The following is a 72,089-nucleotide window of genomic DNA, read 5'->3' on the forward strand; positions in this document are numbered from 1 at the left end:
AAAATTCAAAAGACTAAATATGCCGAAGCATTTGTATCTATTAAATTCGGACTTGTTTTGCCCATTTGGTGCACAATTAATTTGAAATCGGTTAAAATTTATATGGGAACTATATCCAAATCTGAACCGATCTCGATAAAATTTGGCAAAGATATTTCTGAGCTGTATTTGATATATTTCCCTGAATATCGTTGTTACGGGGTGCATATTACGGCAGTGGGTAACAAATACAATAAATCGGATGAACAATATATATGGGAGCTATAACTATATCTAAACCGATCTTCACCAAATTCGGCATACTACCTTCTAGACTAAATTCGGTCGTATGTTCCAAATTCCATCCCATTTGGACAAATATTAGACGTTTGGAGCACAATAAATGGTAAATCGGACGAAGTTATATATGGGAGCTATATCCAAATCTGAACCGATCTCGATAAAATTTAGCAAAGGTATTTCTGAGCTGTAATTGATATAATTTCCCAAATATTGTTATAGAGTGCATATTACGGCTACGGAGGACAAAAATAACAAATCGGATGAACAATATATATGGGAGCTATAGCTATATCTGAACCGATTTCGATAAAATCAGGCCTAATTTGGTTGTATGTGAAAAATTCCATACTATTTGGGCTGATATTACACGTTTGGTGCACAATAAAAGGCAAATCGGACGAAGATATATATGGGAGCTATATCTAAATTTTTACCGATTATCTCCAATTTCAATAGGGTTTTGTTCTTGGGCCAAACAAATGTTGTTTGCAAAATTTCATCTCAATCGGATAATAAATGCGACCTGCATTTTGTTCACAAGAATACATGGACAGACGGACGGACAGAAGGACGGACATGCATAAATCAGCTCAGAAAGTGATTCTATGCAGATCATCAAAAGGAACTATGGGTCTATCTCGTTTCCTTTTGCCTGTTACAAACAAATGCACAAAGACATAATACCCTGACCACCTTGTGGTGTAGGGTATAACTAGCTGTCCCGGTCTGCGTTGCAGGCTCATCGCTTTAGTTTTCAAAAGGATTATTTTTGAATTTAAGTTTGGTTTTTAAGTATGATATGTTTAAAATTATGGATTTCAATTGAAGTCAATCTAACAATTGTAAACTTTTCCATACATTTGTCTCAAAGGCACGGCATTTAAAAATAATTAATAAGTAGACAGACGTTGTCCTGCCGTTATAAAATATATGTTTGTATTGGTAAAAGCTGTTGCAAATGTTTATAAATCGATAAAAAATCGTTTTTTTATGTGCTTATTTATGTTTGTATAAAAAATTTTAATCATATAGATTTGGGGAAAGTTTGACCTGCATTATATTTCAACACCTAACTAAATAAAATATAAATATTGCGACGTGCAAGTTTTGGATTATATTTGTTACTTCCTTCACTTTATATGAGATATGTGATAATTTTTAGAAAATTCCATCTTCACACCAGACCTTGGATTAATAAAAACATTGTGATGTGCGTAATTTGGAGACAATCTGACTCTTACATCACTTTTATTATTATTAAAAAGTTAACCCTTTGTGGGGGGTACTTGATTGAGTGGACCGTTATTATCTATTTTCGCACCTGACCTAGCACTGATGCAAATATTAGGATTTGCTAAATTGGAGCAATATCTGATTATCTTTTTCTTTGTGTGCAGTAAATTATTTTTTTTTTTTGAAAATATTGATATTTTCTGGGGAGGTACCAGAAGGAGTGGACCGATATCATATATATGATTATCTAGCTGTAAGCCGGGTAATTCCAGCGAGTTTAAAAACTCCGTTAGACATCATCTTGAAAATTCACTGATTCGACAACGATTTCCGATTGAATCGTAAAACATTAATGTCTTACGCAGTCAATATATTAGGCTCTCTAAACTAGTCATGATTTCTGTAATTTTCTGCAATATATACCGATTTTGTGTCTTATAGAATTCTTGTTGCCTTTTATAATATTATCAAATGTCGCACACCAACATCTCTATACAGTATTTTTGTGTTTTCTCATTCAACAAGAAATCCTCAAATAGTTATACCAAGGAATTATAGAGATGTTTGTGCGAGATCGTTCTTAGTTAGAATTGCACGGAATTGGAATCTATTACCCTATGAACTGAGGATATTTTCCCACTCTAATAATGTTTTTAGGAAGAAACTTTTTATTCATTTTGCTTCTTTTGAGCTGTAGTTTTCTTTTCTAAATAGCCACGCTTCTGATTTTCTGACTTTTGGTGAAATGATCTTCATAATGATTGCATTGTATTACAACTATTTGAGTTATTGTTTGCTTGGACGCTATATTTTTCTTGTCTTATTATATTATTATGGCTGGGGAGCCAATGAAGAGAAATTATTTTATAGTTTTAATTTTTTGTATTTAATTATAAGTATTAAATACTCTGGTTTTGCTAGCTATGTAATATGATTTTATGGTCTTACACAAATGAGTTTGAATAAAAAAAAAAACCTTTTGGATTAGTTCTGATTTTGATTCGGTGAATTGACAAAAAGTGACGGGAAATTGAATACCGTCCGAACCGAAATTTTGCCATTGCCAATATCTGAGTAGTCAATTTGAGTTTCTTCACGTATTTCCACAGGTCGAGACGACTTCAGGCATGCATTCATTTCATCGGTTTTCATCGTGTCGTGTCATCATCAAGCACATGTCCTCAATTAATATGAAAGACTCATTGTAAATTTCGTCGCTCACTTGCAAATTTAGATTCGATGTTGCAACACGCATCTGATGCAAAATATAATCGCACATGCCGACTATGTATTTGCTCTACAAATCAATTAATTTCGATGGGAGGCATGTTGAGATAATTATCGAAAACAGTGTTCGTATTTGATGAGGATTTGGCAATTGATTGTAGTGCATGGAGGGTATATTAAGTTTGTTATTCCGTTTGTAACACCTCGAAATATATATTTTAGACCCCACAAAGTATATATATTCTTGATCAGCGTAAAATTCTATGTCGATTGAAGCCGTCTATCGGACTCAAGTATTGAGTCCGTCTATCGGACTCAAGTAGATTGATGAAATTTTACTCAAATTTATATTATGTCTGCAGGACTTTTGGTATGAATAAAAATGGGCCATGTAGGGCCACGTTTTGGTGTAGCCCCCATATAACGGTACCCCTGATAATCGGTATTTTAATGATTTTAGCGATACTATTCACCGGAATTGTTTTAAATTTGGTTTCTGAAATTCGTAATGGATACTACAGCCTATGACAGAAAATTGTCTATGCAGGTTCACGTCTTCGTATAGCCCCATATAACTGTACCTCCCGATATTCGGTACTTTGTTGATTGCTTTTTAATTGTTATACTTCAAAGCCTTACAATGTGGATACATAACGCTCATTGAACCAATAGCAACTGATTGATCGGCACTGTAATTAATCGTTCTGTTGTAATGAAAAGCAGCACGATAAATTTTAACGCAGCATTAATTGTCTTCTTGCAGGGATATTTAAATTTATTACAACTCGGGCCAACAATAATTAACGATTGTATCTCATTCTATGGATATCTACTTCATTGGAAGTTCTCGTTGTTGTGGTGTACGTGTTGCACGTGTTTGTGATACTCGATTCCGTGCGATTACATTTCGCTCTTGGGCTTCTCCCGCGTTTATTTGATCAGAAATATGATTGACTTGAAGCGTTCTGCAACCAAAAATGCTCTTTCTTATTCGAGGCATTACGGCGGATTTTTAAAATCAACATATCGTGTGTAACAAGCTTTTTTCAATTAATATGGTATCTTAGTTAAAAAACTATTATTTTTTAGGTGTTTAGAAAAACTGTGAATTAATAACCATAATCCAAAAAATAGGCATGGCAAATTTATTTTTCCTCTAAGTCTGGGTATTACGAACATTTGTAAAAAAGATTATCCAAATCGGTTCAGCCATTTTCAACCGCCAAATAAATACTTAGGGTTAGATTGATATACCACAACATCTCGTGCAATAATTTTCAAACCGATATTTTCATTATTTTGACAAATATGAGGATTTTAGACGAATCGAAGTTGTGGACGTAAAAGTGCTCGTGATCAACATTTCTTTCTATAAAAACCAAACTCGGGGTATGATGAACGTTGTTAAAAAATTATGCAAATAGGTCAAGCCGTTCTCAGTTGATACAATTACCAAAGAACAATTGATTTTCATATATACATATAGATATAGGTAAAATACCAACTCCCATCGCATTACTATTCCTAATGCAAAATATTTAAAAAAATAATTTAGCTACAGAAATGATATTATGTTATTTCTATTTTGTCAGTTCTGCGATCTTTGCAACCTATCTCGTAATTTCTACTTCATCTATGAAAAAAGAATACCACAATAGGAACAAGTTCAATTGCATTCTTATAAATCTATATCGACTGAAAATATTCATATGGACTTATACACATATATCTTCTTTAATTCCTGTGACAAAAAAATGTGTATGTGAGTTTGCCACACACGAAGTTAGCCACAAAATTTATCTTGTCAGAAATTTTAGGAAATTCATTAAAAGTATTTCCGTCTGCATAATTTGAAGGAGAAGTGTCATCTTGTGTGCGTTTGTATTTGTGCTCAGCATACAACATAAACAAGAATATTACACTTTACTGCAGCAAGTGCTGGTAACATTTGCAGTATCAAATAAAGCCATACTTTTTGAGTAAAATTTATAGCATGAGCTCTTGAGATATGCGAAGCAACAATGTGTTTAGGTGATTGCATGTGCATTTGTATGGTCTGTGTGTTTTAAATAAATATGTTTTTTTTTTCATGCAATATTTTATAATATCGCAGAATTGTCCTGACTTGTAAATAGCGTGAAAAAAACCACTATTAATTCTGCAGACATTTAAAGTGGTTAACATTGCAAGAGGTCTGGAAGTAAAAAAGTGTATTTTGCAGCAACGAAACATGTGAAGAGCTACAGTACACAGAGAATGAAGAAACCCAATAAAAAAGTAGAGCGGTCCGACTATATGATAATTTATACCACTACACAGTCAGTCCAGTCTGAACCGATGTTTTAAGGCTGTACCAAATATCTTGTTGCGATATCAATCAATAAAATGCATAGTTCGGGTTTGAGCGGCTTAAAAGCAAAATTGGAAGAAACATACATATACAAGCTATAGCTATATCCGAAACGGATTTTTATATCTTCCACCATACTATGGAGGGTATCTTAACTTTGTCATTCCGTTTGTAACCCCTCGAAATACTCATGTCAGACCCAACAAGGTTTATATATTCTTGATGTCCGATGTCCGTTTGTCTTTCTGTCTGTCCGTCTGTCTGTTGTAATCACGCTTTCTTTCGAATTGGAATGAATTGAGATAGATGGCTAAAATTTTGCACACATGCTTATTTTTCCAGTAGGCATGTTAAGTTCGTAAATGGGTCATGTAGGTCCTTGTTTTCATATAACCCCCATATAACAGTACTTCAATATATTCGGTATTTTGATAATTTAAGCGACATTATTCACCGGAATTGTTTCAAATTTGGTATTTGAAGTTCCAAATGGATACTACACATTAAGATAGACAATTGTCTGTGCAAGTCTATGTCTTCGAATAGCCCCCATATAACGGTACCTCCCGATATTCGGTATTTTGATGATTTTAGCGACCTTTACCCGGAAGTAATTTAAAATTTGGTATTTGAAGTTTAAAATCGATACTACACCCTAAGACAGAAAATTGCCTGTGCAGGTCCACATTTTCGTATAGCCTCCATATAACGGTATCTCCCTATATTCGGTATTTTAATGATTTTAGCGACATTATTCACCGGAATTGTTTCAAAATTGGTATTTGAAGTTCTTTATTGGGACTACAGTAAGTGACAGAAAATTGTCTGTGCGGGTCTAGGTCTTCGTATAGGCCCCATATATCAATACCTCCTCTTATTCGGTAATTTGACGATTTTAGGTATAATACCCACCGAATTTGTTTGACATTTGGTATTTCAAGTTCGTAATGGATGCAACAGCCTGGGACAGAAAATTGTCTATGCTGGTCCTGGTCTTCGCACAGCTCCAATTTAACGGCTCCTACTTATATACGATATTTTGGTGATTTTAGCTACATTATTCACCGTTTATTTCAAGTTTCCAATTTGAATATGGTAATGTCGTATAGACCCCAATATAACGGCTATATTCGGTATTTTTAAGATTTTAACAGAATTTTTTAAATATTTTATTTTTTGAAAATTTCCAAATTCGTTGCAAATGGTGGAGGGTATTAAAAGTTCGGCCCAGCCGAACTTACTGCTTTTTAACTTGTTAAAAATGAATTCGGTCGCTTGTATCAAAATCAGCTTTATTGGTCTGCTAAACAAAACAAGTGAGATTCGGCTATGGTATATATGAGATCAAAATATCAAAGCTCTCGGCTAATCATTACTAAATTTAAGTCGTAGTATATTTTGAGACTTTCAAGGTTATATGTAGGGTGATATAAAAAACTGCAACAAAGTCAAACGCCATAATTTAATTTTTTTTTAATTTAATTAAATGAAACCAAAAAATGTCGGAAATTTTAGAATAAATTTAAATTTGTTCGAATTGGACACCTTTAGCAAGAATTATGGCCTTCAAACGGCCAATGAAACCGTCACGCGCTGACCGAATATTGCTCTGCGGTATTTTAGCTCATTCCCGGCGAAGCGCTTGCTTGAGGTGATTGAAACTTTGGTATTTTTTAGTGCCAACATTGCTTTTCAAAATATTCCAGACACAATAGTCCAACGGATTGGTATCCGGAGATTTTAGTGCGATGGAAATGAAGCGAAATTTTGTAACCATTCTTTGGTGGCGCGTGCTGAGTGCTAAGTCCTGATGGCACGGTCGATTGATACGAGCGGAGAGTGACCATCGTCTGTTATGGCGGCCAACACCATCACCATGGCTGATGCTTTACTTCTGGTGGCCAACTGAAGTTGCACATCTTCAGCTGACCAAGTAAACACGATAATTTTGTTTGTTTACAAGCTGCTGGACAACGGGTTTCGATCAAGTCGCTTCTTTACTTTTCGAACCATTTCTGCCGATGTTGCTGTTTTCTTCCGCACACTCCCTTGACGTCGGGCTACGCTACCAGTATCACGGTAAAGAGCGATGGTACGAGACACAAAATATTTATTCACATTTAAATGCTGGAGGGCTCTAACGATAGCCACTTGAGGTTTTCCAGCCAACCGCTTCAACTCCATCACGAATAACTTTTTTTCTGGAAAATTCTCACCAAAATGCTTTTGCACGCTTATAAACAATACAATGAGCTGTCACTGGAATAATTTTAACAGCTGTCGGACGAGTGGCATACAAATGACAGCAGTCGGAAATTAGTTGCAGTTTTTTCGTCTCATCCTGTATATTATTTTTTCCCTCATATGTCAACAATTATCACCAACATCCAAATCAAAAAAATAACAACCATTACTCCGTGTGGACATCAACCATTAATTTCAACAAATGACAGAGAACCTTATCAGGATGCACAAACAGCGATGAACATAACCAAAAACAAAGCCATTTTGCTTTGGCGCTTGCCAGCGACAGTGAAAATTTGGAAATTTTTAGCTTTTAACGGAAATTACATTTTGTGGTCAAAAGTCAGACACATTAATTATTCTCCATCACATTTGGTTTGTTACTGAAGCATTTTATGATATTTTCAATCGTTTATATTTTAAATTTGACGGAAAATTAAAGTTATGTATGAGTGAAAAGTGTGGTCAATACTGAAAGGTTGTACGTTTTTAGATATTGGTGTTTAATATTTGCCAATATTTGCAGTATTTTGTTTTACTAAGGTAGAAGTGATGCCAAAAAGCACTGTGGACTAGTAATGGCGTTTTCTATGAAATAGCTGGCAAAACAAACGCAAACCGTATTCTAAATTGAAGGTTAATTATAGTTAAAATTGTAATACAATTGACATTATATACATTTGGTACATGAAAAATATTGCAACTTCTATTTTAATTGATTTTACTGTCTTGTTTAGTTTCATAAAAAAAAATTTTTTCCTTTTACTTTTTGAAACCTTTTAAGTTCCTTAATCGTCGTCCATTAAATATACTAACAATTGATGTCTAGGTGCACCATCGAACATATACAATAAGCTACTAGTCATTCTTCGTTCTGCCTCAATTGAATTTCTGGTTTTTCTCTTCGTTAGAAAAATGTTCAATCCTGTCAAACGCATACATTCAAATAGGTATGTATGTTTGTGCATAAATATCGTTTAATTTTGTTAATTGATTTGAAATCCACCAAGCCATTGACTATGATAACAATGTCAATGCCAGAAATGCCAGGTGCACATACATACATACAAAAGTGTTGGGAATGGGAATAATAGTGATAGATTTGAGTGTCAAGGAATCCCAGTCCTTGATGTTGTATTTAAGTGATAAATATACCCTTTACCACAAGGTGGTCAGTGTATTATGTCTTTGTGCATTTGTTTGTAACAGGCAAATGGAAACGAGATAGACCCATAGTTCCTTTTGTTGATCTGCATAGAATCACTTTCTGAGTTGATTTATGCATGTCAGTCCGTCTGTCCGTCCGTCCGTCTGTCCATGTATTTTTGTAAACAAAGTACAGTTCGCATTTATTATCCGATTGAGATGAAAATTTCCAAACAACATTTGTTTGGCCCAAAGACAAACCCTATTGAAATTGGAGATAATCGGTAAAAAATTAGATATAGCTCCCATATATATCTTCGTCCGATTTGCCTTTTATTGTGCACCAAACGTGAAATATTAGCCCGAAAAGTATAGAATTTTGCACATACAACCAAATTAGGCCTGAAAATAAGTATGCCAAATTTGATCGAAATCGGTTCAGATATAGCTATAGCTCCCATATATATTGTTCATCCGATTTGTTATTTTTGTCCTCCGCAGCCGTAATATGCACTCCGTAACAACGATATTCAGGGAAATATATCAAATACAGCTCAGAAATATCTTTGCCAAATTTTATCGAGATCGGTTCCGATTTGGATATAGCTCCCATATATATTTTTATCCGATTACAAATTAATTGTGCACCAAATGGGCAATACAAGTCCGAATTTAAAAGATGCAAATGCTTCGGCATATTTAGTCCTTTGAACTTTATAATAATAATCATAGCGTGCATAATTGAATTCTCCCATAAAAACTTTTAATTATTATGTGGAGCTCTACTAAATAGGCAAAGTGGTGTAGGGTATCATAAAGTCGGGCCCGCCCGATTTTAGGACTTTCTTTACTGGTTTTATTATTGATTTTGGGTTTTTGGCGCATCTGGATGTAAAAGCAAAAATGCAAATAACAACATTAATTGAAATTGTATAAAATTTGCATTGAGCACTGAGGAAGAAAGTGAAAAGAAGATGAAGAAGAAACTAGAAGAAAATACAAATGAAGAGAGATAGATAGTGAATAGTAAAAAATTTAGTTAATTAGAATAAATGAATTCGTAGTTTATGGGAAGTATTGGAAAATCTTATTAACTTAAGTGTTGATATTATTTGATGTGCAACACCTGATAGCCAATAAAAGTCAATCACTAAATTATTATCTATAAAAAAAAAACAAATAATAGTATTTTACTTCATTGTTTTGTGGTTTTACATTGTGTGAAAGAAATTCAACATGAATTATCGAAAACTCTATGCATATTTGTACATTCTCATCACATCAGTGGCTTTGCCGCCATGAAAGCTTTTTGATGCCAAATGTTATGGAAAATTTTCTTGGGTCAATAAATTGTATTCGTCTTCTTTGTGTTTTATATAAGGGGTTTTCTTTCAGTTTGACTTAAATACGCAAAAATAACACCAAAGCTACATACTTACGCATTATAGTGAGAAAATAATACTTACACATTGCAATAATTTTTAAAATTGGTTTTTCTTGCGAAAACAATTTAATTGTTATTTCCGTAAAAATTCCTACATTTTTATACCCTCCACCACACATAGTATGGAGGTTATTTAAGTTCGTCAATCCGTTTGTAACTCATCGAAATAAAAATTTTAGATCCAACAACCTATATATATTCTCGATCAACGTAAAATTCTAAGACGATTTAGCCCTTTTCGTCTGTTGTAATCACGCTAGAGAAATAACGAATGAAGATGGGAAGCAAATTTTTTGCACCGATCTGTATTTTGTCTGCAGGCAGGTCAAGTTCGAAGATGGGCTATATCGGTCCTCGATATCGTATAGCCCCCATACAATGGCTCCCGCGATATTGGGTATTTTGATGATTTTAGCCAGATTTTTATACCCTCCACCATACTATGGAGGGTATATTAACTTTGTCATTCCGTTTGTAACTCCTCGAAATACTCATGTCAGACCCAACAAAGTATATATATTCTTGATCAGCGTAAAATTCTAAGTCGATTTAGCGATGTCCGTCTGTCTGTCTGTCAGTCTGTCTGTCTGTCCGCCTGTCTGTTGTAATCACGCTATCTTTCGAATGAATTGAGATAGATGGCTAAAATTTGGCACACATGTTTATTTTTCCAGTAGGCAGGTTAAGTTCGTAAATGGGCCATGTAGGTCCACATTTTCATATAGCCCCCATATAACGGTACCTCCCGATATTCGATATTTTGATGATTTTAACGACATTATTCACGGGAATTGTTTCAAATTTGGTATTTGAAGTTCGTTATAGGAACTACAGTCTGTGACAGAAAATTGTCTGTGCGGGTCCAGGTCTTCGTATAGGCCCCGTATATCAGTACCTCCCTATATTCGGTATTTTGATGATTTTAGCGACATTATTCACCGGAATTGTTTCAAAATTGGTATTTGAGGTTCGTAATGAATACAACAGTCTAAGATAGAAAATTGTCTGTGCAAGTCCATGTCTTCGTATAGCCCCAATATAACGGTGCCTCCCGATATTTTAATGATTTTAACGACATTATTCACGGGAATTGTTTCAAATTTGGTATTTGAAGTTCGTTATAGGAACTACAGTCTGTGGCAGAAAATTTTCTGTGCGGGTCCAGGTCTTCGTATAGGCCCCATATATCAGTACCTCCCTATATTCGGTATTTTCATGATTTTAGCGACATTATTCACCGGAATTGTTTGAAAATTGGTATTTGAAATTCGTAATGAATACTACAGTCTAAGACAGAAAATTGTCTGTGCAGGTCCACGTCTTCGTATAGCCCCCATATAACGGTACCTCCCTATATTCGGTATTTTGATGATTTTAGCGACATTATTCACCGGAATTGTTTGAAAATTGGTATTTGAAGTTCGTAATGAATACTCAAAGACTGAAAGAAAATTGTCTGTCCGGGTCCAGGTCTTCGTATAGGCCCCATATATCAGTACCTCCCCATATTCGGTATTTTGACGATTTTAGGTACAATACCCACCGAAATTGTTTGAAATGTGGTATTTGAAGTTCGCAATGGATGCTACAGCCTGTGACAGAAAACTGTCTATGCTGGTCCAGGTCTTTGCACAGCTCCAATTTAACGGCACCTCCTTATGCCTATGTATGTCCACGTCGTATAGACCCCAATATGACGGCTATATTCGGTATTTTTAAAATTTTAACAGAATTTTTTAAGGATTTTATTTTTTAAAAATTTCCAAATTCGTTGCAAATGGTGGAGGGTATTAAAAGTTCGGCCCGGCCGAACTTAGAGCTTTTTAACTTGTTTTCAATGGAATTGGCTTAAAATGTACACAAGGAGTTCTCTGTGAGTACTTTACCCCTGAAGGAGAATTGTCCATATAGGTCTACTATATCGTTTATCCCCCATATATCTGTTCCTCTAGACATTTGATATTTTTATGATTTTAGTCACATTTTTTAATGGCAAGGATGTGAATACTTTACCCACTGAAAGAGAATTTTCTCTTTGATATATGGTGTCCCGCGATATTCGGTATTTTGGTGATTTTAGTCACATTTTTTTTAACGGAATTGACCTAAAATGTATTCTAGTAGTGGCCTCTGAGTACTTTATCCCCTGAAAGAGAATTGTCTATATAGGTCCACGATATCGGGTATCCCCCATATAACCGTAAATCCCAATATTCGGCATTTTGATGAGTTTAGCCACATTATTTAATGGAATTGTCCGTAATTCTACACAAGTAGTTCCCTCGGAGTACTTAATCCCCTGGAAGAGTATTTACTATATAGGTCTACGTTGTAGTATCACCCATATTACGCTACCCCGAGATATTCGATATTTCAAGGATTTCGTGACTTTATTCACAGTTAATTGAATAAATTTCGTATTTCAAGTTCATACTGGATACTACAACCTATGACGGAAAATTGTCTATGCAGGTCTACGTTGGTATAGCCCCATACAAGCCCCCATGATATTAGCGATATTATTCACCGAAATTGCGTCAAATTTTGTATTTGAAGTTCGGAATCGTTACTTCATCTATCACAAAAAATACTTATCCAGCACTACGTCGTCGTCGTATAGCTCCGATATAAAGGTTTTCATTTGAGCGGTATTTTTGGACGGATTTTTTTTTAATTTTCAAATGGCGAGGCGGCCGAACTTAGCTGCTTCTTTTCTTGTTAAGATTAACATTAAGGTACAACACCAAAAATCTTACCATTCTTGCGCAATTTTTCTTTGAAATTGCCCAAATTGAAAGTAATCTTTCCCAACACCATAGAATAGAACACAACCTGTTTTTCCAGCAATCATAAATTGCCTCAACAACATGCACGTCATTTTCTTCACAGCTTTGTTCGTGTTTTACATCTTTCTAGGTTTTATATATCCAGTTTTTGTTTTGCAAAAATGAAAATAGTTGCATATATGATGCTTCCCTTTTGTTTCCTTGCCAATGTCGATGTTGGATTTATCGGAATTTTTTATTATTTTTTTTTTTTTTTTTTTTTGACAACCTTTTTGATTTGAACATGCATTTTTGTTTCTTCTGAAGAGAAATATTTATCAAAAATTGAAAGAAAAACAAATGCATTGAAAGTTAAAGTTAAGCTGTTAAGTTAGTAGAAAAGGGTGGAGGGTTTTAGTAAAAACAAGTAAAAAAGCTGTGAGTTCGACCGGGCCAAACTTTGAATACACTTCACCATTTAGAACAAATTTGACAATTTTCAAAAAAAAAAAAAAAAAATAAATAAATAAATAAATCAGTTAAAATCTTAAAAATACCGAATGTAGACAATATATTAGGCCTATACAACGACGTTGGCAGCTTTCGCCATAAGCCTTTACAATATAGAATTGCGTAACTTGAACTTCGAACTTCAAATACCAAATTTGAAACAATTCCGGTGAATAATGTCGATAAAATCATTAAAATACCGAATATCGGGGGTACCGTTATATGGGGAATTTACGAAGATGTGGACCTGCACAGACAATTTTCTGTCTTAGACTGTAATATCTTTAACAGACTTTAAATTTTAAACATTTCCGGTGAATAATGTCGCTTAAATCGCCAAAATACCGAATATAGGGAAGTACTATTATATTGGGACTATACCAAAACGTGGACCTACATGGTCCATTTTTAATACCAAAAGTCCTACCGACGTACTATACATTTGAGTAAAATTATATCAACCTACTTTGTTTCGTTCGGAACCTAGAGTGATTTCTACAGACGTATAGACGGACGGACATAGCTAAATCGACATAGATTTTTTGCTGATCAAGAATATATATACTTTGTGGTGTCTAAAATGTATATTTCGAAGTGTTATAAACAGAATGACAAACTTAATATACCCTCCATACTTTGGTGGAGGGTATAAAAACCATGGCTTTACCCCAATCTCATTTTCAATATTTGCCGAATGGAATATTGCGATATGTTCAGCTCACGAGCCATTTTCCGGCCACTGCGACGCGGGTTTCGATCAAGTCGCTTCTTTACTTTTAGAACCATTTCTGCTGATGTTGCTGTTTTCTTCCATCCACTTCCTTGACATTGGGCTACGCTACCAGTATCTCGGTAACGAGCGATGGTACGAGACACAAAAGATTTATTCACTTGTGCATTTACAGCCAACTATAAAGAATTCACACTCTTAAATTCCATCACGAATAACTTTTTTCTGGAAAATTTTGACCAAAATGCTTTTGTATGCTTGTAAACTACATAATGAGCTGTCATTGGAATAATTTTAACAGCTGTCGGACGAGTGGCTTAGTAATGACAGCAGTATGAAGTTGGTTGTAGTTTTTTCATCTCGCCCTGCATGTTGGAATAAATTAATTATCAACAGTTATTTCTTGGTATTTCTTGTCATTTCTGAGTATAATGAATAATGGTCAATGGTCTGTGGAATTGCTACTAAGCGCGAACATGAGCATTGTAATAAAGGAGATACTTACTGGCGTTGAGCAAATGAAACTGTTTACTCAATCATTCGCTATTAGTTGTTCATTGGAAGAGATTTGCAAGAACTCAGCGACCAAACTGTCCGAGTTCGGTCACACTTCGACCCGAACGTTGCAATGATCTCCATGGAAAATTCGAAAGGAAAATTAGAGTTTTCGGACCGAATTTGGAATTAATACCCTGCGAATTTTCACAATAATGTGATTACTATAGCAATTAACATCAACAGTAGACTATTCTTCAGTAATAACTATTGAATATGTGTAAATACACATAGTAAATTGTTCATTTAATACAAACATTTCGAGAAAATTGTATTATAAATTGGTATCAATAATACGCATTTTTCGCCGACGGACGGAAGAAGAGAGAAACTCATTTTGTTTTATTTTCTTTTTGTTTGCTTACAACAAATGTTACCTCACAAGCAGAAGAGAAAAAAATTCTACAACAGAATAAATTCCTACGACAAACTAACAGAATTCGGACATACGTCGGTCAGACATATCGGAAAAAACTACCGACTTTGAGTACACGGTTCAGACGTCCGACATTTGGATCTCTTTGAATACACTAGTGAGTTCATAAGTGATACTCACACTAGAGAACCAGTGAATGGTGTACCGATTACAATTGTTATACCCTCCACCAAAAAAAGTATGGAGTGTATATTAAGTTCGTCATTCCGTTTGTAACTCATCGAAATAATCATTTTAGACCCAACAAAGTATATATATTCTTGATCAGCGTAAAAATCTAAGACGATTTAGCCCTGTCCGTCCGTCTGTCCGTCTGTTGTAATCACGCTAAAGTCTAAACGAATTAAGATAGGAAGCTAAAATTTTGCACAGATCTCTCTTTTGTCTGCAGGCAGGTCAAGTTCGTAGATGGGGTATATCGGTCCACGATATCGTATAGTCCCCATATAACGGTACCCCCGATATTCGGTATTTTGCTGATGTTAGCCACCTTTTTCAATGGAATTTTCTGAAAATCCACATAAGTAATTCCTTGTGGGTACTTTATACCTCGGCAGAGAATTATCTATATAGGTCCACGATATCGTATATCCCCCATATAACGGTATCCCCCATATTCGGTATTTTGATGATTTTACCCACATTTTTCAAAGCAATTGTCTGAAAATCCACACAAGGACTTCCTTGTGGGTACTTTATACCTCGGCAGAGAATTATCTATATAGGTCCACGATATCGCATACCCCCGATATTTGGTATTTTGATGATTTTATCCACATTTTTCAATGGAATTGTCTGAAATTCCACAAAAGGAGTGCCTTGTGGGCATTTTACCCCCTCAAAAAGAATTGTCTATTTAGGTCCACAATATCGTATTCCCCCATATAACGGTACCTCCCGATATTTTGATGATTTTAACGACATTATTCACGGGAATTGTTTCAAATTTGGTATTTGAAGTTCGTTATAGGAACTACAGTCTGTGACAGAAAATTGTCTGTGCGGGTCCAGGTCTTCGTATAGGCCCCGTATATCAGTACCTCCCTATATTCGGTATTTTGATGATTTTAGCGACATTATTCACCGGAATTGTTTCAAAATTGGTATTTGAGGTTCGTAATGAATACAACAGTCTAAGATAGAAAATTGTCTGTGCAAGTCCATGTCTTCGTATAGCCCCCATATAACGGTACCTCCCGATATTTTGATGATTTTAACGACATTATTCACGGGAATTGTTTCAAATTTGGTATTTGAAGTTCGTTATAGGAACTACAGTCTGTGGCAGAAAATTTTCTGTGCGGGTCCAGGTCTTCGTATAGGCCCCATATATCAGTACCTCCCTATATTCGGTATTTTCATGATTTTAGCGACATTATTCACCGGAATTGTTTGAAAATTGGTATTTGAAATTCGTAATGAATACTACAGTCTAAGACAGAAAATTGTCTGTGCAGGTCCACGTCTTCGTATAGCCCCCATATAACGGTACCTCCCTATATTCGGTATTTTGATGATTTTAGCGACATTATTCACCGGAATTGTTTGAAAATTGGTATTTGAAGTTCGTAATGAATACTCAAAGACTGAAAGAAAATTGTCTGTCCGGGTCCAGGTCTTCGTATAGGCCCCATATATCAGTACCTCCCCATATTCGGTATTTTGACGATTTTAGGTACAATACCCACCGAAATTGTTTGAAATGTGGTATTTGAAGTTCGCAATGGATGCTACAGCCTGTGACAGAAACTGTCTATGCTGGTCCAGGTCTTTGCACAGCTCCAATTTAACGGCACCTCCTTATGCCTATGTATGTCCACGTCGTATAGACCCCAATATGACGGCTATATTCGGTATTTTTAAAATTTTAACAGAATTTTTTAAGGATTTTATTTTTTAAAAATTTCCAAATTCGTTGCAAATGGTGGAGGGTATTAAAAGTTCGGCCCGGCCGAACTTAGAGCTTTTTAACTTGTTTTCAATGGAATTGGCTTAAAATGTACACAAGGAGTTCTCTGTGAGTACTTTACCCCTGAAGGAGAATTGTCCATATAGGTCTACTATATCGTTTATCCCCCATATATCTGTTCCTCTAGACATTTGATATTTTTATGATTTTAGTCACATTTTTAATGGCAAGGATGTGAATACTTTACCCACTGAAAGAGAATTTTCTCTTTGATATATGGTGTCCCGCGATATTCGGTATTTTGGTGATTTTAGTCACATTTTTTTAACGGAATTGACCTAAAATGTATACTAGTAGTGGCCTCTGAGTACTTTATCCCCTGAAAGAGAATTGTCTATATAGGTCCACGATATCGGGTATCCCCCATATAACCGTAAATCCCAATATTCGGCATTTTGATGAGTTTAGCCACATTATTTAATGGAATTGTCCGTAATTCTACACAAGTAGTTCCCTCGGAGTACTTAATCCCGTGGAAGAGTATTTACTATATAGGTCTACGTTGTAGTATATCACCCATATTACGCTACCCCGAGATATTCGATATTTCAAGGATTTCGTGACTTTATTCACAGTTAATTGAATAAATTTCGTATTTCAAGTTCATACTGGATACTACAACCTATGACGGAAAATTGTCTATGCAGGTCTACGTTGGTATAGCCCCATACAAGCCCCCATGATATTAGCGATATTATTCACCGGAATTGCGTCAAATTTTGTATTTGAAGTTCGGAATCGTTACTTCATCTATCACAAAAAATACTTATCCAGCACTACGTCGTCGTCGTATAGCTCCGATATAAAGGTTTTCATTTGAGCGGTATTTTTGGACGGATTTTTTTTTAATTTTCAAATGGCGAGGCGGCCGAACTTAGCTGCTTCTTTTCTTGTTAAGATTAACATTAAGGTACAACACCAAAAATCTTACCATTCTTGCGCAATTTTTCTTTGAAATTGCCCAAATTGAAAGTAATCTTTCCCAACACCATAGAATAGAACACAACCTGTTTTTCCAGCAATCATAAATTGCCTCAACAACATGCACGTCATTTTCTTCACAGCTTTGTTCGTGTTTTACATCTTTCTAGGTTTTATATATCCAGTTTTTGTTTTGCAAAAATGAAAATAGTTGCATATATGATGCTTCCCTTTTGTTTCCTTGCCAATGTCGATGTTGGATTTATCGGAATTTTTTTATTATTTTTTTTTTTTTTTTTTTTGACAACCTTTTTGATTTGAACATGCATTTTTGTTTCTTCTGAAGAGAAATATTTATCAAAAATTGAAAGAAAAACAAATGCATTGAAAGTTAAAGTTAAGCTGTTAAGTTAGTAGAAAAGGGTGGAGGGTTTTAGTAAAAACAAGTAAAAAAGCTGTGAGTTCGACCGGGCCAAACTTTGAATACCCTTCACCATTTAGAACAAATTTGACAATTTTCAAAAAAAAAAAAAAAAATAAAATAAATAAATAAATCAGTTAAAATCTTAAAAATACCGAATGTAGACATTATATTAGGCCTATACAACGACGTTGGCAGCTTTCGCCATAAGCCTTTACAATATAGAATTGCGTAACTTGAACTTCGAACTTCAAATACCAAATTTGAAACAATTCCGGTGAATAATGTCGATAAAATCATTAAAATACCGAATATCGGGGGTACCGTTATATGGGGAATTTACGAAGATGTGGACCTGCACAGACAATTTTCTGTCTTAGACTGTAATATCTTTTACAGACTTTAAATTTTAAACATTTCCGGTGAATAATGTCGCTTAAATCGCCAAAATACCGAATATAGGGAAGTACTATTATATTGGGACTATACCAAAACGTGGACCTACATGGTCCATTTTTAATACCAAAAGTCCTACCGACGTACTATACATTTGAGTAAAATTATATCAACCTACTTCGTTTCGTTCGGAACCTAGAGTGATTTCTACAGTCGTATAGACGGACGGACATAGCTAAATCGACATAGATTTTTTTGCTGATCAAGAATATATATACTTTGTGGTGTCTAAAATGTATATTTCGAAGTGTTATAAACAGAATGACAAACTTAATATACCCTCCATACTTTGGTGGAGGGTATAAAAACCATGGCTTTACCCCAATCTCATTTTCAATATTTGCCGAATGGAATATTGCGATATGTTCAGCTCACGAGCCATTTTCCGGCCACTGCAACGCGGGTTTCGATCAAGTCGCTTCTTTACTTTTAGAACCATTTCTGCTGATGTTGCTGTTTTCTTCCATCCACTTCCTTGACATTGGGCTACGCTACCAGTATCTCGGTAACGAGCGATGGTACGAGACACAAAAGATTTATTCACTTGTGCATTTACAGCCAACTATAAAGAATTCACACTCTTAAATTCCATCACGAATAACTTTTTTCTGGAAAATTTTGACCAAAATGCTTTTGTATGCTTGTAAACTACATAATGAGCTGTCATTGGAATAATTTTAACAGCTGTCGGACGAGTGGCTTAGTAATGACAGCAGTATGAAGTTGGTTGCAGTTTTTTCATCTCGCCCTGCATGTTGGAATAAATTAATTATCAACAGTTATTTCTTGGTATTTCTTGTCATTTCTGAGTATAATGAATAATGGTCAATGGTCTGTGGAATTGCTACTAAGCGCGAACATGAGCATTGTAATAAAGGAGATACTTACTGGCGTTGAGCAAATGAAACTGTTTACTCAATCATTCGCTATTAGTTGTTCATTGGAAGAGATTTGCAAGAACTCAGCGACCAAACTGTCCGAGTTCGGTCACACTTCGACCCGAACGTTGCAATGATCTCCATGGAAAATTCGAAAGGAAAATTAGAGTTTTCGGACCGAATTTGGAATTAATACCCTGCGAATTTTCACAATAATGTGATTACTATAGCAATTAACATCAACAGTAGACTATTCTTCAGTAATAACTATTGAATATGTGTAAATACACATAGTAAATTGTTCATTTAATACAAACATTTCGAGAAAATTGTATTATAAATTGGTATCAATAATACGCATTTTTCGCCGACGGACGGAAGAAGAGAGAAACTCATTTTGTTTTATTTTCTTTTTGTTTGCTTACAACAAATGTTACCTCACAAGCAGAAGAGAAAAAAATTCTACAACAGAATAAATTCCTACGACAAACTAACAGAATTCGGACATACGTCGGTCAGACATATCGGAAAAAACTACCGACTTTGAGTACACGGTTCAGACGTCCGACATTTGGATCTCTTTGAATACACTAGTGAGTTCATAAGTGATACTCACACTAGAGAACCATTGAATGGTGTACCGATTACAATTGTTATACCCTCCACCAAAAAAAGTATGGAGTGTATATTAAGTTCGTCATTCCGTTTGTAACTCATCGAAATAATCATTTTAGACCCAACAAAGTATATATATTCTTGATCAGCGTAAAAATCTAAGACGATTTAGCCCTGTCCGTCCGTCTGTCCGTCTGTTGTAATCACGCTAAAGTCTAAACGAATTAAGATAGGAAGCTAAAATTTTGCACAGATCTCTCTTTTGTCTGCAGGCAGGTCAAGTTCGTAGATGGGGTATATCGGTCCACGATATCGTATAGTCCCCATATAACGGTACCCCCGATATTCGGTATTTTGCTGATGTTAGCCACCTTTTTCAATGGAATTTTCTGAAAATCCACATAAGTAATTCCTTGTGGGTACTTTATACCTCGGCAGAGAATTATCTATATAGGTCCACGATATCGTATATCCCCCATATAACGGTATCCCCCATATTCGGTATTTTGATGATTTTACCCACATTTTTCAAAGCAATTGTCTGAAAATCCACACAAGGACTTCCTTGTGGGTACTTTATACCTCGGCAGAGAATTATCTATATAGGTCCACGATATCGCATACCCCCGATATTTGGTATTTTGATGATTTTATCCACATTTTTCAATGGAATTGTCTGAAATTCCACAAAAGGAGTGCCTTGTGGGCATTTTACCCCCTCAAAAAGAATTGTCTATTTAGGTCCACAATATCGTATTCCCCCATTTAACGGTACTCCCCTATATTCGGCATTTTGATGATTTTACCCACATTTTCAACGGAATTGTCTGATAATCCACACAAGGAGTTCTTTGTGAGTACTTTACTCCCTGAAAGAGAGTTGTGTGTATAGGTCCACAATATCGTATATCCCCCATATAACGGTACTCCCCTATATTCGGTATTTTGATGATTTTACCCACATTTTTCAACGGAATTGTCTGAAAATCCACACAAGGATTTCTTTGTGAGCACTTTAACCCCTGAAAGGTATTTGTCTATATAGGTCCACAATATCGTATATCCCCCATATAACGGTACCCCCGATATTCGGGATTTTGATGATTTTAGCCACATTTCCCATTGGAATTATCTGAAAATCCACACAAGGAGTTCCTTGTGAGTACTTTACCCCCAGACATAGATTTGTCTATATAGGTCCACAATAGCATTTATCCCCTCATATATCGGCACCTTCCGATATTAGGTATTTTAAAGATTTTAACAGAATTTTCAATGGATTTTATTTTTTTCAATATTTTCTAATTCGATCCAAATGGTGGAGGGTATTCAAAGTTCGTCCCGGCCGAACTTACTGCTTTTTTACTTGTTTTTAATCACACAGTCTTTTGTATTACATTATCCATAAGAATACGGTTATCAGATATGAAATGTGTCGGATGGGGTCGACTTTGGGCATCGTTCTTCTACTGGTTGCAATTTTGCATGCAGCAAAGTGTGTATATGCGATATGTCCTGCGTTCGTTTGCTGATAGAGGGCAGTGCATTCGTGTATCTGTAACGTGCACAACTACAACAGATGCTGGATGTCAGTTTTGCAATAACTTTAACGACCAGAACAACCCTCATCGTCGAAGAAATTTAACAACCTTATGGCTAGTCGAAGATGTTGTCAGATTGTGAGAAAAATAACTACTAAGGATGTAGGATGTGTATACCCTTCATCATACAATGGGGTGGCGTACAAACCAAGGCCAGAATCTTTAGGAATATCTGTCCTTTTTTCACTAGAATCTTACCAGCACTACCCAATATATGGATTAGGTTCTCTCGTTAAAACTACCGAGCCAAACCCACGACTCCTGCTGGTATCTCCTCTTGAAGGGATATAATTTCAAATAATATTTCTCAAAAAAATGTAATTATTTCCCGATTTTCCACATTTCAAGATTTCTGCCACTATAAGATTAAGTTTGTGTATGTCAACTTTTTCTGAGACCTCAAATTCAAAATGTTCTAAATTTTAACTTCAAGATTTTAAATATTACTAGCTCTAAAAATATGGAATTGGTGATGTTGTCTGAACAATTTTGCACATCTCAATACATCGGCTCTTATTATATTCCGAGCTAAGTTTAAGTACTCTATCGACTAATCAAAATATAAAGTTCTTGCAATCTGGTAGCATTACCAGAAAAAAGGTGGAATTGACAATAAAATGGTATTCATTGCGGTAGAGCTATATCCGTAACAGTTAGGAGAAAACAGTTAACTTTTTTGCTTTGAAACAAACGTTAGTCCGCATACTTTACATGTCCTATACTCTATTTCATCTTCCTCGTTGCCTTCTTCATCGTCGTCTGAGCTTATGCAGAAACAGATGTACAACTGATAGCAAAATCTCAAAGTTGCCCCTCATACATAGGTATGAATGTTTAATTGTGATATCCCCTATACTTGTGTGTTCACAGCATTCTAACTATGGAGGTAGCAGGATTCGTTGTGCAAGCATATTCTTCGAATTCAATATGACAATACAAGACTTACTGAGAACAATAACAGCAATATTGCCATCAGCCTTTTTTGACCATACTGTGCGATGTCCTTCTTTTGAAAAATCCATATATATATGGGCATGCAAATAAACATGCGTAAATGAAAAAGTATGTGAACATTGTATGAGAATCGTTTAATTTAATTTTTAAAGTTATAAGTTTCTTTGCATTTAATGGAAACTACTTTTAAAATGAGAAGTATACATGTTTAAGGTTTAATTTCGAACAGAACTCGTTCGCCGCTTTAAGAATTCAAAACATAGGATATGATTTTTATACCCTACAACACTATCTGTTGGGGGTATTATAAGTTTGATTGGGCCAAAAATTATGTAACACCACGAAATATGGGTTTCCCACATAGGAAAGTATATATGGATCTTCTTAGCTCGCCGAGCTGAGTCAATCTAGCTACACGCAGAAAAATATATGTTAGAAATATATTTGGATCCAAACATATATTTGTTTGGGACTGGTTGCAAACAAATATACAGTATTTTTTGCTTACCTGCACAATCAAAAATTGCACGACATCTTGTGCAGCAATGCCCAAAATGCATGTAGCTTCACTGCACTTATCTGCACAATGAAGCAGGTATCTTTAATTGTACTCACGTATACAAAAAGTGCAGGTATCTTTAATTTTCTATTCGTATGTATTTGAGCATCAGTGGTGTTTTATCCAGCATAACCATCTTTTAGTGTGGGAGAGGAAGCGAGAATATGTTTTTAATGCATGCTCTTTTCTTGTGTTGTTATTGTTTTTGCGAATACAGAAACGAAGTGGTAGTTTTTAGTGTCTTTTTTGAGTTTGCAAAAAATTTTCTTGTGCAGATAAATACAACTTTTGTGACCAAATTAAAAAAAAATTACCAAATTTTCAAGGCAGTAATGTCCAATGTGCAGCTATCGATTGGGCACTTAAATACAATTCAAATAAAGGGATTCAGAAAAAAATGGCATAACAAAAGTTTTTTGGTCTGCAAAGGCCAATGCGCAGCTAATGTTGATGCAGGTAAATAGAAACCACTGTATTTTTGGATGCAAACATAATTTGTTTCGGTGCAAACAAATATTTGTTTGCAACATTTTGTAACATAACTCAATTTTATTTGTTGGGTACCAACATATTTTATATCTTAGAACATATTTTTTTATGGGTGCAGAGAGGATTTTTGTCAAAGAGCACACAACGCACATAGTGTCTCAACTTGAGACACGCGCCAATGTTACGCTCTTTTGCTCTCACCAAGCAAACACTGCCGATCGCTGCTGGAACTATTTGCGGTGTGTGGGCGGCAGGAGGGATGGAAACTGTTGCTGAAACTTTATTTCTTTTCTATTGTCCATGCACCCAAAAATGCCTACTTGACAAAGAAATCGTTACAACAACAACACACAAAGAGACTCTCAAGTTGTTTGGATGTTTTTTTTTTTGTTGCTGAGACGTTGCTTCTTACTACCCGCTAGCAATGTGGACTAGTTCGGCACCGTATACTCGTCGATTCTAAGGGTTACAGTAACTAGTTCCACTTAAGACCCCTCACAGTGCAAACAACTGTAAACTTTAACATGGGGATGTCATACGAGGTAACCAATTGACTCCTTTTGCATTACCTGTAGATGATACTGTACTAGTTCCAGGTTTACAGTCATATACCAGAGACAAAAGACTAACCCCTACCTAGTTCCAAGTATACAGCCATATACTAGTGTCAGCAGACTACCCCCTATCTAGTTCTATGTATACAATCATGTACTAGTGTCAATTGACTATCCCCTATCTAGTATAAGCAGACCGATTCTAAACTAGTTTCCAATGAACTAGTTCAGTACCAATTATTGTTACTGAAATGATAATTTTTAGTTTTAATACATTTTTTATTTGAAACATAAATGAATACAAATATACGTTACTCTATAAAAACACAAATAAATTAAATTCAATATATATACATATAAATACATATATATAAACTTAACACAAAAAACACATGTTGGCACATGTTTATCTGATTCTTAAAACCATATTTACATAGTTAATATAAAAACAAAACAAATGCAATATTTATAAAATAAAGTTAATGGTAATATTTTATTAACTATTCTGCTTTTCTCTCAGCACTCACTTGTTTAAAAAATCGTTTCTTTTGCACTTGTATTGCTTTTCGCAGTTGCGTTTCAGGGGTGTCTGAATTTTCTTGAACTGGTATTGAATCTGCAAAAAAATAATGTTTGATTTATACAATTATGTAGAATATAGTAATATTTTCTTATATACCTTACCTAAAATTACGTTATATATATTGCTTAGGGACTTCAAACTTTTTTTCCATGATTTCCGTCAATATTATATTCGTAAGTAATTTTTAAACCTATATTTTTTAATGATTTCAATATTCCCTCTCTTTTTATAATGGATGATATAATCTTAAACTGAAAATTAGCAAAATATTTGTATATAATCTGTCTTCACTAAGAAAAGAATTTAAAAATACTTACATATAGATCTTTATTCTCACTTGTGATGTCGTTATTAATTTCAATAAGGTCTTTCTCAGTGCTGATGGGTAACCTATTCGTTAAAGGTATCTCATCACTTTGAGATCGAAGTAATTTTTGCACCATCACCTTCAACTCAGCTAATGCCTCAGCTAAAACCTTGATCTGACCTATAGTGAAAACAAAGAAACAAATTAACAACAATGCAACAATTCTAAGAAAAATGACATAATTTTACCTTGAATTACTTTTTGAGTATTTTCCACATTTTCCATCTTTTTAACAAATGTTTCGCAATTGCACTTTTGATTGAGACCATCTGCAAAATAGAAAAATAATAATAGTGAATTAATTAGGAAATTATTTAAGATTATTAATTACTTACCATTGTTTATAATTGAACTGAAACATTTAATTTTTCTGGGTGTTTCTTCCATTTTAAAATAAAAACTAAAAAAACTAAAGAAAATGAATTTCATGTATATAATAACAAACAATTAATTTAACAATCCAATTAATAAAAAGAAAAGGAGTTGTATGAACTGACAATGAAATTTCAAAGGCAGGTGTGCAATAAAGGCAGTATAACTAGTTTGCTATTGTAGGGTAAAACTACTAGCTTACACTCTAAATCGGTTATGGGAAAGAGTTCTTCGCGGCACGATGGCTCTGAGTCCACTACGCTTATACCCAAGTCTAATGAATCACAGGGTTCGTTAAAAAAACTTTGTGGATTTGTGTACCTGCGACCCAATAAAAACCCCTCTTGGCAATCGCGGAACGTTACAATCTGTATAGGAATAGAAGATCTTATGTAGGCGGCATTGTTTGGAAAGCGTGTAGTTAGAGTACAATTTTTAAATATGTATTTATTATTTTCTACATTTAGAATTGGAGTACTATTTCCTGAATTTAGTTCAAATGTTTCTTCTACAGAATACCTATAAATTTGTTCTAAAATGTTCCTCGGACTTTTTATATATTTCTTTAATTTTTGAAGGTAGTTCTCGAAAGGATAAGATGATCCACTTGTAGGATCTCCAACTATATTAATAGATTTTTCCAAATGTAGCAAGGAATGTACATTATATGAAATACTATTTTCACCAAATACTGTAGCAAAGTTTTCAACAAATATATTAAGCATATTTTGAGCAGTTTCTAGATTTATCGGTCTTTGTTTTGGACAACAAATTATTATATACGAACAATGTAATAATAAAAAATATAATACACATCTTCGTGTACGACATTCTTTAAGACAATAATTCCGTTATATAAAATAAATTGCCGAAATTCAGTTGCCTTCCAATTCGTCCAATGATCTGGGTTTACGACAGAACTCTTTAATGCTATATTTTCGAATATTAGACAAGGACTCGGATATGTTCGAAATGGCTTAATAGCAAATTTTAATATTACTTTTATTATTTATAAGTCTTATAAGAAATTTTCTCACAACACCTAAATCTATTAGGTGCATAACATCTAATATAACTTGTGTAACCATTTTTACACCAATACTCTCAAGAGGGGAATTTCTTGAAAGGTATTTTGTTTGGTGAAAGTTTGTATATTTTCTAGAAGCGAAATCTTCATCACTGATTATAACATCGCATATTGAGCTGTATGTTAATGTCCCGTTTATTTTTTTTCCAACCTGTGTACATTTTGCACAACCGCATCGTGATGTATGAGACGGGACACCGGTTATAAAAGCTTTTGCAGGAGCATCACAAATTGTAGCACGAATATTTATAGTGTATGTGAGACCTCCAATTTCTAGACCATATTCTGTAGAATGTGCCATTTCTTCTTGAAATTGACGTAAATATGTGTCCAGGTCTTGTGGTTTAGTTTTGCCTAAAAAAAACTCCAACCGGTACAACATAACATTTAGGTGTATTTGTACTTTTAACTAAGATCGGCCAAATTTGAGTTTTTGAGCTTTTAAAAAGTGGAAGCCCGTCTATATTCACATCAATGGTTATATTTTGAGGCAAAGAAATACAATTAGAAAGTTTTAAAAGCTGTGATCTAACCCCGATATGAATATAAGTTCCACCTGCAATACTTTCTATTAAAGGCCTTGATGGACAATAAAAAGTAGGGTTGAAAGAGATACTAACACCTTCTTCTCTTAAAATTGAAACTAGATCTTGCACACAATTTCTAGACGGTCTGTGTTTTTTAAACCATTGCTCAAATTTTAAATTAAATTGCCCGGCATGGTTAAAGTCTTCTTCTTCCACTAAAATATGTGGAGATATTGGTCTGATATTTTCTGAAGGTTCCTCAATAGAATAATTATGTGGGGGTTACCTCTGAGACAACATTATCAATTTTTTTAATCAAAGATTCCTTTTCTTTCTTTACTCTACGTCTAAATTGTCTTTTGCTACTCATTCTTACCTTTTTAATTGTTATTTTAATCACTTTATGATTTAATTAACACAATTTTCACAATGCAACTTCACTTCACAACGATCAAAATAAGAATGATTTTTTCCAAACAAAACGCACGTGCATTCCTCAAGAATAACTGTTCATTGTTTTTTGTTGATCATCTAAACAAAAAACTATTCAAAGTGATTCTTGTTCGTAGAGATCTCATTCACATGTTCGTTTAACTTGTCTGTTGGTTGGTTTTTTGGTGGTGGTTTTTTATTTATGCACAACTGTCGCCTCTTCGTTTACTTGGGGACGAAAAGGTGTCAATTGGTTCCATCCGCATTACTTGGGGACACATTTGGTACTAGTACGGCTTATAACTAGTACAAGACTGGCGAAATTTAGTTAATTGGAATTTTCATTGCTAGCGGGTAATGTTCATGCATACATACATACATGCGTTTTTCGCATAAACACCGATTTGCTTGATGAGAGCAAAAGAGCGTAACATTTGCGCGTGTCCAGTGTTGCCGTTTTGGGCGTTTCCGTCCAAATTTGGGCGGAAAAAAGATAAATTTTGTGGTTTGGGCGGATTTTGGGCGGTTTTTTTCCATATTGGGTACAAATTTATTTTTCATTGTTTATTTTTACGTAATTTAATTTTTTTATTACTAACTGAATTTTATATTTTTTTATTGAGATGAATCGTTATTTATTTTATAGATTTTTGTTAAGTTTTTTAATAATATATATAATATATTAGGCTATAGTCGTGCGGGGCCGACCATGTGATACCCTACAACACTACAATATGTTAGAAGCCCCCTCATGTCCAAATCCATTTTGGAAGATTTCGCTTTTGAAATTATGTCACGGAGCACTGCCCAGATATTACCCTTAGCATTTTGACCAGGGACATTTTCCCAATATTTATGCACTCCGTCGTGCTGTTAGTTTTTTTGGGCCATTTTACGGCTATATTCCAATGGTCATCCAAAATGCCAGAATTCTTCCCTGTGCTTACTTATCTTCTCAGGCGTGTCGATTGGCTTCAATTGTGTGATCAGGAATTTTTTTTCTGTTTTTGGTTCAGTTAAACCCCTAAATATTTTGCGATCATCTCCAAAAGCAAGAGGCCTCTCTGTGTCTCCAAATTTAGACTCATCCATATGATTTGCTTGTCTACGATATTTGACTATATTCGTCAACGAAATCAGCATAAAAAAACCAGAAGTTCGCCTATTGTGTATCGCCTGTAAGTAATGTTGGTATTTTTTTTACACAACAGTAGTGGTGCATTCTACCCGCTGTCCTAAGCTCTAACTTCATGCGAGATTTTAGGTTTATATTTGGGACCTTTATAACGGCTGCAAAATCAGGAACATTTTGAGTTGCTGGTCCATTGCAACCCCTAAATATATTGCGGACATCTTTGAAAACAATAGGCCAAGCCCTTCTGAGCCTAACCCTACCTTTGTGAAAAATTTCGTGAGAATCGAACGATAATTGCAATCTGTATATAAATAATAACCCTAACCTGTGTTGTAAAGTGAAAAAATATTACAAAACAAATACTTCAATATTATGAGTCAATTTGAAAAAATCGCATGCGATAAAAAATATGAAAAAATAAAAAAATGTCACAAAATACTACAAAATCTATATGAACATCATTATCAAAATCGTTCCAGCCTTTCTGAAAATATAAGCATTCTAGCTGACATCCCCTTCCTTTGTATATATACATTGTATATATTTCTCTATATATATCCGATATTTTTACTATCGGCATCTACGTAACGGACAGAATTGACCTGTTCGTCTAGCCCCATGCTGAATAATAATAATGACTTTAATGTATTTAATACATTGAATTCTTGTATTATGTTACTTTTTCAATTATATATATAATATATATAAAAAAAAATTGAAGTAAAAAAACATAAAATTTTTATTTTCTCTATTGTATTTAATACATTGAATGCAATAAAACTTGAGTACCTTTTTTATGTATAGTGTAAAATTTTCAATAAAATTTACTTGAATACAAACTACATATAAATTATTCAACTTTTTACAGTTTGGGCGGATATGGTCGATTTTGGGCGGTTTTTAGAAAAAATTTGGGCTGAAATAAAAATTTCAAACGGCAACACTGCGCGTGTCTCAAGTTGGCATTCTGGTTGTGTTCTTTTTTTTATTCTTTTTAGTTGTTTTGTGCTTTCGCGTCGTGTCACAAGTGTTGTAATAAATGTTGATACCAACTGTTTTGGGGGAAGACAAATTATTTGTCGAAGCACCAGAGCCTTTAAATCTACAAAGCTTTATAAAAGCAGCCAAATTAGAATTAAAAATAACAGCCTTAGTGTTTGGTGCAACTATTAAAGAAGACCAGTTTGAACCAGTAAGGAAAGCTCAAAAGTCGGGCGGGGCCGACTATATGATACCCTACACCACTATGCATATTTAGTAGAGCTCTCGTAAAAAGGTTTATACAGGACATTTCAGAGCTCTATGAGATATTTGGTACAAAATCAAAATCTATCTAATTCTATCGTGCATTTTACGAACTATAGCTATCTCTGAACCGGGTTTCTCCAAATTTTACGTATTAGCTTCTAGACTGAATTCGGTCTTATGTACGAAAATTCAGGTGTTTTGGGCTGATATTGACCATTTAGTGCACATTTAACCCGAAATCGGATGAAGATATATATGGGAGCTATATCCAAATCTGAACCGATTTCGATAAAATTTAAAACAGCTATTCCTGTGCTCCATCTAATACCTGGTACCAAATATCACGGTTGTGGAATGAATATTACGAATGTATGGGACTAAAACACTAAATCGGATGAAACATATATATGGTTGCTATATCTATATCTGAACCGATTTTCACTAAATTTGATATACTTGCTTCTAGGCTGAATTTGGTCCGATGTACTAAAATTCAGTCCATTTGGACTTATATCGGCCATTTGGTGCACAATTAACCCGAAATCGGATGAAGATATATATGGGAGCTATATCCAAATCTGAACCGATTTCGATAAAATTACAAACAGCTATTTCTGGGCTGTATCTTTTATCTGGTACCAAATATCATTCTTGTGGAGTGCATATTACGAATGTGAGAGGCTTAAACACCAAAACGGATAAAACATATATGGGAGCTTTCTGAACCGATTTTCTCCAAATTTGTTGTATTTGCTTTAAGGCTAATCTCGGTCACATGTGCCAAAATTCGGGCCATTTGGGCTGATATTGGCCATTTGGTGGTCAATTAACCCGAAATCGGATGAAGATATATATGGGAGCTATATCCAAATCTGAACATGTGCGTGAAGATAAAAACGATTTTAACTAGCGAAGACAACACCCAGTCTGGGCGCACTTTCTGTTGTATAACAGTGTATAACAGATATGCGGAAAATAAAAACGATTTTGGTAGGGGTAAAATAAAAACGATTTTTGAAGATGCGAAACAAAAATGCAATTTTTTTTAAATTTGTATTTATTCTTGTTTGTACCTGATAATGAACATAATTATAAGTATAAACAAGTAAGCAAAGGCTACAGTCGAGCGGGGCCGACCGTTGAATACCCTACAACACTATAATAAACGATACAGTTTATATAGATATTGTGACAAATATTAAAAGAAAACCATCAAGTTTCGTTCTCTAATTTTCGAATAATGGCAACTTTAACTAATTTGCTCATTTCCAATTTATTGGAAGATGTTGCACGTAAATGGTCTTCCTAGATCTGGAACCAATATTTCCCAAAGACCTATAATCTCTCAGAAGTGGCAAAAGATTAACATTTATTATTGGTTTTTGACTGAAACGCATCTATATGAGATACAGACATTTGACTATATTCCTTAACGAAATCAGCATTAACGAAATAGTCAGAAGTGCGTCTTTCCTGTGTTTGTGAATTCTCCAAAAAGTCACAGGAATGGACATTTTCGTATTTGTCTACAAAAGTTGGCAAACTCCTTCACACATTGAAAATTTTTGGATGGCCATCCAAAACTGCTTGGCTTTTGCAATGTCCGGTAACCCCCATTCAAATGTGCGTGAGGATCGGGGGATAATTACGACCTCCTGACAATTTTGCAGTTTTTTGGTCAATTTCAACCCCTAAATATATGGCGATCATCTCCAAAAAGAGTAGGCTTCTATTCTGACCCTCATCTTATCCCCATGCAAAATTTCGTAAGGATCGGGCCATAAATGCGATCTGTATATGATATCCTGATATCCTAACTACTTAGTTTTGTTAGCTGTAGAAATATATCAAATGTTTAATTCAAAATGAAAATATGCCAAAAATATGACAAAATGGAAAAAATATGAGAAAATGTTACAAAATCAATATTTTCATGTTTAGAGAGATATTTTTATGCGATTTTTTAGACGTTTTTTCTTTCCTGCCAAGGGACCATTCTGAATTAATGAGAACTGTCGAAATCAGTTCAGCCGTTCTCGACATATAAGAGATCTTTAAAGCATATCTTCTTGGATAGACATATATATCGCACATATTTTGCTATATATCCGTTTTGTTGGATGTTAACATCAATGTAAAGATCACAAGTAACCTTGTCATGGCTTTGTGATTTCGCCGGGATTTAAAATATTCGCGGTTTAATGAAAAATTTTGAATTTTTTCAACAAAAAAGATATGGTCTATTTTACCCGCTAAATATTATCCGATGACCACCCAAATTGGTAGGCTTCTTCCCCGCCCTAAACTCTAGCTACATGCGAAATTCCGCGTTGATTGGTCTATAATTGCGACCTGTATAGCTACTGCAAAATCCGACATTTTTTCAGTATTTGGTCCATTTCGACCCCTAAACATTTGGCGATCATCTCCAAAAGAAATAGGGTTCTATTCTGACCCTAGCCCCACCCCCATTCTAAATTTCGTGAAGATCGGGCCATAATTGCGACCTGTAGAGTGATTACAAATTAACATGGACAGACGGACAGACGGACAGACGGACGGACGGACATACATAGGTAGATCGACTCAGCTCGGCGAGCTAGGAAGATCCATATATACTTTCCTATGTGGGAAATCAATATTTCGTGGTGTTACATAATTTTTTGCCCAATCAAACTTATAATACCCCCAACACATAGTGTTGTAGGGTATAAAAAATAAAATAACTAATTTAAAGGTGTTTCAATAAAAAACTTTCGTCATCATACCGATTATTTTTTAATGGAAGAAAGTTACATAGCCCACTGTGCAGCAATAAAAAATAGTGCACGCATATAAATGGTACTGCAGGAAAGGCCGTTCCAAGAGCTTTCTAAAACGCTATTACTTGGCCAAATCGATCGTGGAAAATTAGAGAAAAATTGATTTTTCTTATTTTTCAAAAGTTATCAACGAGTCCCACTGTGCGATAACTAAAAATAGTGCAAGCTCATGGAATAGCACATTGGAAAGCCCATGAGGTGTACTTTCGAGATATAAACACTCCTGAAAGATTAATCGGGCAGATTTTTTTTAAAAAATAGTTTTCCTAAAGTCAAGAGTTTTCTAGAGGGAAACATAAAATGGCCCACTGTGCAGCAATAAAAAATAGTGCACGCATATGAATGGCACTGCAGGAAAGGCCGTTCCAAGAGCTTTCTAAAACGCTATTACTTGGCCAAATCGATCGTGGAAAATTAGAGAAAAATCGATTTTTCTTATTTTTCAAAAGTTAACAACGAGTCCCATTGTGCGAAAACTAAAAATAGTGCAAGCTCATGGAATAGCACGTTGGAAAGCCCATGAGGTGTACTTTCGAGATATAAACACTCCTGAAAGATTAATCGGGCAGATTTTTTTTAAAAAATAGTTTTCCTAAAGTCAAGAGTTTTCTAGAGGGAAACATAAAATGGCCCACTGTGCAGCAATAAAAAATAGTGCACGCATATGAATGGCACTGCAGGAAAGGCCGTTCCAAGAGCTTTCTAAAACGCTATTACTTGGCCAAATCGATCGTGGAAAATTAGAGAAAAATCGATTTTTCTTATTTTTCAAAAGTTATCAACGAGTCCCACTGTGCGAAAACTAAAATAGTGCAAGCTCATGGAATAGCACGTTGGAAAGCCCATGAGGTGTACTTTCGAGATATAAACACTCCTGAAAGATTAATCGGGCAGATTTTTTTCTAAAAATATTTTTCCTAAAGTCAAGTGTTTTCTAGAGGGAAACATAAAATGGCCCACTGTGCAGCAATAAAAAATAGTGCACGCATATGAATGGCACTGCAGGAAAGGCCGTTCCAAGAGCTTTCTAAAATACTATTACTTGGCCATGAGGTGTACTTTCGAGATATAAACACTCCTGAAAGATTAATCGGGCAGATTTTTTTCTAAAAATATTTTTCCTAAAGTCAAGTGTTTTCTAGAGGGAAACATAAAATGGCCCACTGTGCAGCAATAAAAATAGTGCACGCATATGAATGGCACTGCAGGAAAGCTCGTTCCAAGAGCTTTCTAAAACGCTATTACTTGGCTAATTCGATCGTGGAAAATTAGAGAAAAATCGATTTTCTTATTTTTCAAAAGTTATCAACGAGTCCCACTGTGCGAAAACTAAAAATAGTGCAAGCTCATGGAATAGCACGTTGGAAAGCCCATGAGGTGTACTTTCGAGATATAAACACTCCTGAAAGATTAATCGGGCAGATTTTTTTTTTAAAAATATTTTTCCTAAAGTCAAGTGTTTTCTAGAGGGAAACATAAAATGGCCCACTGTGCAGCAATAAAAAATAGTGCACGCATATGAATGGCACTGCAGGAAAGGCCGTTCCAAGAGCTTTCTAAAATACTATTACTTGGCCATGAGGTGTACTTTCGAGATATAAACACTCCTGAAAGATTAATCGGGCAGATTTTTTTTAAAAAATATTTTTCCTAAAGTCAAGTGTTTTCTAGAGGGAAACATAAAATGGCCCACTGTGCAGCAATAAAAAATAGTTCTCGCATATAAATGGCACTGCAGGAAAGGCCGTTCCAAGAGCTTTCTAAAACGCTATTACTTGGCCAAATCGATTGTGGAAAATTAGAGAAAAATTGATTTTTCTTATTTTTCAAAAGTTATCAACGAGTCCCACTGTGCGAAAACTAAAAATAGTGCAAGCTCATGGAATAGCACGTTGGAAAGCCCATGAGGTGTACTTTCGAGATATAAACACTCCTGAAAGATTAATCGGGCAGATTTTTTTTTAAAAATATTTTTCCTAAAGTCAAGTGTTTTCTAGAGGGAAACATAAAATGGCCCACTGTGCAGCAACAAAAAATAGTGCACGCATATGAATGGCACTGCAGGAAAGCTCGTTCCAAGAGCTTTCTAAAACGCTATTACTTGGCTAAATCGATCGTGGAAAATTAGAGAAAAATCGATTTTTCTTATTTTTCAAAAGTTATCAACGAGTCCCACTGTGCGAAAACTAAAAATAGTGCAAGCTCATGGAATAGCACGTTGGAAAGCCCATGAGGTGTACTTTCGAGATATAAACACTCCTGAAAGATTAATCGGGCAGATTTTTTTTTTAAAAATATTTTTCCTAAAGTCAAGTGTTTTCTAGAGGGAAACATAAAATGGCCCACTGTGCAGCAATAAAAAATAGTGCACGCATATGAATGGCACTGCAGGAAAGGCCGTTCCAAGAGCTTTCTAAAATACTATTACTTGGCCATGAGGTGTACTTTCGAGATATAAACACTCCTGAAAGATTAATCGGGCAGATTTTTTTTAAAAAATATTTTTCCTAAAGTCAAGTGTTTTCTAGAGGGAAACATAAAATGGCCCACTGTGCAGCAATAAAAAAGAGTTCTCGCATATAAATGGCACTGCAGGAAAGGCCGTTCCAAGAGCTTTCTAAAACGCTATTACTTGGCCAAATCGATTGTGGAAAATTAGAGAAAAATTGATTTTTCTTATTTTTCAAAAGTTATCAACGAGTCCCACTGTGCGAAAACTAAAAATAGTGCAAGCTCATGGAATAGCACGTTGGAAAGCCCATGAGGTGTACTTTCGAGATATAAACACTCCTGAAAGATTAATCGGGCAGATTTTTTTTTAAAAATATTTTTCCTAAAGTCAAGTGTTTTCTAGAGGGAAACATAAAATGGCCCACTGTGCAGCAACAAAAAATAGTGCACGCATATGAATGGCACTGCAGGAAAGCTCGTTCCAAGAGCTTTCTAAAACGCTATTACTTGGCTAAATCGATCGTGGAAAATTAGAGAAAAATCGATTTTTCTTATTTTTCAAAAGTTATCAACGAGTCCCACTGTGCGAAAACTAAAAATAGTGCAAGCTCATGGAATAGCACGTTGGAAAGCCCATGAGGTGTACTTTCGAGATATAAACACTCCTGAAAGATTAATCGGGCAGATTTTTTTTAAAAAATATTTTTCCTAAAGTCAAGTGTTTTCTAGAGGGAAACATAAAATGGCCCACTGTGCAGCAATAAAAAGAGTTCTCGCATATAAATGGCACTGCAGGAAAGGCCGTTCCAAGAGCTTTCTAAAACGCTATTACTTGGCCAAATCGATTGTGGAAAATTAGAGAAAAATTGATTTTTCTTATTTTTCAAAAGTTATCAACGAGTCCCACTGTGCGAAAACTAAAAATAGTGCAAGCTCATGGAATAGCACGTTGGAAAGCCCATGAGGTGTACTTTCGAGATATAAACACTCCTGAAAGATTAATCGGGCAGATTTTTTTTTAAAAATATTTTTCCTAAAGTCAAGTGTTTTCTAGAGGGAAACATAAAATGGCCCACTGTGCAGCAACAAAAAATAGTGCACGCATATGAATGGCACTGCAGGAAAGCTCGTTCCAAGAGCTTTCTAAAACGCTATTACTTGGCTAAATCGATCGTGGAAAATTAGAGAAAAATCGATTTTTCTTATTTTTCAAAAGTTATCAACGAGTCCCACTGTGCGAAAACTAAAAATAGTGCAAGCTCATGGAATAGCACGTTGGAAAGCCCATGAGGTGTACTTTCGAGATATAAACACTCCTGAAAGATTAATCGGGCAGATTTTTTTTTTTTAAATATTTTTCCTAAAGTCAAGTGTTTTCTAGAGGGAAACATAAAATGGCCCACTGTGCAGCAATAAAAAATAGTGCACGCATATGAATGGCACTGCAGGAAAGGTCGTTCCAAGAGCTTTCTAAAACGCTATTACTTGGCCAAATCAATCGTGGAAAATTAGAGAAAAATCGATTTTTCTTATTTTCAAAAGTTATCAACGAGTCCCACTGTGCGAAAACTAAAGATAGTGCAAGCTCATGGAATAGCACGTTGGAAAGCCCATGAGGTGTACTTTCGAGATATAAACACTCCTGAAAGATTAATCGGGCAGATTTTTTTTAAAAAATATTTTTCCTAAAGTCAAGTGTTTTCTAGAGGGAAACATAAAATGGCCCACTGTGCAGCAATAAAAAATAGTGCACGCATACGAATGGCACTGCAGGAAAGGTCGTTCCAAGAGCTTTCTAAAACGCTATTACTTGGCCAAATCGATCGTGGAAAATTAGAGAAAAATCGATTTTTCTTATTTTTCAAAAGTTATCAACGAGTCCCACTGTGCGAAAACTAAAAATAGTGCAAGCTCATGGAATAGCACGTTGGAAAGCTCATGAGGTGTACTTTCGAGATATAAACACTCCTGAAAGTCAAGTGTTTTCTAGAGGGAAACATAAAATGGCCCACTGTGCAGCAATAAAAAATAGTGCACGCATATGAATGGCACTGCAGGAAAGCTCGTTCCAAGAGCTTTCTAAAACGCTATTACTTGGCCAAATCGATCGTGGAAAATTAAAGAAAAATCGATTTTTCTTATTTTTGAAAAGTTATCAACGAGTCCCACTGTGCGAAAACTAAAAATAGTGCAAGCTCATGGAATAGCACGTTGGAAAGCCCATGAGGTGTACTTTCGAGATATAAACACTCCTGAAAGATTAATCGGGCAGATTTTTTTTAAAAAATATTTTTCCTAAAGTCAAGTGTTTCTAGAGGGAAACATAAAATGGCCCACTGTGCAGCAATAAAAAATAGTGCACGCATATGAATGGCACTGCAGGAAAGCTCGTTCCAAGAGCTTTCTAAAACGCTATTACTTGGCCAAATCGATGGTGGTAAATTAGAGAAAAATCGATTTTTGCTTATTTTTCAAAAGTTATCAACGAGTCCCACTGTACGAAAACTAAAAATAGTGCAAGCTCATGGAATAGCACGTTGGAAAGCCCATGAGGAGTACTTTCGAGATATAAACACTCCTGAAAGAGTAATCGGGCAGATTTTTTTTAAAAAATATTTTTCCTAAAGTCAAGCGTTTTCTAGAGGGAAACATAAAATGGCCCACTGTGCAGCAATAAAAAATAGTGCACGCATATGAATGGCACTGCAGGAAAGGCCGCCCCAAGAGCTTTCTAAAACGCTATTACTTGGCCAAATCGAACGTGGAAAATTAGAGAAAAATCGATTTTTCTTATTTTTCAAAAGTTATCAACGAGTCCCACTGTGCGAAAACTAAAAATAGTGCAAGCTCATGGAATAGCACGTTGGAAAGCCCATGAGGTGTACTTTCGAGATATAAACACTCCTGAAAGATTAATCGGGCAGATTTTTTTTTAAAAATAGTTTACCTAAAGTCAAGAGTTTTCTAGAGGGAAACATAAAATGGCCCACTGTGCAGCAAGAAAAAATAGTGCACGCATATGAATGGCACTGCAGGAAAGGCCGTCCCAAGAGCTTTCTAAAACGCTATTACTTGGCCAAATCGAACGTGGAAAATTAGAGAAAAATCGATTTTTCTTATTTTTCAAAGGTGTACTTTCGAGATATAAACACTCCTGAAAGATTAATCGGGCAGATTTTTTTTTAAAAATATTTTTCCTAAAGTCAAGTGTTTTCTAGAGGGAAACATAAAATGGCCCACTGTGCAGCAATAAAAAATAGTGCACGCATACGAATGGCACTGCAGGAAAGGTCGTTCCAAGAGCTTTCTAAAACGCTATTACTTGGCCAAATCGATCGTGGAAAATTAGAGAAAAATCGATTTTTCTTATTTTTCAAAAGTTATCAACGAGTCCCACTGTGCGAAAACTAAAAATAGTGCAAGCTCATGGAATAGCACGTTGGAAAGCTCATGAGGTGTACTTTCGAGATATAAACACTCCTGAAAGATTAATCGGGCAGATTTTTTTTTAAAAATATTTTTCCTAAAGTCAAGTGTTTTCTAGAGGGAAACATAAAATGGCCCACTGTGCAGCAATAAAAAATAGTGCACGCATATGAATGGCACTGCAGGAAAGCTCGTTCCAAGAGCTTTCTAAAACGCTATTACTTGGCCAAATCGATCGTGGAAAATTAAAGAAAAATCGATTTTTCTTATTTTTGAAAAGTTATCAACGAGTCCCACTGTGCGAAAACTAAAAATAGTGCAAGCTCATGGAATAGCACGTTGGAAAGCCCATGAGGTGTACTTTCGAGATATAAACACTCCTGAAAGATTAATCGGGCAGATTTTTTTTAAAAAATATTTTTCCTAAAGTCAAGTGTTTCTAGAGGGAAACATAAAATGGCCCACTGTGCAGCAATAAAAATAGTGCACGCATATGAATGGCACTGCAGGAAAGCTCGTTCCAAGAGCTTTCTAAAACGCTATTACTTGGCCAAATCGATGGTGGAAAATTAGAGAAAAATCGATTTTTCTTATTTTTCAAAAGTTATCAACGAGTCCCACTGTACGAAAACTAAAAATAGTGCAAGCTCATGGAATAGCACGTTGGAAAACCCATGAGGTGTACTTTCGAGATATAAACACTCCTGAAAGATTAATCGGGCAGATTTTTTTTAAAAATATTTTTCCTAAAGTCAAGCGTTTTCTAGAGGGAAACATAAAATGGCCCACTGTGCAGCAATAAAAAATAGTGCACGCATATGAATGGCACTGCAGGAAAGCTCGTTCCAACAGCTTTCTAAAACGCTATTACTTGGCCAAATCGATCGTGGAAAATTAGAGAAAAATCGATTTTTCTTATTTTTCAAAAGTTATCAACGAGTCCCACTGTGCGAAAACTAAAGATAGTGCAAGCTCATGGAATAGCACGTTGGAAAGCCCATGAGGTGTACTTTCGAGATATAAACACTCCTGAAAGATTAATCGGGCAGATTTTTTTTTAAAAATAGTTTTCCTAAAGTCAAGAGTTTTCTAGAGGGAAACATAAAATGGCCCACTGTGCAGCAAGAAAAAATAGTGCACGCATATGAATGGCACTGCAGGAAAGGCCGTCCCAAGAGCTTTCTAAAACGCTATTACTTGGCCAAATCGAACGTGGAAAATTAGAGAAAAATCGATTTTTCTTATTTTTCAAAAGTTATCAACGAGTCCCACTGTGCGAAAACTAAAAATAGTGCAAGCTCATGGAATAGCACGTTGGAAAGCCCATGAGGTGTACTTTCGAGATATAAACACTCCTGAAAGATTAATCGGGCAGATTTTTTTTAAAAATAGTTTTCCTAAAGTCAAGAGTTTTCTAGAGGGAAACATAAAATGGCCCACTGTGCAGCAAGAAAAAATAGTGCACGCATATGAATGGCACTGCAGGAAAGGCCGTCCCAAGAGCTTTCTAAAACGCTATTACTTGGCCAAATCGAACGTGGAAAATTAGAGAAAAATCGATTTTTCTTATTTTTCAAAAGTTATCAACGAGTGGAATAGGTGTACTTTCGAGATATAAACACTCCTGAAAGATTAATCGGGCAGATTTTTTTTAAAAAATATTTTTCCTAAAGTCAAGTGTTTTCTAGAGGGAAACATAAAATGGCCCACTGTGCAGCAATAAAAAATAGTGCACGCATACGAATGGCACTGCAGGAAAGGTCGTTCCAAGAGCTTTCTAAAACGCTATTACTTGGCCAAATCGATCGTGGAAAATTAGAGAAAAATCGATTTTTCTTATTTTTCAAAAGTTATCAACGAGTCCCACTGTGCGAAAACTAAAAATAGTGCAAGCTCATGGAATAGCACGTTGGAAAGCTCATGAGGTGTACTTTCGAGATATAAACACTCCTGAAAGATTAATCGGGCAGATTTTTTTTTAAAAATATTTTTCCTAAAGTCAAGTGTTTTCTAGAGGGAAACATAAAATGGCCCACTGTGCAGCAATAAAAAATAGTGCACGCATATGAATGGCACTGCAGGAAAGCTCGTTCCAAGAGCTTTCTAAAACGCTATTACTTGGCCAAATCGATCGTGGAAAATTAAAGAAAAATCGATTTTTCTTATTTTTGAAAAGTTATCAACGAGTCCCACTGTGCGAAAACTAAAAATAGTGCAAGCTCATGGAACAGCACGTTGGAATGCCCATGAGGTGTACTTTCGAGATATAAACACTCCTGAAAGATTAATCGGGCAGATTTTTTTTAAAAAATATTTTTCCTAAAGTCAAGTGTTTCTAGAGGGAAACATAAAATGGCCCACTGTGCAGCAATAAAAAATAGTGCACGCATATGAATGGCACTGCAGGAAAGCTCGTTCCAAGAGCTTTCTAAAACGCTATTACTTGGCCAAATCGATGGTGGAAAATTAGAGAAAAATCGATTTTTCTTATTTTTCAAAAGTTATCAACGAGTCCCACTGTACGAAAACTAAAAATAGTGCAAGCTCATGGAATAGCACGTTGGAAAGCCCATGAGGTGTACTTTCGAGATATAAACACTCCTGAAAGATTAATCGGGCAGATTTTTTTTAAAAAATATTTTTCCTAAAGTCAAGCGTTTTCTAGAGGGAAACATAAAATGGCCCACTGTGCAGCAATAAAAAATAGTGCACGCATATGAATGGCACTGCAGGAAAGCTCGTTCCAACAGCTTTCTAAAACGCTATTACTTGGCCAAATCGATCGTGGAAAATTAGAGAAAAATCGATTTTTCTTATTTTTCAAAAGTTATCAACGAGTCCCACTGTGCGAAAACTAAAAATAGTGCAAGCTCATGGAATAGCACGTTGGAAAGCCCATGAGGTGTACTTTCGAGATATAAACACTCCTGAAAGATTAATCGGGCAGATTTTTTTTTAAAAATAGTTTTCCTAAAGTCAAGAGTTTTCTAGAGGGAAACATAAAATGGCCCACTGTGCAGCAAGAAAAAATAGTGCACGCATATGAATGGCACTGCAGGAAAGGCCGTCCCAAGAGCTTTCTAAAACGCTATTACTTGGCCAAATCGAACGTGGAAAATTAGAGAAAAATCGATTTTTCTTATTTTTCAAAAGTTATCAACGAGTCCCACTGTGCGAAAACTAAAAATAGTGCATGCACGTTGGAAAGCCCATGAGGTGTACTTTCGAGATATAAACACTCCTGAAAGATTAATCGGGCAGATTTTTTTTAAAAAATATTTTTCCTAAAGTCAAGTGTTTTCTAGAGGGAAACATAAAATGGCCCACTGTGCAGCAATAAAAAATAGTGCACGCATATGAATAGCACTGCAGGAAAGCTCGTTCCAAGAGCTTTCTAAAACGCTATTACTTGGCCAAATCGATCGTGGAAAATTAGAGAAAAATCGATTTTTCTTATTTTGAAAAGTTATCAACGAGTCCCACTGTGCGAAAACTAAAAATAGTGCAAGCTCATGGAATAGCACGTTGGAAAGCCCATGAGGTGTACTTTCGAGATATAAACACTCCTGAAAGATTAATCGGGCAGATTTTTTTTAAAAAATATTTTTCCTAAAGTCAAGAGTTTTCTAGAGGGAAACATAAAATGGCCCACTGTGCAGCAATAAAAATAGTGCACGCATATGAATGGCACTGCAGGAAAGGCCGTTTCAAGAGCTTTCTAAAACGCTATTACTTGGCCAAATCGATCGTGGAAAATTAGAGAAAAATCGATTTTTCTTATTTTTCAAAAGTTATTAACGAGTCCCAGCAAGAGCTTTCCGTATTTATATCCAGACATTCCATTCATTTTTCGCGTTATTTGAGTCATTTTAGAAATGAACAAAAAATATCAATTAAATGAAAACAACTTCTTGCTGTAATATTGAATAATTCTGACAAGAAGCGGGTGTAGCCTTAAGGCTGTATTTCTGTAGTTTTACGAAGCTGTTCTACCTCCTTATTGTACCATGGTAAATCTGCGCACAGTACCAAACTCTCATGTAGTCTGGTAATGTGCAGTACATTTAGACATATGAAAAATGTTAGAGGGAAGTAGCTATAATCTGTGCATTTTACCAAACTATCGCTAACATCGATGTTTTTTCACGATAGTCTGGTAATGTGCAATACATTTAGACATATGAAAAATGTTGGGAGGGAACTAGCTATAATCCAAACTATCGCTAACATCGATGTTTTTCCCGATAGTCTGGTAATGTGCAATACATTTAGACATATGAAAAATGTTGGAGGGAACAAAGTATAATCCACGGTACAATAATAAGGTAAGGTAGAGCTCCCAGCTAATAACAATTTGTTTTCTAAGTGTGGCCGACTTCAGCCAATTTTATGTATGTATTTGTTTGTAAAATCAATGATTGGAAGAAATTTATATTGCTGGACGCGCATTAATAATATTAACCAGATTTGCCATGGAATTGAAATATTGAACACTTAGGGTCATATTTATATATTTATGTGAGAACATCCAGGCATTTCATTCATCTTTCGCTTTATTTGATTCATTTTAGAAGAGGACAATAAATATCAAAATATGAAAACAATTTGTTGCCCATAATTTTGAATAATTCTTTCAGGTAGCGGGTATAGCCTTAAGGCTGTGTTTCTGTAGTTTTACGAAGCTGTTATACCTCCTTATTGTACCATGGTAAATCTGCCACATTACCTAACTATCACTAACATCGATGTTTTTCTCGATAGTCTGGTAATGTGCAATACATTTGGACATATGAAAAATGTTGGAGGGAACAAAGTATAATCCACGCTACAATAATAAGGTAAGGTAGAGCTCCCAGCTAATAACAATTTGTTTTCTATTTGTTTGTAAAATCAATGATTGGAAGAAATTTATATTACTGGACGCGCATTAAAAATATTAACCAGATTTGCCATGGAATTGAAATATTGAACACTTAGGGTCATATTTATATATTTATGTGAGAACATCCAGGCATTTCATTCATCTTTCGCTTTATTTGATTCATTTTAGAAGAGGACAAAAAATATCAAAATATGAAAACAATTTGTTACCTATAATTTTGAATAATTCTTTCAGATAGAGGGTATAGCCTTAAGGCTGTGTTTCTGTAGTTTTACGAAGCTGTTATACCTCCTTATTGTACCATGGTAAATCTGCCACATTACCTAACTATCACTAACATCGATGTTTTTCTCGATAGTCTGGTAATGTGCAATACATTTGGACATATGAAAAATGTTGGAGGGAACTAGCTATAATCTGTGCACATTACCAAACTATCGTTAACATCGATGTTGGAGGGAAATATTGTTATTGAAATATTGTTATGTTGATTTGTATTGAAGAACAGGACACCGAAACTTGAGTAGGTATACATTTTTGTGAATTGTTATTGTTTAATATTAATAAAATTCTTCACCTTTTCAGACAAAAACACGAATTGTATTGCCATGGATGAGAGAACAGCTTTTGAAAAATGAAAATTGGATAATAAAAAGAAAATGCGAAATATGCATCGGATGTTGGAGGGAAATATTGTAATTGTTGATTTGCATTGAAGAACAGGACACCGGAAGCTTGGGTAGGTATACATTTTTGTGAATTTTTATTTGTTTAATTTTAATAAAATTCTTCACCTTTTCAGACAGAAACACGAATTGTATTGCCATGGATGGGATAATAAAAACAAAATACGAAATATGCATCGGATTCTCTTCAAATGTTACGCATCCTAATATTGATGACACATGATCGGTGTGAAAATGGGATATATGTTCAACCTCCTCCACAACGAGTCAGCATTTTGAATAACAGAGCGGTAATAAAAAGCATTGAAGAACAAGACAGCTGGAGCTTAGGTAGGTATATATTTTTGTGAATTTTTATTGTTTAATTTTAATAAAATTCTTCACCTTTTCAGACAGAAACACAAATTGTATTGCCATGGATGGGAGAAAAGCTCTTGAAAAATGAAAATTGGATAATAAAAACAAAACACGAAGTATGCATCGGATTCTCTTCAAATTTTACGCATCCCAATAATGATGACACATGATCGGTGTGAAGATGTAATAAAAGGTGAAGGTAATAAGAGGCAAAATAAACATCCGAATCTCTTCAAATTTTACACTTTGGAATATTTCTACTATGGTATGAAGATGATGGATATTTCAAATTCTTATAACTCTCATATCTTGTGGAACAAGTCAGTGATTATGTGTGAACTTGTGATATAAAAATATTTCTGTCAACCAGAGATCAAGAGTGGAATTCTGTTTTGAGTTTCCGATTAAAGTCAGTGAAATTGAAATGCTTATAATAGCGGTAGTTAACGAGAAAGTTAGCGATGAAATCAAGTGTAACTTATTATTTATATCGAGATTTTGTGTTTCAAATTTTTGTCGGTAACTCAAAAATGAGTTAGAGAATCCCACTACAGATGTGCCTTATGGTATATAAGGAAATTAGTATCATCGACTTAAAATAACTTATGTAGTTGTTTTATTGATTATAGTGACAGATTTCCACACAACCCATGAGGTACTGTCCCTGTGCGTTGCCATTTGTTTTACTTGGTTGGCTTCCCCTATAGGCCTACATACCAAGTTCTAACTTCTTACTACTTGTAATTAGAACTAATTAGATGTAACCATTACATATAATTTTAAAACATATAATAAAGCAATAAATTAATAAAGTTTTCCTGATATGTTGGTAAAAACACTTAAAGTTGTCAGTTATTTTACTTGGTTGACTTCCCTTAAAGGCATACTTTCCAAGATACTACTTCTAACTACATGTAAGTAAGACTTATGGGTGTAACATTTAATATAATCTAAAAATAAATAATAAAGGAATAAATTAACAGCGTGTTCTTGATGTTTTGGTAAGAACATTTAAAGTTGTCATTTATTTTACTTGGCTGACTTCCCTTAAAGGCCTACTTTCCAAGATACTACTTCTAACTACATGTAATTAAAACTAATGGGTGTAACTTTTAATATAATTTAAAAATATACAATGATGGAATAAATTAATAGCGTGTTCTTGATATGTTGGTAAAAACACTTAAAGTTGTCATTTATTTTACTTGGCTGACCGCCCTTAAAGGCCTACTTTCCAAGATACTACTTGAGAACATAAAAACACCGTTGCCTCTTTTTTTACTTGGTTGGCATCCCTACTGGCCTACTTACCAAGTTTCTCATATTGCACTTATATTTATATTGCATTAGAGTTATTATATGTACTGTAATCGTTCCTAAATCTATATTTATCGCTTATTTTTAGAAACAATTTATTTGACATTGCAAATTTCACACAAAAATTGTGTATTAACACTAGCATAGTAAAATTTAAAACAGGCTTCACAAACGGATCGGGTACAACTGCAACATATATTTGAGTGTGAACCATTACGACCGCAATGGATGCAAATAGTTTTGGTTGGGTCACTATATTCTTCCATTAAACGTGTCATGTATTCTCTATATTGGATTTGACATTCAAGATTTGTCAGTGGTTTATTTAGTAGTGGTGATTCTACATACTGTGATACAAATACTCCACAATTATAGGAATCAACCTGATAGTCATGTGGTAATAAATTTGTAGTCCAGTTACGAACATTGTATTTGTTTTTAAATATGTTAAAGAAAATTTTTGTCAATTTTACATGATTTGCTCTTTTCCGAGAGTTTAAATAGTGAAATACTTTATTTTTTGTATCAAGGTAAATTAAGGTAAATTGTATTGAATGTAATATTGGGATAAAAATTTTTTCATACTTATCTAATGGGAGAGGAAAATATCTTGAACTGTAAAATATTGTTTCACCTTCGTGAGAAGCCGTAGAGAATGACTTTCTATCTTGGTCGCGGTGTGTTAATATTGTTAAAAATATATCAACATTGCTATTAAATAACATTTCTGCATTTCGCAAACTTTTAATCTCCTCTACGCCAATAAATGTAAAAATTGGCAAAGGCAAATTTAAATCCCGGTATAGTTTTTCATATTTAAGCAACACATAACTTCTGGTTTGACTTAGATTATTGGGAAGCTGTTGAAAATTCTTAAGGATTTTTTTAATACCTATATCTTTTGGTATTTTTTGTTTGACTTTCAGCGGCGTTCTTTTCCATACGTCTTCCTCTTCAAAACCTTTTTGAGTGTTTCTATTTTTTTTAATTTTTAATAACTGTCGCGGAGTTATTTTTTTCTTAGATTTGGTTTTAAGTCTCCTTTCATTTTTGTTTCTTTTTTTTGGATTTAAATGAAAGTGTCTTATTCTTTTTAGTTTTGCTTGTGCATAAATATAAGCATTCCGTGTATATGTAGTAGCGCGAATATTCCTGGTCTTTTTCAGTAATCTATTTTTAATTACATTGAAGTATGATTCTGCGGGGCTGTTAGCTATGCTGGTATTTTCGTTATCAACAAAACGACCCATTAAATTGGTCCATAAGGGTGCGTATGGGGCATATTTTGTTAATATAGTTTTAGCAAAGTCTTCATTAAAATATGCATTCGTTTTTCCTCCGTCCCTGATATTTTTTTTCACGTCACAATATAATTGTAATGCTCGTACATAAAAAGGACTTTTTTTATATAAGGAATGTGGTTTGTTCTTAGAGCTGGTATTGTTTACATTAGACGTTTCAATAGTCGAACATTCCAAAGAAGAATTTTCAACAAAAGATTTTTCAATTCCTGAAGGAGCAGCATTCTCCGCTCCGAGTGCAGAAGTATCAACTACCGAAGTATCAGCAGTCTCACTATTGACAATCAAATCATCTATGTCACAGTCTTCTTCTGGAATAATATGTTCATGGGCAGGATTTTCTTTTTCAATTGACTCTAAAGACTGTATTGCCTCCTTAACAATTTTGGAATTTGACGGACTAAGTAACAGAATGAATATATTTTGAACCCATGCATAAAATTGGGAAAGATCACTGATATTAATGGCTACATAAATTTGCCATTTTAGAAACTTGACAATGTCCTCATTGAAATTGCATTTCTTAATGTCGTTTACGACAACCTTCATAAAATGTGCACAGCATAATTGGACAATTGTATATGATGGTCGTCTATTTGTCAAACTATTAGCATTGCAACACTGCAAATATCTGTCCATAGTGCATATATTATGTCTTTTATTGAATGTTATCAGAATTGCATTTATGCTCGCACGACTCCAGTCCGTACAGAAACGTTTTGCAATTGGCCATGTTATTTGATGTTTATGACAATATGTTTCAATATATTGCAAAAATCGTACGACGTCTCCAGTGAAATGACTACTCAGAAATGCCTCAGTGATTGGAATCACAAATCCTCTTTTAGTGCCCCCATTTTCTTTGATATGTGCTATCATGCTATACAAATAAATTGGCTTGGATGTTTTGTCGAATTTTCGTAAAATACTTGAAGTACTATCAAGGAATAATGTATTTCTACTTAATTGCATTATTCTTTCTTCTTTTATTTTCGTTAATTGTAACTGTTCCTTTGTAAACAAATACACATCTTGGATTGAAGCATATTGTATGTATTCATCCCAATTTTTGTCCCTTTGTTGTTTAATGAGGTCGTAAAAATTGTCTTTGCCGCGATCATGTTTCCTCATTTCCTCTCCTTTTAATTTTCTTGCGGCTTCCTGGGTTAATAAGTTTTGGTTGTTACCCAGATCCCATAAAGTTTCTGACATTTGATATATTTTCCTATCGACCCAGGTGGATGGTTCTAACTCTCTAATCTCATCCCTGGCCAGTATGCGTTCTACACCACGTACTTGATGTGGTATTTCTATATCAGGTGGGTGTACTACTTCTTCTTGTGTCGAAAAATAGTCGAACTTCTTACTCTCGCCAGTGTATACTTTGAATTTATATTTTCCACATCCGTAATTATTGTAGACACAATTAGCATACAAGTTGATTATATTATTTTTATTTATACGTGTATTATAATAATTTAACGGACACACATTATTAATAACTTTAAATTTTTGACGTACCAGGTCTTGAATATATTTTATAAATATTTTCGAATAAATATTTGAAATATTGGTCAAATACACTTCTTCGCTGTTTGAGAAAGTAATTGTACCGCCTAATGTAAAGCTATTACTATCCGAAGATTTTGATTTAACGCTTTTTACTTCTACGTTTGGAACCACATCTAATTTCATTTTCTTTCTCACTACTTTATACTCCTCAAGAACAATATCTGTATTCGATGTAACATCGATAATATTACCACATTGTGTGGAGCCTAAAACATCAGTTTTATCGATGGTTGTTGTGTTCCTTTCTCCATCGTTGTTTAAAGAACGTAAATTAGATCGCAAAGTACTTTCTGGAAAAATATTGCTGAAGGTTTCTTTTTCAGGAACGTTAAAATCTACTACTTTACGCTCCTCAAGAACAATGTCTGCATTCGATTTAACATCGGTTACATTGTCACATAGGGTAGAACTTAATATACCGGTTTTGCTAAAGTTTGTAGAGTTTTCCTCTTCTTTATTGTCTGCATGACATTCGGGTAAACTTGTTTCAAGCATACTTTCAGGAGCATTATAGGTAGTTACAATATTTTTTATTTGAGCGTCCACACTATTACATACAGAACCCTTGCCATTTACATTATCCATACTATTTGGAGTATTGTTATTACTATAGTCATTATTTTGGTCTTCATTGAAAAAAATATCTACGAACTCCTCAAAGGAAAGTACTTCACTTTTATGATTTGTGTGATGAGTTTCATCAAATTTTCGATCTGATTGGTCTTCCGGGTTGGAATCCTTTTTCGAGTATTCTACGTTACTACGTTCATTTCCCAATTCCATAATATTATTGTTGCTTGATTCGATATTTATAGTAACAAATTCGTTAGATATTATACCCATGTTGGTATTCATGTTTTCATCAACTATGTTTGCTTTGTTAATACTATGTACCTGTTTAACTGTAGCATTTTCCGCAGCAAGGTTTTCTGAATTATCAGGTATCTCATTAGGATATTCTGTTGATCTATCATCGGTGGGAAATCCAAAATGGCGAATTATTTCCTCGTAACAATCCATTAGATTGTTCTTGAAACATAGTGTTTTTGTATTTTGTAGCAAATCATCGAATGTCAAATTTTCTGAATCCTCAAAAGATTAATTTTGTAGAAATCAATACGTTATAATTATTATTGTTAATTTTTCTGCATTTAACGTTATGTACTATAATAGATTGGTAATAATTTTTACCATATGTTTCCCAAATTCAAATTGGTTGTGACTGGTCAATATTAGGGATAACGATTCACAAAAATGAATTTTAGTTAAAATGTTCTACTTTATGGACTGTTAAGTATTGAGAGTTTGAAATACCAAATTTGAAACATCTTGGATGAAAAATGTCAATATATTCATCAAAATGCGGAATATCAATTGCAATAATTCTTATTCATGTATACAAAAAAGCATGTGCATTGTGCAAGTTTGCAAGGAAAATCCGAAACTGCACAACGATAGAAGTTGAACACATCAGATAGAAAATATTTTCTATCTGTGAACACATCAGATAGAAAATAGTTTCATTAAGAGGCGTATCAAGATAACATGGAAACAATTTACTTTAGAATTGTGACAAATATTCGAATCAGTTGTCAGTAAATATTTAAATTACAATATTATTCATCACATGGAAAGTTTGTAGTACTTACTGCAGCTTTAAAACGAGAGAATACTCGCTTTCTTTGTTCTCTGCTGTCACAAATAATTTTACCGTAGCTCAATGTGCGTGGATAAGTTAAGTTGCACTTATTTAGCTTTTCGAACAATTCTACATACTTAGTGTTGTCACTTAACTTCTTAAAACTATCTATAGACTCTCCCTTCCTTTTATAATTCAGAAAGAAAAGCCTACATATATAACAAAATAATTTTCTTTTAACGTTTAACATTTTTGCTTTTCGTTTTCGAAACAAACTGAAAAATAAATGTCGACGCTGCACTTCAATTTAGACGCCGACATGTGTAATAATTACGGTGCCGTTAACTTTATAAGTTATTTGAAAAGCGTATTTAACGTAAAACAACATATAGTCAATATGTTCATAAATTAAAAAACAAAGCAACATTAAAAGTAAAAATATTAATTTAATTAAAGCTGCAAGTTATGTCCGCTGTATAGATTCCTTTTCTTAATATTATAATTTTTTAGGAGTTCATGACATCTTAAGTACCCTCAGGGCCCTAAATTAATACATTAATTATGATAAATGTGTTTGTGTATGTGTGAGTTGTACATTATATAATACATAATATCATAAATATATACAAATTTTACAATAGATGTTTGTTTTTATAAAAACGTTAGACGTAAACGTCTGTGCGAAAAACAATTTAAAGCGTTACAACAATCGGGTACTTATTTTATCGCCGTCAGCAAACACCAAAAGGTTACATAAAGTAACCGCTTTCTTTGGGTTAACGCCTGGCGTAAATAACAGTGGCTTTGATGTGCTAAAAAAATAACGGAGTTTGGCAAAAGAAAGCTAAAAAGTTTAAGTGAAGCCTCGACAAAATAATAAGAATTCGTGAAACTCCTTCGTATTCGTTCATTTGAAAAATGGTAAGTTTTGTATAATAATATTTGAAAAGAACTTGTATTATATAAATTATTTTTGTCAATATCTAGTATCCATTTAAGATACCGCTTAATTTGCAAGTTAGCGTGGCTCCAGGTAACAGGAGAAACAATCAGTTTCTGCAAAGACAGAGACTAATAAGAAAATTCGAAAAAAAAATCGAGGCATTAAAAAGGCAACAGCCGGATGGGCGCAACAGGCAAGAACGTTATGGCCATCAATGGCCGAATACTCACAGCAGACAAGAACGTTATGGCCCACAACATTCGCATTATAATCAAGTGCAACAATACCGCTGCACACAATATCCAGAACCAACATTCCAGCAACACTCTCAGCAGTTTGTACCACAGTACTTTCCATCAAATTTTTTCCCAACATTTCAACCTAATTTTGTCCACACTCCACAACAGCCGATGCATTTACAGGCACAACAACACCACATAGTGCAGACTCACCAACAGCAAGTGCATATCCAGCACCAGCAGTCGCAACAACACCAACAGCCAGTGGCACAACATTTTCAGCCACAGCTGTCGCAACATACAAACCACCACTATGTACAAATCCAACAACAGCCAGTTTCACATCATATCCAGCACCAGCAGTCGCAACAACACCAACAGCCAGTGGCACAACATTTTCAGCCACAGCTGTCGCAACATACAAACCACCACTATGTACAAATCCAACAACAGCCAGTTTCACATCATATCCAGCACCAGCAGTCGCAACAACACCAACAGCCAGTGGCACAACATTTTCAGCCACAGCTGTCGCAACATACAAACCACCACTTTATAGAAATTCAACAACAGCCAGCTTTACATCATATTCAGCCACAGCAATCGCAACAACATGAAGAACAAAATCACCAATCCGTATATGTTCAACAACAGCCATTTCCACAACGAAAGCGTCATCCCCTACAACCCTCGTCTTTTAATAATTTATCTACCGAATTGGAAAATCTCAATTTGAGGCAGAGTAAAGACAGTGATCGCGTAACGGATGTGGAATCAAGCCATGAAAATGAGGAAAATAATGAAGGTGGTACATTTCTATAGAAGCGAGGTTTTTTTTTGTTTTTGAATTAATCTATTTTTTAGTTTGTTTTTACATTGATTCTTAAGTTTGCGTTTTTCTTATTTTTTTACTACAATTAGTAATCGTTTTTTTCGTTTTAATAAAATTAATTATATTAGATATGAATATTTTATAAGCATATTCGTTTTTATAAGATACTAGCTGGCCCGGTCCGCGTTGCCGGGCCGTAGTTTTTGTCTATTATGCATATATTCCCAAGCATAATTGTTCACAGATATGACTGATATAAGTGTTCACGTACAGGTCGATTTAAAGTGTTTTAAAATACCTGTACCCATTTTTAACCAGTGGGCTTCAATATTTAAACCGTGGGCTTCAACTGTGTGGATGTGCTATACAAATCTATTAAAAAGTATATATCAATCTTATCGCCATATAAGGGATCAAATTAATTTTTAATATGGTAAAAATCGTAGCAAAATCTTCCAGTCATATGAGCAGTAATTTGGAATTTGCTGTATTTTGTATACTACATAATTGAGGGCTGAATGATTTAAGAATAGCCAAAGTTAATTACTTTTTTAAACCCATTAGCAACTTAGATTGTGCATTAGAGTCCTCATAAGTCCCCCTAACCATGTCAGTCTGTTTGTCCGCCAAAAGGTGGACTTGGATAAAAATTCTAAAATTTGTAGATATGTTGAAATTTTAGTGTAAGATTTTCACCCCCCTAATACGCATTATTAGCCAAATTCTTTGAAATGTGGTTAAATTAGGAGGTACCTTCTTTATATGGGCACTACTCCGAAACATCGACCTACATTGAAAACTTTCTTCTACCCCTTATAATCCAAGATGACAAATAGAGGCCAAATCAAAAAATATAGCAGAACAATATAGCATGTCATAGCATTTCGCGTGATTTAAATAAGTAAAAATAGTTTTATCCACCTCATAATTGAGGGCAGAATGATAAGATGGGAATTAATTTTATTTGCCATTTAAATTGTAAGTTGGAGACCCCTTAAAGTCCATATTTTCATCATAGGATAATTCAATGATGATTAAACAAATATTCGGTCCCGTGCTACTTTCTTATATTTGTAATTTGTTCATGTTTCCACAATTTATTTCATATGGATGCACATCCCAAATCTACGTTCCCAACCAATATTCTCTTGGGGGTTAAAAATTCAATAGAATACAAAATGTTCTTTTCTGACCACACATTAGATGTGAAAGTGGACTTGGGGATACTCCAATGTGGGGACTTTACTTAAATAAATTCCTATGTGGCAATTATCTGTATGATGGTTCCCTACCCCAGAGTAGCATAAATACAACCTTTAGCCAAGTCAATTAATGAATGTGGTCAAGACCAAAATGGGCCCTACTCTGAAAATTTCAAACTTTATGCGAAGAGGTTCTCTACCTCCTTAGAAACAAAAATGCCAAATAATGGCTAAAATATTAAAAAAGTGACCAAGACACCAAAAATAGCTTAAATCATACGATGGTTATATAAATATGAAATCGGGTTGTCCCTTATCCGTGAGTTATGATCGATATCATGACCTATCTTGAATGTTTGGGAAGAATTTCTGGAAGGATAGAAATCTTTATCTTACTAAAAGTCCCATTCGCTCTACTATTTTCCACCCTTTATATTTGGTATTTTTCTGATTGTACATTGGACGGATTATTGTGACAGGAAAGAAGTAGTTCCACGCTTTGAAATGATCCCCATTAGGCTTTTTCGGCAATTTTTGTTTGTTCAAATGTGTTCGCATCTTCCAGCTGAACCACGATGTCGGCCCTGGAGTTGAAAGGTAGATGTCAGTTGACATCGTATTTCCTACTTATTTAATTTTTTGGTGAAAATTTGTATATAGTGAAAAATTATTCTTTATTTTGTTCGCAAAAAAATTACTGAATTCAATTAGATAATACAAATTGAAAAAAAAAATTGACAAAAGAAGAATAACACATTGAAAAAATCTTCAACTTGTTCGCTGATTTTTTTACAGCAAATGTTTAAAGATCCTTATATAGTTTGTCAATAGAATGTACTTCTATTTTAAAATTCGATTCCATTAAATTATTTCGACATCATCTATTCCGTTTCGCCACCACATAATTCGGTACTACGCTTCCATGTAACTCGCCATCAATTTCATTTCTCAAGAAATCAAGTCAATTAAATAAATTGGTATTAATATTTGAATTCAAAAAAAAAAAAAAATAAATAAAAAACACTACAAATGTACATTAGAAAAAAGTAAGTAAAAATGGAAAAAATCATGCAAAATAAAACATTACTATTGTACATTTCAAAAGTCAAAATGAAAATGTTAAAATATCACATTTTTACGCGATTTTTTTGGATATTATCCTTTTCGGAGAGGAGAAAATTCCGAATTTGTTTGAATCGTTAAAATCAGTCCAGCGGTTCTTAAGTTATAAGCGTAGTAACTAACACAACTTTCTTTTATATATATAGATGAAATAAATATTTTATAACTCGTAATTTGCCCTCTTTTCTCATTTCAAAATCAGAGCTATTATAAGTAGATAATACTAATTTCGTTCTACAGAGGTTGTTATAAAGTATACACTAATTTGATTTTCTACACTGTTGCGAAAAGACTTAAAAAATACAATGTACGATTTGGTATATCAAATTGGAAAAATTGTGTGCAATATAAAAAACAAGTTAAAAAGTATCAGTCGGTTCTATGGACAGATGTATACCCTCAATGTCCGTTTACTCAAATACATATTTCAACATGCTTGACTTGGAAAGGTTCCGAAAGAATAGGACAATATTATCCTAACAACGTGCCAGATTTGCACTTTTTGTCTGTTCCAAACCCAGCAATCATTTACTGTTTTTTGCTTTTTTTCAATACCTCAAAGAAAAATTAGTTGTCTTATTAAATAGTTTTAAATCTTTGCATTTCTGAGTACTTCCTCTACTACATATAAGATACATATGTGATAATTGTCGAAAATGTTGAAATGTGCTGGATGCAACATACATAGTTGGCCGAAGTGTCCCACCTCATCCAATACGGATAAGAATAGTGCAAAATTTAAAGAAAAACGAACATTTATTATCAATTTTATGCTTATATTTATAGATTTAAATTTTTTGTGGCGGACATAGCAAAAGGCTGATAAATCTTATATTCACATCAATAGTGGGATTCTCTAACTCATTTTTTGAGTTACCGACAAAAATCTTTAACTTCGAAATCCAAAATCTGGGTATAAACACTAAATTAAAGTTGACAACATTGGTAGGTCTTACATAATACTTTTATTTCATCGCTAACTTTCCGAAAAAAAAACTCGTAATTACCGAAATTATAAGCATTTTAATTTCACTGACTTTTGTCGGTAACTCAAAACAAAATTCCACTATTGATCTCTGGTTGACAGAAATATTTTAATATACCAAGTTCACATAGAATCACTGACTTGTTCCGCATGTTATGAGAGCTATAAGTATTTGAAATTGTGATCATTTGTGGCGGAGGTACCAGAATAAGACCAATATCCAACATCTTCATACCACATCTTGTTGTTCCGAAGTGTAAAATTTGAAGAGATTCGGATGCTTATTTTGCCTTTTATTACCGTTTAGTTCTATATATATCCCATCTTCACACCGATCATGTGTCATCAATATTGGGATGCGTAAAATAAAGAGAATCCGATGCATATTTCGCATTTTGTTTTCATTATGCAATTTTCAAGTTTCTGTCTGAAAAGGTGAAGAATTTTATTAAAATTAAACAATAAAAATTCACAAAAATATATACCTACCTAAGCTCCAGGTGTCTTGTTCTTCAATGCTTTTTATTACCGCTCTGTTATTCAAAATGCTGACTCGTTGTGGAGGAGGTTGAACATATATCCCATTTTCACACCGATCATGTGTCATCAATATTAGGATGCGTAAACTTTGAAGAGAATCCGATGTCTGAAAAGGTGAAGAATTTTATTAAAATAAAACAATAAAAATTCACAAAAATGTATACCTACCCTAGCTTTCGGTGTCCTGTTCTTCAATACAAATCAACAATTACAAAATTTTCCTCCAACATCCGATGCATATTTCGCATTTTCTTTTTATTATCCAATTTTCATTTTTCAAGAGTTTTTTTCCCATCCATGGCAATACGATTCTCCCATCCATGGCAATACAATTCGTGTTTCTGTCTGAAAAGGTGAAGAATTTTATTAAAATAAAACAATAAAAATCCACAAAAATGTATACCTACCCAAGCTTCCGGTGTCCTGTTCTTCAATACAAATCAACAATTACAAAATTTCCCTCCAACATCCGATGCATATTTCGCATTTTCTTTTTATTATCCAATTTTCATTTTTCAAGAGTTTTTCTCCCATCCATGGCAATACAATTCGTGTTTCTGTCTGAAAAGGTGAAGAATTTTATTAAAATTAAAAAAAAAAAATTCACAAATAGGTATACCTACCCAAGCTTCCGGTGTCCTGTTCTTCAATGCAAATCAACAATTACAATATTTCCCTCCAACATCCGATGCATATTTCGCATTTTCTTTTTATTATCCAATTTTCATTTTTCAAAAGCTGTTCTCTCATCCATGGCAATACAATTCGTGTTTTTGTCTGAAAAGGTGAAGAATTTTATTAATATTAAAATATAAAAATTCACAAAAATGTATACCTACCCAAGTTTCGGTGTCCTGTTCTTCAATACAAATCAACATAACAATATTTCAATAACAATATTTCCCTCCAACATCGATGTTAACGATAGTTTGGTAATGTGCACAGATTATAGCTAGTTCCCTCCAACATTTTTCATATGTCCAAATGTATTGCACATTACCAGACTATCGAGAAAAACATCGATGTTAGTGATAGTTAGGTAATGTGGCAGATTTACCATGGTACAATAAGGAGGTATAACAGCTTCGTAAAACTACAGAAACACAGCCTTAAGGCTATACCCTCTATCTGAAAGAATTATTCAAAATTATAGGTAACAAATTGTTTTCATATTTTGATATTTTTTGTCCTCTTCTAAAATGAATCAAATAAAGCGAAAGATGAATGAAATGCCTGGATGTTCTCACATAAATATATAAATATGACCCTAAGTGTTCAATATTTCAATTCCATGGCAAATCTGGTTAATATTATTAATGCGCGTCCAGTAATATAAATTTCTTCCAATCATTGATTTTACAAACAAATAGAAAACAAATTGTTATTAGCTGGGAGCTCTACCTTACCTTATTATTGTAGCGTGGATTATACTTTGTTCCCTCCAACATTTTTCATATGTCCAAATGTATTGCACATTACCAGACTATCGAGAAAAACATCGATGTTAGTGATAGTTAGGTAATGTGGCAGATTTACCATGGTACAATAAGGAGGTATAACAGCTTCGTAAAACTAAAGAAACACAGCCTTAAGGCTATACCCGCTACCTGAAAGAATTATTCAAAATTATAGGCAACAAATTGTTTTCATATTTTGATATTTATTGTCCTCTTCTAAAATGAATCAAATAAAGCGAAAGATGAATGAAATGCCTGGATGTTCTCACATAAATATATAAATATGACCATAAGTGTTCAATATTTCAATTCCATGGCAAATGTGGTTAATATTATTAATGAGCGTCCAGCAATATAAATTTCTTCCAATCATTGAATTTACAAACAAATACCTATACAAAATTGGCTGAAGTCGGCCACACTTAGAAAACAAATTGTTATTAGCTGGGAGCTCTACCTTACCTTATTATTGTACCGTGGATTATACTTTGTTCCCTCCAACATTTTTCATATGTCTAAATGTATTGCACATTACCAGACTATCGGGAAAAACATCGATGTTAGCGATAGTTTGGATTATAGCTAGTTCCCTCCCAACATTTTTCATATGTCTAAATGTATTGCACATTACCAGACTATCGGGAAAAACATCGATGTTAGCGATAGTTTGGTAAAATGCACAGATTATAGCTACTTCCCTCTAACATTTTTCATATGTCTAAATGTACTGCACATTACCAGACTACATGAGAGTTTGGTAATGTGCGCAGATTTACCATGGTACAATAAGGAGGTAGAACAGCTTCGTAAAACTACAGAAATACAGCCTTAAGGCTACACCCGCTTCTTGTCAGAATTATTCAATATTACAGCAAGAAGTTGTTTTCATTTAATTGATATTTTTTGTTCATTTCTAAAATGACTCAAATATCGCGAAAAATGAATGGAATGTCTGGATATAAATACGGAAAGCTCTTGCTGGGACTCGTTCATAACTTTTGAAAAATAAGAAAATTCGATTTTTCTCTAATTTTCCACGATCGATTTGGCCAAGTAATAGCGTTTTAGAAAGCTCTAGAAACGGCCTTTCCTGCAGTGCCATTCATATGCGTGCACTATTTTTTATTGCTGCACAGTGGGCCATTTTATGTTTCCCTCTAGAAAACTCTTGACTTTAGGAAAAATATTTTTTAAAAAAAATCTGCCCGATTAATCTTTCAGGAGTGTTTATATCTCGAAAGTACACCTCACGGGCTTTCCAACATGCTATTCCATGAGCTTGCACTATTTTTAGTTTTCGCACAGTGGGACTCGTTGATAACTTTTGAAAAATAAGAAAAATCGATTTTTCTCTAATTTTCCACGATCGATTTGGCCAAGTAATAGCGTTTTAGAAAGCTCTTGGAACGAGCTTTCCTGCAGTGCCATTCATATGCGTGCACTATTTTTTATTGCTGCACAGTGGGCCATTTTATGTTTCCCTCTAGAAAACACTTGACTTTAGGAAAAATATTTTTTAAAAAAAATCTGCCCGATTAATCTTTCAGGAGTGTTTATATCTCGAAAGTACACCTCATGGGCTTTCCAACGTGCTATTCCATGAGCTTGCACTATTTTTATTTTTCGCACAGTGGGACTCGTTGATAACTTTTGAAAAATAAGAAAAATCGATTTTTCTCTAATTTTCCACGATCGATTTGGGCAAGTAATAGCGTTTTAGAAAGCTCTTGGAACGAGCTTTCCTGCAGTGCCATTCATATGCGTGCACTATTTTTGATTGCTGAACAGTGGGCCATTTTATGTTTCCCTCTAGAAACACTTGACTTTAGGAAAAATATTTTTTAAAAAAAATCTGCCCGATTAATCTTTCAGGAGTGTTTATATCTCGAAAGAACACCTCATGGGCTTTCCAACGTGCTATTCCATGAGCTTGCACTATTTTTAGTTTTCGCACAGTGGGACTCGTTGATAACTTTTGAAAAATAAGAAAAATCGATTTTTCTCTAATTTTCCACGATCGATTTGACCAAGTAATAGCGTTTTAGAAAGCTCTTGGAACGAGCTTTCCTGCAGTGCCATTCATATGCGTGCACTATTTTTTATTGCTGCACAGTGGGCCATTTTATGTTTCCCTCTAGAAAACACTTGACTTTAGGAAAAATATTTTTAAAAGAAAATCTGCCCGATTAATTTTTCAGGAGTGTTTATATCTCGAAAGTACACCTCATGGGCTTTCCAACGTGCTATTCCATGAGCTTGCACTATTTTTAGTTTTCGCACAGTGGGACTCGTTGATAACTTTTGAAAAATAAGAAAAATCGATTTTTCTCTAATTTTCCACGATCGATGTGGCCAAGTAATAGCGTTTTAGAAAGCTCTTGGAACGACCTTTCCTGCAGTGCCATTCATATGCGTGCACTATTTTTTCTTGCTGCACAGTGGGCCATTTTATGTTTCCCTCTAGAAACACTTGACTTTAGGAAAAATATTTTTTAAAAAAAATCTGCCCGATTAATCTTTCAGGAGTGTTTATATCTCGAAAGTACACCTCATGGGCTTTCCAACGTGCTATTCCATGAGCTTGCACAATTTTTAGTTTTCGCACAGTGGGACTCGTTGATAACTTTTGAAAAATAAGAAAACTAGATTTTTCTCTAATTTTCCACGATTGATTTGGCCAAGTAATAGCGTTTTAGAAAGCTCTTGGAACGGCCTTTCCTGCAGTGCCATTCATATGCGTGCACTATTTTTTATTGCTGCACAGTGGGCCATTTTATGTTTCCCTCTAGAAAACACTTGACTTTAGGAAAAATATTTAAGAAAAAAAAATCTGCCCGATTAATCTTTCAGGAGTGTTTATATCTCGAAAGTACACCTCATGGGCTTTCCAACGTGCTATTCCATGAGCTTGCACTATTTTTATTTTTCGCACAGTGGGACTCGTTGTTAACTTTTGAAAAATAAGAAAAATCGATTTTTCTTTAATTTTCCACTATCGATTTGGCCAAGTAATAGCGTTTTAGAAAGCTCTTGGAACGGCCTTTCCTGCAGTGCCATTCATATGCGTGCACTATTTTTTCTTGCTGCACAGTGGGCCATTTTATGTTTCCCTCTAGAAAACACTTGACTTTAGGAAAAATATTTTTTAAAAAAAATCTGCCCGATTAATCTTTCAGGAGTGTTTATATTTCGAAAGTACACCTCATGGGCTTTCCAACGTGCTATTCCATGAGCTTGCACTATTTTTAGTTTTCGCACAGTGGGACTCGTTGATAACTTTTGAAAAATAAGAAAAATCGATTTTTCTCTAATTTTCCACGATTGATTTGGCCAAGTAATAGCGTTTTAGAAAGCTCTTGGAACGGCCTTTCCTGCAGTGCCATTCATATGCGTGCACTATTTTTTCTTGCTGCACAGTGGGCCATTTTATGTTTCCCTCTAGAAAACACTTGACTTTAGGAAAAATATTTTTAAAAGAAAATCTGCCCGATTAATTTTTCAGGAGTGTTTATATCTCGAAAGTACACCTCATGGGCTTTCCAACGTGCTATTCCATGAGCTTGCACTATTTTTAGTTTTCGCACAGTGGGACTCGTTGATAACTTTTGAAAAATAAGAAAAATCGATTTTTCTCTAATTTTCCACGATCGATGTGGCCAAGTAATAGCGTTTTAGAAAGCTCTTGGAACGACCTTTCCTGCAGTGCCATTCATATGCGTGCACTATTTTTTCTTGCTGCACAGTGGGCCATTTTATGTTTCCCTCTAGAAACACTTGACTTTAGGAAAAATATTTTTTAAAAAAAATCTGCCCGATTAATCTTTCAGGAGTGTTTATATCTCGAAAGTACACCTCATGGGCTTTCCAACGTGCTATTCCATGAGCTTGCACAATTTTTAGTTTTCGCACAGTGGGACTCGTTGATAACTTTTGAAAAATAAGAAAACTAGATTTTTCTCTAATTTTCCACGATTGATTTGGCCAAGTAATAGCGTTTTAGAAAGCTCTTGGAACGGCCTTTCCTGCAGTGCCATTCATATGCGTGCACTATTTTTTATTGCTGCACAGTGGGCCATTTTATGTTTCCCTCTAGAAAACACTTGACTTTAGGAAAAATATTTAAAAAAAAAAATCTGCCCGATTAATCTTTCAGGAGTGTTTATATCTCGAAAGTACACCTCATGGGCTTTCCAACGTGCTATTCCATGAGCTTGCACTATTTTTATTTTTCGCACAGTGGGACTCGTTGATAACTTTTGAAAAATAAGAAAAATCGATTTTTCTTTAATTTTCCACTATCGATTTGGCCAAGTAATAGCGTTTTAGAAAGCTCTTGGAACGGCCTTTCCTGCAGTGCCATTCATATGCGTGCACTATTTTTTCTTGCTGCACAGTGGGCCATTTTATGTTTCCCTCTAGAAAACACTTGACTTTAGGAAAAATATTTTTTAAAAAAAATCTGCCCGATTAATCTTTCAGGAGTGTTTATATTTCGAAAGTACACCTCATGGGCTTTCCAACGTGCTATTCCATGAGCTTGCACTATTTTTAGTTTTCGCACAGTGGGACTCGTTGATAACTTTTGAAAAATAAGAAAAATCGATTTTTCTCTAATTTTCCACGATTGATTTGGCCAAGTAATAGCGTTTTAGAAAGCTCTTGGAACGGCCTTTCCTGCAGTGCCATTCATATGCGTGCACTATTTTTTCTTGCTGCACAGTGGGCCATTTTATGTTTCCCTCTAGAAAACACTTGACTTTAGGAAAACTATTTTTTAAAAAAAATCTGCCCGATTAATCTTTCAGGAGTGTTTATATTTCGAAAGTACACCTCATGGGCTTTCCAACGTGCTATTCCATGAGCTTGCACTATTTTTAGTTTTCGCACAGTGGGACTCGTTGATAACTTTTGAAAAATAAGAAAAATCAATTTTTCTCTAATTTTCCACTATCGATTTGGCCAAGTAATAGCGTTTTAGAAAGCTCTTGGAACGGCCTTTCCTGCAGTGCCATTCATATGCGTGCACTATTTTTTATTGCTGCACAGTGGGCCATTTTATGTTTCCCTCTAGAAAACACTTGACTTTAGGAAAAATATTTAAAAAAAAAAATCTGCCCGATTAATCTTTCAGGAGTGTTTATATCTCGAAAGTACACCTCATGGGCTTTCCAACGTGCTATTCCATGAGCTTGCACTATTTTTATTTTTCGCACAGTGGGACTCGTTGTTAACTTTTGAAAAATAAGAAAAATCGATTTTTCTTTAATTTTCCACTATCGATTTGGCCAAGTAATAGCGTTTTAGAAAGCTCTTGGAACGGCCTTTCCTGCAGTGCCATTCATATGCGTGCACTATTTTTTATTGCTGCACAGTGGGCCATTTTATGTTTCCCTCTAGAAAACACTTGACTTTAGGAAAAATATTTTTTAAAAAAAATCTGCCCGATTAATCTTTCAGGAGTGTTTATATCTCGAAAGTACACCTCATGGGCTTTCCAACGTGCTATTCCATGAGCTTGCACTATTTTTAGTTTTCGCACAGTGGGACTCGTTGATAACTTTTGAAAAATAAGAAAAATCGATTTTTCTCTAATTTTCCACGATTGATTTGGCCAAGTAATAGCGTTTTAGAAAGCTCTTGGAACGGCCTTTCCTGCAGTGCCATTCATATGCGTGCACTATTTTTTCTTGCTGCACAGTGGGCCATTTTATGTTTCCCTCTAGAAAACACTTGACTTTAGGAAAAATATTTTTAAAAGAAAATCTGCCCGATTAATTTTTCAGGAGTGTTTATATCTCGAAAGTACACCTCATGGGCTTTCCAACGTGCTATTCCATGAGCTTGCACTATTTTTAGTTTTCGCACAGTGGGACTCGTTGATAACTTTTGAAAAATAAGAAAAATCGATTTTTCTCTAATTTTCCACGATCGATGTGGCCAAGTAATAGCGTTTTAGAAAGCTCTTGGAACGACCTTTCCTGCAGTGCCATTCATATGCGTGCACTATTTTTTCTTGCTGCACAGTGGGCCATTTTATGTTTCCCTCTAGAAACACTTGACTTTAGGAAAAATATTTTTTAAAAAAAATCTGCCCGATTAATCTTTCAGGAGTGTTTATATCTCGAAAGTACACCTCATGGGCTTTCCAACGTGCTATTCCATGAGCTTGCACAATTTTTAGTTTTCGCACAGTGGGACTCGTTGATAACTTTTGAAAAATAAGAAAACTAGATTTTTCTCTAATTTTCCACGATTGATTTGGCCAAGTAATAGCGTTTTAGAAAGCTCTTGGAACGGCCTTTCCTGCAGTGCCATTCATATGCGTGCACTATTTTTTATTGCTGCACAGTGGGCCATTTTATGTTTCCCTCTAGAAAACACTTGACTTTAGGAAAAATATTTAAAAAAAAAAAATCTGCCCGATTAATCTTTCAGGAGTGTTTATATCTCGAAAGTACACCTCATGGGCTTTCCAACGTGCTATTCCATGAGCTTGCACTATTTTTATTTTTCGCACAGTGGGACTCGTTGTTAACTTTTGAAAAATAAGAAAAATCGATTTTTCTTTAATTTTCCACTATCGATTTGGCCAAGTAATAGCGTTTTAGAAAGCTCTTGGAACGGCCTTTCCTGCAGTGCCATTCATATGCGTGCACTATTTTTTCTTGCTGCACAGTGGGCCATTTTATGTTTCCCTCTAGAAAACACTTGACTTTAGGAAAAATATTTTTTAAAAAAAATCTGCCCGATTAATCTTTCAGGAGTGTTTATATTTCGAAAGTACACCTCATGGGCTTTCCAACGTGCTATTCCATGAGCTTGCACTATTTTTAGTTTTCGCACAGTGGGACTCGTTGATAACTTTTGAAAAATAAGAAAAATCGATTTTTCTCTAATTTTCCACGATTGATTTGGCCAAGTAATAGCGTTTTAGAAAGCTCTTGGAACGGCCTTTCCTGCAGTGCCATTCATATGCGTGCACTATTTTTTCTTGCTGCACAGTGGGCCATTTTATGTTTCCCTCTAGAAAACACTTGACTTTAGGAAAACTATTTTTTAAAAAAAATCTGCCCGATTAATCTTTCAGGAGTGTTTATATTTCGAAAGTACACCTCATGGGCTTTCCAACGTGCTATTCCATGAGCTTGCACTATTTTTAGTTTTCGCACAGTGGGACTCGTTGATAACTTTTGAAAACTAAGAAAAATCGATTTTTCTCTAATTTTCCACTATCGATTTGGCCAAGTAATAGCGTTTTAGAAAGCTCTTGGAACGGCCTTTCCTGCAGTGCCATTCATATGCGTGCACTATTTTTTATTGCTGCACAGTGGGCCATTTTATGTTTCCCTCTAGAAAACACTTGACTTTAGGAAAAATATTTAAAAAAAAAAATCTGCCCGATTAATCTTTCAGGAGTGTTTATATCTCGAAAGTACACCTCATGGGCTTTCCAACGTGCTATTCCATGAGCTTGCACTATTTTTATTTTTCGCACAGTGGGACTCGTTGTTAACTTTTGAAAAATAAGAAAAATCGATTTTTCTTTAATTTTCCACTATCGATTTGGCCAAGTAATAGCGTTTTAGAAAGCTCTTGGAACGGCCTTTCCTGCAGTGCCATTCATATGCGTGCACTATTTTTTATTGCTGCACAGTGGGCCATTTTATGTTTCCCTCTAGAAAACACTTGACTTTAGGAAAAATATTTTTTAAAAAAAATCTGCCCGATTAATCTTTCAGGAGTGTTTATATCTCGAAAGTACACCTCATGGGCTTTCCAACGTGCTATTCCATGAGCTTGCACTATTTTTAGTTTTCGCACAGTGGGACTCGTTGATAACTTTTGAAAAATAAGAAAAATCGATTTTTCTCTAATTTTCCACGATCGATTTGGGCAAGTAATAGCGTTTTAGAAAGCTCTTGGAACGAGCTTTCCTGCAGTGCCATTCATATGCGTGCACTATTTTTTATTGCTGCACAGTGGGCCATTTTATGTTTCCCTCTAGAAAACACTTGACTTTAGGAAAAATATTTTTAAAAAAAAAATCTGCCCGATTAATCTTTCAGGAGTGTTTATATCACGAAAGTACACCTCATGGGCTTTCCAACGTGCTATTCCATGAGCTTGCACTATTTTTAGTTTTCGCACAGTGGGACTCTATTTTTTATTGCTGCACAGTGGGCCATTTTATGTTTCCCTCTAGAAAACACTTGACTTTAGGAAAAATATTTTTTAAAAAAAATCTGCCCGATTAATCTTTCAGGAGTGTTTATATCTCGAAAGTACACCTCATGGGCTTTCCAACGTGCTATTCCATGAGCTTGCACTATTTTTAGTTTTCGCACAGTGGGACTCGTTGATAACTTTTGAAAAATAAGAAAAATCGATTTTTCTCTAATTTTCCACGATCGATTTGGGCAAGTAATAGCGTTTTAGAAAGCTCTTGGAACGAGCTTTCCTGCAGTGCCATTCATATGCGTGCACTATTTTTTATTGCTGCACAGTGGGCCATTTTATGTTTCCCTCTAGAAAACACTTGACTTTAGGAAAAATATTTTTAAAAAAAAAATCTGCCCGATTAATCTTTCAGGAGTGTTTATATCTCGAAAGTACACCTCATGGCTTTCCAACGTGCTATTCCAAGAGCTTGCACTATTTTTAGTTTTCGCACAGTGGGACTCGTTGATAACTTTTGAAAAATAAGAAAAATCGATTTTTCTCTAATTTTCCACGATTGATTTGGCCAAGTAATAGCGTTTTAGAAAGCTCTTGGAACGGCCTTTCCTGCAGTGCCATTCATATGCGTGCACTATTTTTTATTGCTGCACAGTGGGCCATTTTATGTTTCCCTCTAGAAAACACTTGACTTTAGGAAAAATATTTTTAAAAAAAAAATCTGCCCGATTAATCTTTCAGGAGTGTTTATATCTCGAAAGTACACCTCATGGGCTTTCCAACGTGCTATTCCATGAGCTTGCACTATTTTTAGTTTTCGCACAGTGGGACTCGTTGATAACTTTTGAAAAATAAGAAAAATCGATTTTTCTCTAATTTTCCACGATCGATTTGGGCAAGTAATAGCGTTTTAGAAAGCTCTTGGAACGGCCTTTCCTGCAGTGCCATTCATATGCGTGCACTATTTTTTATTGCTGCACAGTGGGCTATGTAACTTTCTTCCATTAAAAAATAATCGGTATGATGACGAAAGTTTTTTATTGAAACACCTTTAAATTAGTTATTTTATTTTTTCATACTTATAATTATGTTCATTATCAGGTACAAACAAGAATAAATACAAATTTAAAAAAAATTGCATTTTTGTTTCGCATCTTCAAAAATCGTTTTTATTTTACCCCTACCAAAATCGTTTTTATTTTCCGCATATCTGTTATACACTGTTATACAACAGAAAGTGCGCCCAGACTGGGTGTTGTCTTCGCTAGTTAAAATCGTTTTTATCTTCACGCACATAATCTGAACCGATTTCGATAAAATTTAAAACAGCTATTTCTGTGCTCCATCTAATACCTGGTACCAAATATCACGGTTGTGGAGTGCATAATAGGAATGTGAGGGACTTAAAGATCAAATCGGATAAAAGATATATATGGGAGCTATAGCTATATCTGAACCGATTTTCTCCAAATTTGATATACTTGCTTCTAGGCCGAACTAGCTTGGGTGTGCCAAAATTCAGGTAATTTGGACTGATAGTGGACATTTGGTGCACATTTAACCCGAAATCGGATGAAGATATATATATGGGAGCTATATCTAAATTTGATCCCATTCTCACCAATTTCAATAGGGTTCGTCCTTGGGTCAAAAAAATATTGTTTGGAAAATTTCATCTCAATCGGATAATAAATGCGACCTGCATTTTGTTCACAAGAATACATGGACAGACGGACGGACGGACGGACAGACGGACTGACATGCATAAATCGACTCAGAAAGTGATTCTATGAAGGTTCTCAAAAGTAACTATGGGTCTATCTCGTTTCCTTCTCCATGTTACAAACAAATGCACAAAGACATAATACCCTTACCACTATGTGGTGTAGGGTATAAAAAGTTATTCATCAATATATGTCAACACCTACTTTTCATATTGAGTTGCAATTTGGAGGTAAGTACACTGGATTTACAGCCTGTTTCTTTCTGTCGGAACAAAAAAAATTTCGTTTCAAAATAAAGAAACAGGCTGTTAATATTTTTTTCTTTTTTTAAATAAGGTATGTACATATTTAATTTTCATTTAGACTCCGTTCGATCAGTGGCATCAGCATCGACAGTTAGTGGTACTTTATGAGAGTGTGAATCCGTAGGTGGTTCTGAGGATCTTACCCCAAAAACAAATGTAATTTCAACATTAAAGACTGACATACAGTTCATAAAGTCAATTCCGGCTGTCAACAAAATATGGAGAACTTTTATTGACGAAAAACGCCTGCAAAATAAAGATAGGGTGAATATTTCGAAGGCCATTATTGACGAATGTCTAAAAGAAGACCCCAACAGATTGTAAGTATTTTACTTTATTGAAAAAAATAGTGACAATTTATTTATAAATTGCCTTTAAAACATATGTTTATAATATGTATATGTTTTTTAATTTTATATTATAATATGTATGAATTTCTTTTATGTTAAATAAAATGTGCATATGAAAAATTGATTTTAAAACTAGTTTGCATTAATGATTGAATTATATCTGGAGTAAGTATACAAATTGACCCAATCATAAATTTATGTTTGCACCCCAATATATATTATGTTTGGACCCAATCATAAATTATATTTAAGTTCAAACACAACTTATGTTTGGACCCAAACATAAGTTTGTTTCCAGTCAAACATACATTATGTTTGGTTATAAACACAAAATATGTTTGGACCCAAACATAAATTATGTTTGGACCCAAACATAATTTGTTTGCAGCACCCAAACATATATTATGTTTGGGAATGTTTGCAAATATATATTCGTTTGATGCAAAATATGTTTGGGACATATGTTAGAGAGGCTTATATTTTTTTGCGTGTATGTCCGTCCGTCCGGCTGTCCATGTTAATTTGTATTCACTCTTCAGGTTGCAATTATAGCCCGATCTTCACGAAATTTAGAATGGAGGTGATCGCATAATATTTAGGGGTCGAAATGTACCAAAAACTGAAAAATTTCCTGATTTTGCAGTTGTTCTACAGGTCGCAATTATGGACCAATCGACGCTGGGCAGAAGCCTTCCAATTTTGATTGTCATCGGCTAATATTTAGTGAGTGAAATAGACTATAACATTTGTTTTAAATAAAAGTAAAATTTTCCATTAAACCGCGATTATTTTTGTCCCGGCGAAATCACAAATAGAGGAACAGGTTAATTCTGACCGTTACGTAGATGCCGATAGTAAATATATGGGATGTATATAAGCAAAGGAAGGGGATGTTAGCTAAAATGCTTATATCTCAAGAATGGCTGGATCGATTTTGACAAATTTTGTCAATCCTAGCATAAAAGAATAAAAGCTACAAAAATCGCATAAAAATATACCAATAATCATCTTAATCTAGATTTTGTAGTATTTTGTAACATTTTTTTTATTTTTTATCGCATGCGATTTTTTCGATTTGACTTATAATATTGAGGTGTACATTTTGTAATATTTTTTCATCTTACAACACAGGTTGGGGCTATTATATACAGATTGTGATTATCGTCCGATTCTCACGAAAATTTTCACAAAGGTAAGGCAAGGATCAGAAGGGCTAGACCTATTGTTTTCAAAGATGTAGATGTAGAGGTTGAAATGGAATAACAAGAAAAAATGTTCCTGATTTTGCAGTCATTTTGCAGCAGGTCACAAATAGAAACCAAAGACACGAAATCTCACATGAAGTTAGAGTTTAGGACAGCGTGTAGAATGGACCACTACTTTTGTGTGAAAAATACCGACATTTCCATTCTGCTGAAAATAACTTACAGGCGAAATCCAAAATGCACAAAAGACGAACTTCTGGCTTTTTTATGTTGATTTCGTTGACGAATATAGCCAAATATCGCAGACAAGCAAATCATATATATGAGTCTAAGTTTGGAAACCCAGAGGGATCTCTTGCATTTGGTGATGTTCGCAAAATATTTAGGGGTTCAAATGAAACAAAAACAAACAGAAGAAATTTCCTGATCACACATTTGAAGCCAATCGACACGGCTGAGAAAAGAGTTAAGAACAGGGAAGAATTCTAACATTTTGCATGACCATTGGATTATATGTAGCTGTAAAATAGACCACAACAACTAACAACACGTCGGATATTGGGCAAATGTCCCTGGTCAAAATGCTAAGGGTAATAACTGGGCAGTGCTCTATGACATAATTTCAAAAGCGAAAATTTTCAAAATGGATTTTGACATAAAAGGCTTCCAACATATTGTAGTGTTGGTCGGCCCCGCACGACTATAGCCTTTACTTACTTGTTTTTAATATCGAAAGCCTATATTTTTAATTCAATAAATATATATAAAATAGCACGTTGCGACCCGTACTTTTAGTCTTTAATGCATATATTGTCACATATCTGACTTTTGAAAGTGGCACAATTTTTAATATAAGTAATTAATCCATGATAATTTCTAAATAGAAATAAATATTCATGGCAAAATTTATAATAGATGTTCACCTACAGTCGGTTTTAGATATTTTGAGTAGCCTGATCTTATTTTTCGGCCATAGGCTTTATTTTAAGTGTTAAAAACCTATATGATATAGAACAGCTATAATAGCCCAATGTGAAAACTCAGCTCAATTTTTAGTATTGTAAAGAGCTTAGCAACAATTTCCATTCAAATGAGCTGTAAATTGTATTTCCAATGTTTACCGTGCTACGTGGTGTTTAGCTTTTGAGGTCAAAATGATTTCCGAATAGTCAAAGATAATTACTCTTTTACACCCATTATCGTAAGATGAAAATTAAATTTTTTGTCATTTAAATTGTGAGTCGGAGACCTCATAAAGTCCATATTTTTCATCATGGTATAATTCAATGACGATTAACAAAATGTTCGGCCCAGTGCTACTTTCAAATATTCGTAATTGTTTTTTCATGTTTCTGTACAATTTCCGACTGAATGAGTCCCAGTTTGAAATTTCGGTATATCCAAAATTTATGTTTCCAACCAATACTCTTCTGACAACACATTAGTTGGGAAAGTGGACTTGCGGGTATCCTGATGTGGGGACTACACTTAAATAGGTGCCTATGCGAACAATTATCTGTAAGATGGTTCTCTTCCCCAGGAGTGAATGTGGTCAAGACCATGATTGGCCCTACTCCGAATTAATTATGAGAAGAAGTTTTCTAACCCCTTAGAAAGAATGATGCCAAATGAGGGCAAAAAAAAAAAAAAAAAATAAACAAGTAAAAAAGTTGTAAGATCGGCCGGGCCGAACTTTAATACCCTACACTATTTGGAACGAATTTGGCAATTCTCAAAAACACTTAAATCCGTTAAAAATTCTGTTAAAATCTTAAAAATACAAAATGTAGCTGTCATATTATGGTCTATACGACGACGTGGACCTGCAAAGGAAACATTTGTCATAAGGCATTACAATATTCAAATGTAGATAAAATCATTAAAGTACCGAAGACGTGGACCTGCACAGACAATTTTCTGTCATAGGCTGTACTATCCATTACGAACTTCAAATACCAAATTTGAAACAATTCCGCTTAAAAATTTCGCAAAAATCATCAAAATATCGAATGTCGGGATGTACCGTTATGTGGGTGCTCTACGAAGACGTGAACCTGCACAGACAATTTCCTGTCTTAGACTGTACTATCCATTACGAACTTCAAATGCAAAATTTCGGTGAATGAATTCGCTAAAATCATCAAAATACCGAATATCGGGAGGTACCGTTATATGGGGACTATACGAAGACGTGGATGGCTGCATGGCCACCAAAAGTCCTGCAGACATAACATACATTTGAATAAATTTTTTTCAATCTACTTCAATTTGTTCGGAAGCTAGAGTGAGTTCCACAGACGGGCGGACATCGCTAAGTCGACTTAGAATTTTATGCTGATCAAGAATATACAATTTGTGGGGTCTAAAATGTGTATTTTGAGGTGTTACAAACGAAATGACAAAACTTAATATACCCTCCATACTATGGTGGAGGGTATTAAACGTGGCGAAGATCCCGAAAATAGCT

The 72,089-nt window shown here is 34.6% G+C and overlaps 2 protein-coding genes and 3 long non-coding RNA genes across 5 annotated transcripts; 2 read left to right on the forward strand and 3 right to left on the reverse strand.

Moving 5' to 3' along the window:
* Positions 1-24,822: 24,822 nt before the first annotated feature.
* Positions 24,823-26,056, reverse strand: LOC105262199 (uncharacterized). The gene is made up of 5 exons (XR_009342583.1): positions 25,625-26,056; positions 25,478-25,558; positions 25,240-25,409; positions 25,024-25,173; positions 24,823-24,955 (listed from the first exon to the last, which is right to left on the reverse strand). It is a non-coding gene; the product is annotated as an uncharacterized LOC105262199 (long non-coding RNA).
* A 55-nt stretch (positions 26,057-26,111) lies between these two features.
* On the reverse strand, positions 26,112-44,206 carry LOC131804454 (uncharacterized). Its single transcript, XM_059127362.1, has 6 exons — positions 44,102-44,206; positions 44,000-44,030; positions 27,365-27,490; positions 26,662-27,102; positions 26,181-26,352; positions 26,112-26,118 (listed from the first exon to the last, which is right to left on the reverse strand). Exons 1-6 carry the CDS (start codon positions 44,204-44,206, stop codon positions 26,112-26,114), a joined length of 882 nt encoding a protein of 293 aa, XP_058983345.1.
* Positions 44,207-44,230: 24 nt separating this feature from the next.
* LOC109613697 (uncharacterized) lies at positions 44,231-45,495 on the forward strand. The gene is made up of 3 exons (XR_009342584.1): positions 44,231-44,410; positions 44,474-44,687; positions 44,750-45,495. It is a non-coding gene; the product is annotated as an uncharacterized LOC109613697 (long non-coding RNA).
* Positions 45,496-51,896: 6,401 nt separating this feature from the next.
* LOC131804457 (sex-determining region Y protein-like) lies at positions 51,897-52,547 on the forward strand. The gene has a single exon (XM_059127376.1). The coding sequence runs from the start codon at positions 51,897-51,899 to the stop codon at positions 52,545-52,547; it is 651 nt and encodes a 216-aa protein (XP_058983359.1).
* A 3,316-nt stretch (positions 52,548-55,863) lies between these two features.
* Positions 55,864-57,334, reverse strand: LOC109613699 (uncharacterized). The gene is made up of 6 exons (XR_009342796.1): positions 57,246-57,334; positions 57,030-57,183; positions 56,814-56,967; positions 56,575-56,751; positions 56,356-56,512; positions 55,864-56,289 (listed from the first exon to the last, which is right to left on the reverse strand). It is a non-coding gene; the product is annotated as an uncharacterized LOC109613699 (long non-coding RNA).
* Positions 57,335-72,089: the final 14,755 nt, after the last annotated feature.

Source organism: Musca domestica, unplaced genomic scaffold, assembly GCF_030504385.1.
Source record: "Musca domestica strain aabys unplaced genomic scaffold, Musca_domestica.polishedcontigs.V.1.1 10, whole genome shotgun sequence".
NCBI classification, from domain to species: Eukaryota; Metazoa; Arthropoda; class Insecta; order Diptera; family Muscidae; genus Musca; species Musca domestica.

What these genes read in the sequence shown, in the direction of transcription:
- LOC131804454 (XM_059127362.1), bottom strand. Translation starts at nt 44,206, where the DNA reads ATGTATACCTACTCAAGTTTCGGTGTCCTGTTCTTCAATACAAATCAA. An exon ending in TCGATGTTAACGATAGTTTG is followed by an intron (nt 44,031 to 44,101) that starts GTAATGTGCACA and finishes GCACATTACCAG; the next exon opens with ACTATCGAGAAAAACATCGA. An exon ending in TTTAAGAGAAGAAGGTGTTA is followed by an intron (nt 27,103 to 27,364) that starts GTATCTCTTTCA and finishes AGTTTTTTTTAG; the next exon opens with GCAAAACTAAACCACAAGAC.
- LOC131804457 (XM_059127376.1), top strand. Translation starts at nt 51,897, where the DNA reads ATGCATTTACAGGCACAACAACACCACATAGTGCAGACTCACCAACAG.